The sequence below is a fragment of the Brugia malayi genome (genome assembly GCF_000002995.4).
Source record: "Brugia malayi strain FR3 genome assembly, contig: Bm_v4_Chr2_contig_001, whole genome shotgun sequence".
Taxonomy (NCBI): domain Eukaryota; kingdom Metazoa; phylum Nematoda; class Chromadorea; order Rhabditida; family Onchocercidae; genus Brugia; species Brugia malayi.
The window spans coordinates 11,024,833-11,096,921 of NW_025062476.1; the positions used below are offsets into that span (position 1 = coordinate 11,024,833).

The window sequence follows — 72,089 nt, forward strand, 5'->3', positions numbered from 1 at the left end:
TCAAATTTAAAAAACGAAAAAAAAAGAATGAATTGATATGAAAGTTAAGCAAATAAAAATCCACAAATAATACCAAAATATCATTACTTTATTTGGCAAACAAAAAAAAAAAAAGCTAAACGAAGTCATTTATTTAATTTATAACAAACTTTCGTTTTTGTTTTTATTTAATTCATTTTATTTTTATTTTTTTCTTATCTAATAAAAGACAAGAATGAAATATATTTCTTCCTCTTTTACTTCTCTTTTTCGTTTTTTTTTCTCCAAACTTTTAAAAATCCATCATTGAAAAAAATGGAAATATAAAAACTTTATTGTCAGAAAATTGTATTTGTGTGTTCTATGCGAAAGAAATGATTGAAAGACTTAATTTTATCACTTCCAATAATTAATTCAACAAAGAGTAAACACAATTTAAGGAAATAACTGGAGTTTTTTATTACCTTTTAATAAAAGGTAAATAAATAAGAAATAAAATAAAACAATTCGTCAAAAAAATTTTCCATTTTAAAAAATTTTTTTAACTTTTTAATAGAATAGAAAAAAAAATCTTTTTCTTTTTCAAAAGGAAGGAAGAAAAAGTTTATTTACGACATTTACGATATAATATTTGTTTATATTTATTGTAACAATTCGTTGCGAAATGATCAAATGGTATGTTTTTATCGAAAAGATTTTGTTTTTATTACTAAAATTATACGATCAGTTTTTTTTCTTTCCTTTCGTTTCTTTCCGTAAAAATAATATAAAAAATGCAAAAATTTTATAATCGTATCTTTTTTTTTCTTTGTTCTTTTAAAAAATTATGTTGAAGTAATTGCTGTATATTTTATTAAATATAATTTCCATTTTATCATTGCATTTTGATTATTAATAATAAAATTGGTGATTAACAAGCAAATATATTCGTTGTGTTTTTATTTGTTATTTACTCTTTTATTTGATGATTTTTTTTTTTAAAAAAAAAAAAAACAATTTTGTAAGATTTTTTTGATCAGAATTCGTAAAAAATTTTCAAAAACTTGCAGCAAGTATTTGGTCGAATATTATGCATAGATTTTTATCAATCTATTCATCAATTATGTTGCCTAAAAAAATAGCGATATCAATATTATAATACTTACATATGTCAAATAATCTTTTGATTTTTTGGTATATAAATTATTATAGAGAAAAGCAAAAAATTAAAAAAAATGTATTTTTCGCTTGGGAAATTTAAAAATTCCAGTGGTATTTTGAAAAATGATAACAATGGAATTATGAAAAATTAAATTTTGATAACAAAATGAATCGAAAAAACTGATAAAAACATGAAAAAGCATGCAAGATAAAACAATTATGAGCAATTACATGAGACCTTTGACTGATAAGAATGAACTATGAACTTATTTCAAAATTTTAAGTAGAAATGGATGCTGTATGAAAAGGCAAAGATTCATTTTTCAATGAGAATACGGATGCTGTATTAAAAAAGACAAAATTTTTAGGTAAAATATTGATACTGTATGAAATTCTGAATTTTTAGTGGAGAATGCGGATACTGTATAAAACAAGACAAAATTTTTAGGTAAAATATTGATACTGTATGAAAATTCTGAATTTTTAGTAGAGAATGCGGATACTGTATAAAACAAGACAAAATTTTTAGGTAAAATATTGATACTGTATGAAAATTCTGAATTTTTTGTAGAGAATGCGGATACTGTATAAAACAAGACAAAATTTTTAGGTAAAATATTGATACTGTATGAAAATTCTGAATTTTTTGTAGAGAATGCGGATACTGTATAAAACAAGACAAAATTTTTAGGTAAAATATTGATACTGTATGAAAATTCTGAATTTTTTGTAGAGAATGCGGATACTGTATAAAACAAGACAAAATTTTTAGGTAAAATATTGATACTGTATGAAAATTCTGAAAAATTTGTGGAGAATACGAGGATACTATATTAAAAAAAAATGAGTTTTTTCTTCGATGAGAATGCAGATACTGTACACAGCTCAAATGTCATAATGATGTGAGTGACAAACAATGATTTGAAGAATATCTGACATAATCTGACATGAAAATCAAAATTCTTTGACTGACATAAAAATATTAGCAGAGTTTTAGCATCAGTTAGCGGAAATCAAAATTGCCGTAGCGAGAACAAAAGAAAGAGAACTTGAAAATTAAAAAATAAAAAAGTCATTATAAAAAAAACGAAACTAATTTTTTTTAAAAAAAAACTTAATTAATTTAAAAATTTCTTTAATGGTTCAAAATTATTTTTCTTTTTATTTGCAAACGAATTTAAAAGATTTTTAACATTATGTCAGATAGCAATAATATAATAAGTAATACATTCAGTTTAATAATTTCGTGCATAAACAAAATTTCTTATTTTTTAAATAAATTATTTGTGAAATATACTGATATTTCTTTTCGGAAAAAATAGAGACAAAGACAGAGAAATGAAAAGCAAGTTTGACACATTGTTTTACTATAAAGCTTTATATATTAAAGTTTCAAAAAAGTTCGTAGCCCTTTCATCATTTTTTTTTTATCTAAACGTTCAGTTTCTTGTTAGATAATAAAACACATATTCGAGAGAAAGAGAGAGAGAATTTGATTCTTTTGCTAAAAAAACAAATATATTAATGTCTTGAAAAGTCTATAATTTATAATATTTTCTCCAAATACCACAAAAATTATTATTACTATTTTGTTTTTCATCTTTTTTTCATCGATAAAATATAACTAAAAAAAAAAAATGCAAAAACCCATACGCAATAATTTATTTGAATATGTTTTAGCAAAATTTGGTTTCTTCTAGAAACCATTTTAGTTTTTGTACGCCTAAAACTAAAAAGTAATAACGAATTAATTATGTTAAAGATAATTTATGAAAGTAAATAAAAAATCAGAATTACAGATCGTTCATTTTTTATTCCTTTGTTTTTCTTTAAAAAACATGAAATTTTTTTGTGGAATTAAAACTTTTGCTTCTATTTCTAGCAACAGCTTCAAGAACGAAATCAAAAAAATTTGTTCTAAAAATTACTAAAATTAATCAATTTAACTAAGATTTTGAATGCAATTTATTCAAATATTTCAATTATAATTTTAGAATAAATTTTTCTAACAGAAACTTTTTCCTAACTTCTTTTTAATTTTTAATAATCTTTTTAATTTCATCAATTTTTCCATCATTCGTTCATTATTCATTTCGTTTTGAAATTGATTTTCTAGATTTTTTTAAATTTTTGCTATTTAAAACTTACTGTCAAAATTATTGAATAAATTTAATGCAATATTAAAAACAAAATAATTAATAAGTGGATTTTTTGAAACAAATTAAACTAAGTAGGATTAGAAAAAAGAAATTAAAAGCATTACATCTTTATTTAAGAGCGGCGATATGATTTGGAAAAGTCGAGGAAGGACTGATAAAAAAATAAAAAATAATAAAAAAAAATTTATCGAATCAGTACAACGCATATCAAATTGTTGACGATATAATAAAATTTGAGGAGTTTCTAGGATCAAAGGATTATACCGATTTTAGAAAGCACCTGGCAAAGCCGAAATTTTGTTTTAAATGAATAAATTAAAACGGAACAGTAAAAAATTACAATCATTTGTAATTTTTGCAACTTCTTATCATTTTTGCTCTATCAGTTAAATTAAATTGTATTCCAATTAGTTATCAATAAAGTTTTTTATTTGTTAGTGCTTTCTTTCAATAAAGTTATTTTCATTCAATCTTTTAAGAAGTGCAAAATTTTCTTCTTTTTTTTTTGAGGGGGGGGGGTCAATAATTATTACAAAATGAAAAAATTTTATTTAAATAAATAAATTTCTAAATAAATTCGTGAGATCGGTATTCTTTTACTTAATTTTCTATTGTAAAAAATAATGAGGGAAAATATTATTTCATTTAAATTTAAATACCGGCGTGACTTTATAAAGTAATTGACAAATAACTTTTTATTTACCTTTTTTCTTTTTTAGTTGAAATTCAATTTTCAAAGAAATTTAACTAATGAAAAAGAAGAAAAAAGGAAATTGATCTGAGATTATTTTGAGATATAATTTGGACACAAACATTAAAAATGTATGCAATTAAATGTGTAATGCATTTACCGCTCTTCTACTATCCTATAATATATATTCATCGTTCTTATCTTTGAATTTATTTCTCTTTTCGATTGATTTCAATTTTTACTTTTTTCTAGTAAAACTAAAGAAACGAATAGTGATAAACTTATTCTAATCTATTATCAATTATCAGTATAGAATTTAACAATCAATATAATATCAGCAAAGTTAATACAATTTTATTACTTTTTAATTAAATTTGAAAGAACAATAAAATATATAAAGAAAAAAACGATAGAATTTCGACAAAAAAAATCCTTTCAAATTTCAGCTTATTTGCAAAAAAAAAAAAAGAATTTCAGCTTATTTATCGTTAAGAGAATTAATTTCTTGTCAAACGAAACTTATTTGTTGACACATTTCGATGACAGAAAAAAAAATTGAAAAATAAAAAAAGGTGCTGAGATTTGTTTGAAATATAAACCATTACAATATTAAAATATAAAATGAAATCTAATATCTATTTCTTGTTAAGGGATATCAGAGTATTATTCAAATTATTATTTTCTTTTATTTATGTATTAAAGAAGATTATATTGTTAATGAATATTACATTGATGGAAATTATAATAATATTATACTAATGAATATTTAAATGATATAATTAAAACGATGTAAATATTATTTGATAATCACAATAATTTAATTAAAAAAAAATCAGTAATTAAGGAAAAAATTTCTTCCTAATTACTAACAAAATTACAACTTATTAAAAGCAAAACTAATTTTCTAATTTATAAAATCATTTAAAACTAAAATCCTAATTCATTCAAATGTAGCACTTGAATAAATAACATTCAATAGCAAAAATTTTATCCAATTACTATTAAATTTTAAGCCATGCAAAAACTTTTAAAAAAATCTTAGAAAAATCAGAAAATATCAGAAAACTTTCTTTTCTTTCCCAATTGTTTTTTACAAAAAAAAAAAAAAAAATTACAAAAGTTTTATCTTAAATAATAATCAACTTTTTCTTTTTTCTTTAAATTTTTGAATTGTAAAACAAAAAACGAAAAGAAAATTAACAAAAAAAAAAAAAAAAAAAAAAATTTGTTTGATTTTATCATTAAAGCAATTGATTCTTAATATAATTTACTTTGTTTTTAAAAAAATTTATAAACAATAATTTATTTTTTTTCATTAAATCTATTCATTTCCATTCTGTTTGATATAAAAAAGATATTTAAACAAATATAAAAGTTTACCGAAAGTTAAAGTTAAGTGCTAAATCGGTCTTTTCTTATGTTTTTCTTTTTTTGGAAGGATAATTTATCTCATTTTACAGCATTTTAAAACAATATTCCATATTCATTTATGTGAAAGCAATATTGATATATCCTATTTATGAGAGAGAAAGAGAGACAGAGAGGGAGAGAGAGAGAAAGAAAAGTTCATCAAAATAGCTTTTTATTTTTAAAAAGAGTAAAGAAAAAAAAATTAGATTTTCACTTTATCTTTTTCTAAACTTTTTTCTTCAGTAATAGAAAGAATGTGAGAAAAAGAAGAAAATTTTGATTTCTGTTTGAAAAGTTAAATTTTACATTATTTTATTGTTTTATTGTTATTAAAATAAATTTATAATCATTTCACTAATTTTTAAAAAAACAAAAAAGAAAAGAAAAAAATCAAAAAAAAAAATTGGAATTTCTAAATATATTCAGCGATACTCAACAAAACTTTCTTTTCTCAGTGAATTAAACTATTTCCAATCATTTAGTTACCATTATGAGATAAACTAATTTCAAAAATTAAAAAAAAGAATTTGTTCAAATAATTAAATTTTGCTAATTTTTGCATCATTAAAAAAGAAAAAAACATTTACACTTTTTCGCCTTTTTTTTGATTTCCTATTTTCTTGATAATTCATAATTTCATTATGGAATATATTAATAGCTATAATATAATACAAAATTCATTTTTAACTTTTTTATTTTTTATAATACTTGGTAAACGATTATTTTAAAAATAGGAAAAAAATTAAACAATAATTTTAACAGAAATAATTAAAAATTTTGGCAAATTCTGAAGTTTTTTTCTCAGACAAATGAATGAAATGTTGCAGAAATATTGGCCAAAGATAGAACATTTTGTGATAAATTTCATTTTTAAAAATTTTTCAATTCATTTTTCTGTCTAACATTTTTTTATTTCAATGTTTAACGACGCAACGATAAAATATTAAAAAATCAAAAACTTCAGAATAACAATGCATTTATTATTGTTTTACAATACAAGAATTAAATAAACATTAAAAAAGGATTGAAAAAAATAATTAACTTAATTTATTGAACTGATATATACGCATAAACGTATATTTACTCTCATTTTATGATAAATTTTAAAATAATCGAAATTTTGATTTCGATATTTGCAAAGATTAAATTAATTTGAATTGTTTACTATTTTCCTGTGTATATGATAGAAAAAATTTTGCAAAAAAAGGCGCAAAATTATTAGCATTATTTTATTGCATTACTAATAGACTTAGGTTTTTTTCTTTTTCTTTTTTCAAAACTTTTATATTTGCATTTTTTTTTCCATAAAGAAAAATTGAATATTATTTAAATTATTATCAGTTCTTGCATAATTAAACTTTCTTTTTTCTGAATAATATTATCAAAAAAATTTGAACATTTAAATAATTAAAATAAAGATTATATGTGCTGTAAAACGAAAAATATTTGTAATTGTTGGAATTTGAACTGTTTGAAATATTTTGTTTAAGCGTATTTTATCAGTTCTTTACATCAAGCTTTTATCTATTATCATTTCATGGGAACTAAATGTTCCTTTCATTGCTCCTTTTCTTCTTGCATCATTTTGCAAAATTTTGTATAACAAAAAAAAAAAGTAAATATAAACGTTTATTAAACAAATATTTGAGCACAATAAAAATTGTCAAAAAATGGATTTTTTTTCAATATTAAAGTAAAAGATAATAAGAAAAAAGCTAATAAAAAATAATAATAAATACTGATAAAAAGTTAAAAATTAAAATAAATAAATAATTAAACAAAAAGAAAAAAGAGATAAATTATGAAAAAAAAAGAAGAAAATTTTAATTTACAATCATTTCAATAAAATGAATGATCAAATTTTCTGATTTTTTTCTTATAAATTTTTTCGTTTTAAAAATTTTTTTGCTACCAACTCAGAAGAGGAAAATTTGCATTTATTAATTTTATTGTTTAACATATTAACAATTATGCTAATACATTAAATTTTATAGACTAAGCTTAATTCAACTATGAAAGTTTAAAATGAATAAATGATAGCGACAACTGCGCATTTTTGAATAACAGATGATGAATGGAAATGGGAGAGAAGAAAGGAGGTGGAGCATTAAATATAAGATAAATCAATAAATAAACATAGAAAAAAAAGGAATAAAATAATGGCAAAATTTTGAAAACTTATAATTATTGCTATTTTTTTTTCTTCATTATTTCAAATATTACTACAAAATTTTTTTTTTATTCCATTTTTTTTGATTAAAATTTTTATTGACAAAAAATTTTGCTCCAAAATATTGTGGCAAAATGATTGATGGAAAGATTGTTAACATTGATAAAAATATCAAAATTAAACAAAATAATAATTGTATATGAAATTTTAAATTACACAATTTTATATTGTTTTTTAATGCAAATATTTTGATCAAATGTTTACTAAAATAAAAAAAGATTAAAAGAAAAATTTGCTTACGATAATAATTATTTTATAAGAAATAAAAAGAAAAGAAATGAAACGAAATTTCTTTTTTTTTGACAAATATAATCTCATATTTAAAATAAAATAAATCCATTTTTGAGCCTTTTCTTGCTATCATATCATCTTGTTTACAATCATTAATTTTTTTTCTTAAATTTTTGTTTATCATTGTGACATGAAAGGATTAAGAATTAAAATTGCGAAGAAATGCATGAATGAAACGAATTAATATTGAAATGAAGAAAAATAAAAGGAAAAAAGATTGGTATTAAAATATTTATCATTTATTCTTCTTTCATTCCATTTTAATAATTCAAAATGAGAAAAAGGAATGATAAATAACAAATAAGATTATGTCAAATTTAAACGATTCATTGTTAAAATACACAGAAAAAAAAAAGGTTTTTTTTCTAATTTAATAAATTATTATTTTTACTTTATTTGTTTCTTTTTTTGTTCAACAAATTAGAAAATTTGGAATTCTTTTTTGAAATGAAAGATTTTTTTCTTGAAAATTTCATATAAATATAGTATAAATTCTTGTCATAGTTACATATAATTTATTCCTTTTCCATTTTTTAAAATTCAAAATGAGAAAAATAATGGAAAAAAACATAGAATTATGACAAATTCAAACTAATCGTTGTAATTTATTTGAAATTATTAACTAATCAATAACTTTCATAATTTATCATAATATTATTTTTATGAAATTACTAATTATTCGAAATATTTTTGACACAATAAAAATAACAAAATAGTAAACAGTTGTGGAATGGATAGAACAAAATTGTTTATCATTAATGATAATAAATATAAAATGTGCGGAAAATTTTTCAAGTCAAAAATTTGAAACTGTTTTTTTTTTTGAAAATTTAATACAAATGCAGAAGAAATTCTTATTGTAGTTATATTAATTTCTTACGATGAGTTTATTAGGAGGAATTATTTTATTACTATTAAAAGTTATTTTTTCATTTACTAAAAAGATTAATAATATATATAACTTTAAAAATTTTAAACTTAGTTTAAAAAAAAAAAATATTTATTCAAAATAGATGACTAATAGACGTGTTATTCTTAATAATAAATACAATCTGTGGAGTAACTCGAAATAATTAGTATGACTAATAAATAATAGTAATAATAATAATAACAGTAACAATAACAACAATTGATAGTAATGACAGCAATAATAATAACAATAGTAATAATAATAGTAATAACAACTCTTTTATGACAATTAAGATTGAATAGATTTTATGATAATTAAAGTGAGCAATACCAGTGGGATTTTCCGTCTAAACATGGAAGTAGAAGGCAAAATTGCTAAAAAGAATTGAAAAGCAAATTTTTGGTTTTATCTTAGTATTATTACATTTGAATAGTTACTTGTTTAAATCAGATTAAAAACTTTGTTTATTATAACAGAATTTAGGTTTTAAAAATTTGATCATCAAATCTTATCAGTCAAATCTTTTTATTCTCAAAAAAAGAAATGCACGAAAATAAAAATTACTCTTGCAAATTTAAACAAAATAATAAAAAAATAAAAAATAAGTAAGCAAAAGTTTCCTTTGAACTGATTGAACTGAATACGAATTTATATTAAGCAATTATGGCAATTTATTGTAAACTGAAAAAAAAAAGAAACAAAATAATAGGCTTTAAAGATTATAAATTAAGAAGAAGCAGCAAAATTAATTCATCAATTAAAAAAGTATACTTGTATGCAAGGTAATTCTAGTATCATATATGAGTTAATCTGATAATTCAGTTCAATCTGATCTGATAAAAACCGAAAAGAAAAGATTAAGAGATAAAAGATCAAATGCTATAAATTAAAATATTTCAATGATAAATTATGATTGAAAGAAAGAATAGAAAAAAAGTGTTAGAATGATTTAAAAAAAAATAGTGGGAAAAAAAGAAAACTAAAATTAAATAAATGCTATTTAACTTAAAAAAAAGAAAGAAAATTGAAAATTACTAAAATGATATAAGTAAAAGAGCAATTGCTGAGAAAAAAAAATGAAAGTAAACAAAATTTTTATGAAATCAAATTTGGTATCCAAGTAACGAAATAATGGATGAGAATATTGTGATATTCAGTAGTAATGGAACGATTGAAAATTCAAAAAAAAAAAAAAATCTTTTCAATTATTGCATAATGGAATGCAAAATGAAAGAAAATAGAAGAATGCAGCATAGAAAGAATTAAATAATTAAATAATTATCGAATAAAACGATTGTATAATGCATAGATTTTTTCTTTTTTTTGTTTTCAAATGATAATAATTTATCAAACTAAATTGAAATATGATTTGGATTTAATTATATATATATAAATAATAATAATTGGATGATAATAATTTGCTGTAATGATAATGATAGTGATAATGGTACACTGATAATAGATGAAATTGATTAATTAATATGTTATAATAAAAATTATAATTTCAATTTTAGTCGTAATAATAAATTGTACTTAAAAAATGAATGAATCAAACTTTGATATTTTAAGTACAGTAAATTGAGAATGAAATAATAGAAATAATATGGAAATTAAAAATGAATGCCATATTGCAAATTGTTTCATTTAATATTTTTGACAAGCGTAAATCACTTGAAAAGTTTAATGAATGAAAAATTGGAAAATATAAAAAGAAATAATAATAATAGAAAAGAATGAATAAATGTACTTATAACGACTTATAAATTATTTATTAACATAAAAACGATAATAAATTTATCATAATCTAAATGAAATATCTTAATATATTTAATAATGGAAATTTAATAAGAAATGAAAATTTTTTTAAATTGAAAAAATCATTCTTTACTGCTATTAAAAGATTAAAATGAAATATACAATTTGAAGATATGAAATGAAGTGTTACTTTAATAATGAGATGAATAATTTTAGGTTTGAAATGGTTTATTTTTTACCTTTTTTAAATAAAAAAAAAAAATTGAAAAATTTTTACATAAGGAATAGAACAAATTAATTGAAATGCAATTATAATTGAAATTTTGTCTGGAAAATAGAACAAAGAATTGTAGTTAAATTGATAACATTGATATTTTCTTAGTAATTCTATACTTCAATTTTTTTTTTGAAATTTTTTGATCAATGCTTTCAATATTAATATTTGAAATGAATTTGAAATTAAAAAAGATAAGAATAGTATAAATTATATAAAAATTGAATCTATGAAATTGAAGAAATATGGGAAACATTCAACTGACTGCAAAGAAAATACGAATATTTCTTTTGTGGCATTTTTCATGCTAACATTAAATTTAAAAGCAAAAAAAGCAATTTTCAACTAATTACTTGAAAATATAGAAAAAACTGCCAAAAAAAAAAAAAAAAAAAAATTATTGCATTGGAATAATTTTTGGAAAAAAATTTTTTTGTTATACAAAAAAGTTTTATTATATATTATTAAAAGTAATTATTATACATAAACACAGTTTAGTTATGCTATTTCAATATTATAAAATGAATATATTAGTTGAATTTAACAGTAATTCAATTGTGTCACATAAATAAAGAAATTATGGGCAAATCAAATCAAATCAAATTCATAGACAAATTAAATATAAATCAAATAAGAATTAAATTAAATATAGTGAGAAAAAAATTATGCATAATAATTTAAGCATATTAATTAATTGCATTCACAAATAGCTATTTATATCCTCAAAAAAAAAAAAAATTTGCAAAAAAGTAAATTAAAAAATTAAGGAAAAATCATTAAAAATGTTCATTAAATATGCATTTAATTCTAACTTATAAATCACATTTATAATAGAATTGTTAATCAATTAATTAGAGTTAAACAAATAATTAAAATGTGTTATGCTTTGCTAATAAATCTAATTAGTAAATTGGAAAAAATTGGAAGATGCAAAAATAATTATTGAAAATTAGTTTTAATGATAAATCCAAAAAAGAGAGAATAATTTGATTGATAGGACTGATAGTGCACAAATGATTACTTCCGGCTTATTAATCAATACGAAAAATGACTGATAAAAATGAAAGATGTCGTTATCAGTGATAAAATCAATCAATCATAAATTTTATTATAATTAAATTACTATCATAATCATATTTCCAATGTTTCTTTGGTTGTGAAAAAATCAATTTGAATAAATGTCTTTTATTTTAATAATTAAATTACTAAACTGTGAAATATAATAATTATTTGTTGCAATTTATTCAATTAAAATATCCAATAACCAAATTTTTAGACATAAAAGTATTTTTCATCAATTATTGAATAAAATTGTTAATTTATGAAATTTATGTTGAAATTTTGAGCAAACTTATTATTGATAATTTATAATAATCAAATGTTCCCAAACTTTTTCTTCAAAAAATTTTAAAATAGTTTACTGTTTCTGAATAAAAACAAATAAATGACACAATCTTCTCATACAGAATTTGTATTAATTTAAACTTATTTATCAACTATAGCAGTAAACATCTTAGCATTATCTTTTTGCAACAAAAAATCTTAGCGTTATCTCATTGATAGCATTTACTGATTATCATTAAAATTAAATTCGTCCATTAATTATCTTAATTACTGTTTAAACCGGTTCATCTATTTGAAAATGGTTAAAAATCATTTTTCTTTTTTTCACATCAAATGAAAATTTGCTGAAAATAAATTTCACACCCTTTGATTTGTTGATTTTCTCTACTGATAATGCTAATTAATAGGTACTTCCGAAATTGTTAACAGTGCTAATACACTACGATTAAAATTTGCAACATATGCTGAAAATGCTTTATTTTTTTTTTTGTAAAATTATAAAATAAAACATAAAAGACAAAAAGAATTTTTCGAGAAAATTGAAAACTAATCGAAAAAGGTGAAGAAAAATGAAAAGAAAAATAAAAAATATTAAAATGATTCAAAATAATTGAAGGAAAGTACATTTGAAATTTAAATTTTTAACAAATTTAAAGAAAATAAATAAGCATAGCATAAATAAAAGAAAATATAAAGAATTTTTTAACTTTAAGAGCTAAGTTTTTTTCCTAAAATATTTATTTAACGTTATGGTATAATACAATAAATTATTTATGCAATGAAATTTTGGAAAGAATATTTTTTACAAATGGATTTGCATATTTGACAGAGAGCTTAAATTTTTTTCAGATTAGTTTGAAAAATTCGACAAAAACTTGAATTAACTTCTAAAATTCAAAATGATTTAATTAAGCTTTTGTTTGATGCTTTTATTTAAATTTTCAAATTTATTTTGCATCATTTATCATTCATAATTATCATAAGAATAATCATTATATTCACATCGAATAGACGAAAAGGATTAGTTAGCCATTATTAGAAGAGTAATTCATTATCGGTAATAGTAATAAGTTAGCTTTGTCAGGCAACACTCAATAGTAAGAGAAGATTTTAAGAAGGCTTCAACTTTAATAATAAAATAGTAACAATAATAATTATTATTAGAAATATTTCAAACAGAAATCAAAATTTGAGTTTAAAATTTGAGCTTAATAAATATCTAATAATAATTATTATTATCTGAAATTTTTTAAAACAATTAAAATGCAAATAAAAAATGAAAACAAAAACTAAAATTAAAAAAGTTTACTGTCCTAAATTAATACCACTACTGCTTGTTAATTTTCTGTTTTTCTTTTTCTTCCAAAGGATAAACAAAAGAAAGCAATGAAATTTAATGAAAAAAAAGTTAATGAAAATTAAAATTTAATTAAAAAATAATAAAATAAATTAAGCAAAAGTAAACAATTAAATAGACTTAGTGAAAAATTCTCATTTATTAGCTAACAATTTTAGTTTAAATTTAGTTTGAAACAAAATGTTTATAACATTGCCTTTTACTCAGCAACCATCGTCCCAATATAACTACAAATGTTGGTGAATTGATTTTCTCGGATCGATGAATAAATTCAAAAGGAAATTGCTCAATGGTAGATAAAGCATGAAGCAATTAATTAAGCATTTCAAAGTTCATTCTAGTGAAAATTATTGATTTCTTCTTCTATTTTATGAAATATATTAATTGATTAAATATTTTTATTTGCTATTGATTATGAAAAATTTAATAGATGAATGAATTGTATTAAATTACACAATATTTAATCAACTTTTAATGAAACCTAGATATGTATCTAAATTTAGCTTATGCCTTTTGAATTAGTTCAAAGATTAATTTTCAAAAAATTTGCATAAATAATCGTGGAGTAAAATTTGTATCAATGATGAAAGGAACGATGAAATATCAAAATTACACACACAGACACACACATGCACCACACAGACACACACATGCACCACACAGACACACACATACACAACACATACAATAAAGGAGTATGCAATTGAAAATTTCAACAGAAAAATCGTTATTAATTATGAATAAATTAAACAGTATAATTGAGCACTTCATTTATTTTTTTAAAAATTTTTTTTTCAAATTTTATAATTAAAAAAATTCTTCAATTTCAATGTTAAAAAATTTCATTTAATTATAGTATTTTTTGTAACACGATTAATTGAATTTAGCTTTGAAATTTTTTGATGTATTATAAAATTTTGTAAGTATTACTTATAGAATATATGTAAATTACAATGAAAATAACATTTGAATTATGCAACATATATTGTATACATTTACTTTTATTTATCTGACTTATGCAACATACACGTACGTACGCTTATCATACGTATGTTATCTGACGTATGATTATATTTGATAATAGATTTGAAAAAAAAAAGGCATTAATAAAGAAAATATTTCTTATATATCATTTTAAAATATAAACGAAAGCGGAAATTTCCATATTGAGAAAAAAACAAAAAAAACAAAAACATTATCAGAAATAGAAAAAAGAAAGAAAAAAAAACAATTTATACTAACAATAAAATTTAAAAAAGAAAAAAAAAAAGTTTTTTGTTTGTTGTTTAAAAATAAAATATTTGAAATACAAATTGAAATATTTATTAATGAGATGAATAATATTTGTAAATTTATTAATAAGATAGGAATTTAAAAGTGAACAATTGATAGTTGCGATGATTCAGCGATGGAAACAATCAGAGAATTTAGTAACACATCAAAATGAGTAAGCAATTCGCTCGCACACGGATGGCTAAGAATGATCATTTGATTTAGTGGTGGTATTAGTAGTTGCGATGGATTTTGTGGTTCGATTCTCAGTGAATCAAGAAGTGATGCTTCTTCCTTGCATAGCAATGAATTATTATGCAAATTAGTCGTTTAACAAATAATGTTAAAATGCAATAAACATATAACAAATTTTTCATATATTTTACAAATAAATGTTTAGATAATAATGTTTATGCAAATAAAAAAAAAAAAAATTAAATAAATATATGAAATATTTTCTTCTATTCATTTTATAATTAGCAATTTGAGTCATCCTATCATATAATTATTAATTTTTATAATGTTGCTTAAAGAATTTAAAAAAAAAAAAGCAAAGAATGCAAATGATTGACTGTTTGTAACAAACAATTATTTTGCTCTGAACAAACAAAAAATCTTTTTTTTTTTTATATTAAATTTCTTTCATATTTTTAATATTTTTTTAAGTCATCCAAATTTTCTTTGAATTTACTGTTTATCTTTGTTTTTCTTTTTTTATTCTTTTTCAAAAAAAAAAAAAAATGGTTCGACCAACAAATCATTCATTCATTTTAAGTGTTTTATGAAAAGTGCAATAGTGGAAAACATTTCTCTTTTTCATTTCTTTTTTTTTTTGAAAATGTTTGATATGGAAATTTTTTTGTTCCACTAAAATTGTTCAAACAAATTAAAATTACTATTAAAAAAAATATTTTCAAAAATTTAATTAAGAACATGTGATTTTTTTTTCGTATTTTTAATTATAGTGGCATGTAAAATAACAGTTAATTGTTGTTTACAATGCAAATTATTGATTGATTATTTATTAAAAAACAAATAAAAATTAAATATATTAATATTATTTAAGATTTGTTCCATCAAAAATATGTTTTTTTTTTCATTTGTAATAATAAGTAAAAAAATATAGCTTTTTTGATGCAACAAAAAATTATTACTTTTTAATTAGATGAAAACATTTATGAGATATAATTACTTTCCTTTCTTTCTATTCATACCTTTATTTTTTTAAGCTGATCACCAAAAATTTTAAAACTGCTTTTTTTTTATTTTTTCTTTATAAAACCACCAAGAAAAAAAAATTGAGACAAAATATTTTACATTTTCTTTTTTAAAATCATTTCATCCATATTTAAATATATTAGATATAATTATGGGTAAAATATTCTTGCTGCATGCGCATGCATAGCACAATTGAACCTGTTTTATAATTGCATGCAGTTTATTTATCATCTTGCATATGATCATAAATAAACTGCTTTTCATCATTGCATGCACATGCATAGCGCAATTTAAACTGCTTCAATAGTTGTTGCATGCGCATGCATATGTATGATGTAATGCCAGGCGGTATCAACTCATATGGGTAGCAATAAAGGAATTTAGGCAGTAATTGAAGAAGTGGGAAAAATGGTTATATAAACGAGATTGAATGAGTTGTCACCACTACTGTCACCCGTCACTTAAACACCATCCATTTCAGTCTTTTCATGTCTTTTTTCTTTTTTCTCAGAAAATTTCCACATGAAATCTCATTGCTACCAGTTTGCTCACTTCTAAAAATTGCCAATTTAACACACTTATTAATACAATTAATTAATTTATTATCATAAAAGTAATATTTTTATTAGTTTTCTATTATTTTCCTTTGTTTTATTTCAAATATTTGCTTAAATTCTTAATTATTTTATGCGCAATTTCTTCGTTTTTTCTTTTTAAATAAAATGAATCTTGTTTATTGATAAAAAATACCTCATATATTATCGTAATTTCACCAATTTTAGGTAATTAATATTTTATACTTTTTATTAATATATTTCTTGGAAATCTATTTATAAGGAAAATTACATTATGTAACTTATAACATAATTTTAATTAATAATTCGATGATTAAATTAATAGTTATAGTCATTTTGAGATTAATTTTTATCGACTCGATTTTAAATTAGACAAGTTTACTCAGTCTAATTTTATTATAATAATAACATTGTGCTTGTAAGAAATGAGTGATTATATGATAATAAATATATTTAAAAAAGAAAATAAACTCAATCAGTTTTTGCTATAACAAAAAATCATACTAAAATTAATATGAAATCAAAAAAAAGAAAAAAAAATGGCAACTATGATAACATTTACTATTAGTAAACCAAAAGATCATTTTTTCATACCAGTTATGCTAATTAGTTTGATCATAATATAATTAGGATATTTTCAAATTATAATGTAGTATGTAGTAAAATATTTTTTCAAATTATAATAATATATGTAGTAAAATATTTCAGCTATGAATTCATTTGTAATAAAAAAAAAAAAATTCAATTAATTTAAATACAATTTATTTATTATCAATGCATATTTGTTTGAAATTATGAATAGAAAATGTTTCGATTTACTAATGATACCATCTTTTTGATAAGAAAAAATATGAACTATTAGGAAAAAAAAACACAGTTTTATTCATTTATTTTTTGTTTAAAACTTATTTAAAACACAATGAAATGTTTGAAATTATTATTATTTATGATTACAAAAGAAAAAAAATAATAATAAAGAAATAAATAGAAAACTTTACATTAAAATTAGAAAACGAAACAAAAAAAAGTGTGTTTTTATAATTTGCATAACATAGGCTTTCAAAATTACATTGTTTATTTATTTATTTATCACTTGTTTGTTTTTTCAATTTGAAATGAAATAGTTTATGATTTAGAATTAAAAATGAACTAAATCTAACAGAACTGAATTGAATTATTAATAAATTTGAATGAACTGTTAAAGATTGAAATACAAACTTTTCAATAGAGTCTTTCACACCATCTTAGCTCATTAGTAAGTAGAAAATTTCATTTTATAAAAATTATGAGTATTTCTAAGTTTGAAACTAAAGGGAATTTTATTTTAAAATTAATGAATGTATTGCATATTGTATGTAAAAATATATTGAACAAATTATGATTATTTGAAATCATTATGATTAAATAATCAAAAAATTTTTATTAATTATTTTTCTAATTTTATTTTTGTTTTCTTTTAAATAACAAATTTTAGCCTTAATTTGCTCACTTTATTTTATATATTTATCATTGAGTTATAATTGAATGAAACTGAATAAATTGTAATAGCTAAATTTATTTTCAGGTTCATTTATAGATTAATAGATTTAAAAAAAAAAAATGAATTTATTATTATTGTCCTTGTTAATAGCAAATTTTGCTTATATTTTGGCCAATGAAAAAGAGCCTATTGTTGGCCTAATACCTGTTGATATTATCTGTCCATTTTGTATTGCATTAATTGAGAAATTTCAGCAAACTACGCAAGAAAATTCATCTTATAAACATGTTAGTCAATTTAATTCCTATTTCTATTTTCATTTTTTTTCTAACATTTAATAAACGTATCACGTACGTGTTTTATTCATATACGTGGTACATTTTATATGATGACTATTGCTCATTGAAATAAAGTTATTCTATAAGAAAAAATTGTCATTTATTTAAATAAAATACTCTTACATAAAAAAAAAAAAATTAGTTCACGTGTAACACATACGTGAACTGAATTTTAAATATGCAAGACTTAATAGCATAAACACAGACTGATGAAAAAAAAAAGTAGAAATATTACGAATACAAAACTTTTTTTTTTAAAAAAATATTTATAATTAAAAATTTGTTATTCATTTAATATATGACAAATTTTTTTAAAAAATGTTAAATTATCTCTTTACGACGTGCATGCAATGAATAAAAATAAAAAAAAAAAAACTATTTTAAATTAATTAATCCAATTTTAACAAAATAAGAAAAACTTTTTTTTTCTTTTTCCTATTAAATTCTTTCAATTATTTGTACTCCTTTAGGTCCTATGTGAATCAGTTTCGGCGAAAAATCATAAAAACTACGATTCATGCATTGAATCATTCAATGAAATAACAGTGGAAAAATTAAAAAATTCAAATGCTGAAGATTTATGCAAAGAACAAAAAATTTGTCCAATTAATTATAAAAAAGGTAAAATTTAAATTTTTGAAAATAATTGTAACACTTTTTCTTTTTTTTCTTTCCTTCTTTATCTTTTAAAAATTTCAATTATTTCTTGCATTGATTTTGTTCAACTCAAAATGTACGATGAAAATAAATGCACAATAGGTCAGAGAGAAATGAGAATTTTAATTAATTGTTTTAAATTGAAACAACAATACACTCATTCAAACCGTAATAACAGAAAAGAAAAAAGGAAATACTTTTTTACTTAAATTACTAATTTTAAATTTCAAATTATTATTTTTATTAATAGTATTTAAGTGGAGAATTTTAAGAAAAAAAATAAATTTTAAATTAATATATTTGTTTTTCTATTTTTATAAAAAAAGTTAATTTGTTTACAACTGGTTTGCCTTAAAAAAATATAAAAGTGAAAAAGGAAAAAAAAAAAAAAAAAACATTTAGTATTTTTTAAACTAGTATTGTACATTTTTTGAGGTTAAACAATTAGAATGATAGGTCAAGAAGGAGGAAAATTAAGGTCATTACTGATAAGGCAGCACAGCTGACAATATATTTAAGCTTTATTCTTATCTCTCTCTCCCTCTCTTTTTCCCTCTCTCTCCCTCTCTCTCTCTCTTTCTTCTTAACTATTTTACTCGTTGAATTGCAGCAATGTATTTGTAAACATAAAAAGTTGATGTCATTTGATTAGATAGGGAACAGTTGACAGGATTTGTGATAAATGATTATGGAATCTTTTCATCCTTTTTCATTCATTCCCTTTTATTTCTTTCTCTTTCTGTCATTCTTGAATTTTCTTTTTATTTAAAAAATTTTTTTAATACAAAATTTCTTTAAGCAAAAATTTTTATCAATATAAAATTTATTTGTATGTTTAAAATTAAGCACTGATTTTATATGAAACAAGAAAAGATATTATTATTATTTGCTACACAGAACTATATGTTTAATGAAATAAAATTTAGATAAAAAAATTTTATTTGATAATTTTAAATTTTAATAGATTTATGAGAAAATAATATACGAATAAGAAATAACGATATTCTATTTTATTCAACAAAGAACGAAATACAAATACAAATACATATATCAATAACTAAAACTAATAAAATTATGACATTTGTCTAAAATTTTAAATTTATTTCCATCAAATGACAGAATATTGATTTATTAATAGATAAATTGATATTAATAATTTATTACTTTCCTTTTCTCACACTTTTCCTTCTTTTTTCGCATATGTTTACAATAAACTTTGATCTTTAAACAAAAAAAAAAGTTATTTTTTTTTCTAATTTGTAACTATTTTGAATATTTATTAACATTAAAATTAAATATATTAGATAATTTTGATAAATAATTGATATGGGAGGATGAAAAAAAAAAGAAATGGATGAATTGTTTGTGCAAAATATTAGAAAGTAATCAATTTTCAAAAATATTAAAATTAAAATGTTTTTGAAAATGTTTATAAAATATTTTAATTGCCAATTATCACTTTGAATTTGATTTGAAAAACAAAATTAAATAATTAATACTAAATAAAAGTGTTTTAATTGTAATTTCAGCAAAATATTTCAAATAATTAAAAAATTATTTCTTAATAATATTTAATTAATTTCAATTATTTTTTCTTTCTCTCTCTTTCTCTCTCTCTCTCTCTCCTTTTTTTTCATTTTTTATTTCAGTAATATTAGTGGCAAATACCGGTAAAGCTGATTTTCCAACTATACCGGTGGTAACAAATGAGCAATTGAAAGAAGCACAACAATATGATACACTGAAAACTGTCACCGATATTTTGAGTGGAAATTTAAAGAATTCAAATGGAAAGAATTTAACACTTCATATTGATTTGCAATTTCAAAAATTGCAACCTGACGAAATGGCAACAACAGCAAATTATTCAACGATGCAATCAAATAGCACCTAATTGATGTATGTATATGTGAAATGAAAACGATTCTTGTTTCACTTTTTTCCTCTTTTTTTTTTTTTAATTTTAAATAAAATAAATTGAACCATTAATTTTTTTTAAACTTCATTAATGCTATATTGTTAATTTAATCAGTTATACTCTCTATTTTGTAAGCAAATTCAAATGTAAATTATACAAAATGCCTTAGAAGCAAGCAGTAAAATTTTAAAAAAAAATAAGAAAATAAAATAAAATGAAGTAGAAATTGCAGTTTAATATTGTTTTTAGCTACACAGAAGTGTTAATTTTTAATTTTTTTTTTATTTCTTTAAAGTTAATTTTTTAATTTTTAATTATTAAAGGAGAAAAAAAATGAAACTGCATCTAAATGCATAGATAATACTTAATAATTTAATACATTTAAATTAATAATTAAATTCGATTTTTCTTGTTATTGTTGTATTCTTAATTAACATTTAATAAAATTATCATTAATCAGTAACAAAAATAATATAATTTTACTCTATTTTTTTAACTCTTTTTTGATTTTAAAAATTTATTTTCGTTAATTTTTGAGCTCATCGTTTTTTTTTTTTTTTTGTAATATTTTTAGACATTTTCTGCATCCTTTTTCTTTTGTTTTTGTTTTGTTTCGTTTTTTTCCTTTTGTGTTAAATTTTTTGTTTGCATAAAAGAATAAAATAAATGTGTTTTTTTTTCTCATAATTATTGCAAATCAGTTCTAATATTATAAATTTTTAAGTTTAAAGCCACCAACAAATTCATGAACAAAAAAAAAAAAATGGAAAAATATAAAATGAAAAATTAGAAGTCGAGGAAAGAAACTTGAAAATTTTCCAGTCAGATTTATTAATCAAAATATAACAAATAGGACTGAATTACAGCTTTAAATTTTGATCATTTTTTACAATTAAAATAGTTGAAGATAAAACTTCATGGATTTTGAAACTCAAGAAAAAATGAGATTTTTCAGCTTACTAAAGTATTACTTAATTTATTTAACAATTAATATAAGTAAAATTATAAGAACAACTGAAAGAGACGAAACTATTTGAAAAGAACGTATTGCTTTTACACATGCATGTATGTAACGCGAGAAGAAACGTAAACTGAACGTAGGCGTAAACGTAAAAAGGAAAAAAGTGAACGTGAACGTAAAAAACTAAAACGTAAACACGTCACGGATGCAATGTTGTTCGATATGCAAAAATTGAATTGAAATTGCTGTAAATAAAATTACCAATAATATATTTAAAAGAATAATTATTGTATGAATAAACATTCATAACAACAACAAATAATTCCTACAATTCATATTTATCGATTTTTTCAATTTAAAATTTTATAAAAAGCAAATAAAAGATTGGAGAGAAATACATATTTGAATAATAAATGTTGCAGAATTGTTATTTGTGTTTCTATTTGGTATATTTGAAATGAAAGAAAGTAATTAGCAATAATTCGATGTAATTTAACACAGTTAAAGCGATATTAATTAATTATTCATTCAATCAAATTAATCAATCAATCAGTAAGTTATTAATTAACATTTTGAATTTTTTTATTTCAAAAAATAGCACAATTTGATTATTTATTTTAACATAAAATTTTTTCATTTTTATTACAAACAACTAAATTGACAGTATAATATTTTATATAATTCTTTTTTTTTCAGTTTAACTTTTGCAAAATGAAATAATCTGATCCGACTATTACTTACATTGTGTTTTAAATTCTAATATATTATTTTTTGATTAAACAATAAAATAAAAGAATTGCAAAAGTTGTAATAAATTTCATTATTATTTTATCATTTAATTTTAAAAATGCATATTGTAAAAAATTAGTGGAAAATTTGTAATTGTTTAAAAAATTTTCCCGCAGTTTATATAATTTTAAACTTTGACTTAGATCTATCGTATTTTTTGATTTACTTTTATCTCACTGATATGCTTCTTATCAATTTTTCAATTGATCTATTCCCAGTAATGCTTTGAGATGCATACAGCAATTTCTTCATTTATAATCATTCTCATATCATGATTACTTCTTATATATACTTTTCTATCTTTATGTTATTAATTATCGGCTATCAACTTTAAAGTAAATATTAAACTTTGAATATCTTAAAGAAAAACTTTTATATACTAATTTTACTGCTAAATTTTTATTGGTCATTTTTGCCTATGGCTTTTAATTCAATTAATTCTAATTGTTTTTTACATCAAAAAGGAAAAAACAAATCTTTCATTACATTATTTTTTTGCAAATAAATGTAAAACTTTTTCTAAAGAATAAAAATAAATATATGTCTAATTGATTATTTAATTACAGCAAGATTTTGATGGATGATACAAATAAATCATTAGATTATTGAATATTTAATAATTTGATTATTAATTATTATTATTGATTATCGAATATTATTATTATTATTGAATATTTATTATTAATTTTTTGATTTAATTTTTTTTTTCTGTTATGATTGAAAATTAATTTCATGAATTATATTAGATCTTCTAAATTTTGTGACAAATAAACATGAATTTGATGAATACTGATAAATGTCTCATGGCATTTGATTACTGATAAACTTTAACTAGTCATTTTTACTTGAATTTTAATTCATTTAATTGTAATTTTTTATTTGTTATAGTATTTGTTGACTATATAATTTTAATTCAAGTTACTCAATTTTTTACTTTCGATATTAGTTTTGATAGCTATGGAATTTTTCAAAATTTCATTTTAATTTTTTTATCAATTACAGCATTTGATTCACTTATCATTTATCACTTATCATAACAATAACACTATGGCATGTTGGATAGTGACACTGCAAGGTGGTCCAAAACGAACGACACAAGCAGCGGTTGCCTTAAATGATAAGATTTATGCATTTGGTAGTTGCTGGTGTACCGAACCTGCCGAAACCTTTGGTGTACACGTTTTAAATACTAGTTTGTTTCTGAGTTTCTAAATTTTTTTTTTCATCTTTATCTGATTTTAAAACAAATTAATTTTTATCCCAAAAAAAAATTTTTTTATTTAATAATTAAACCTACTTTTACATTAATTGAATTATAATCGATATTATAAATCAAATATTTATATATAAATTTGCTTAAGTTATTTTTTTTTGTTCATCTTTTTCATATAATTACTTCACAAAATTTTATTGCTAACTAATAATGTTTCTATTTTTTCAAAGTAAAAAAAAAATTTCATTGTATTTTTAGTTTTTGACAGATTAATTAAAGAATTTTGTAACTTTTTTATAAAAAAATAAGAAAAATAAATGAAGAGAAATGACGTAATACAAATAAATAGTATATGTGAGAAAAATTTATTTAAAATTTAATAGGTAAATTTTATTTACATATGTAAAAATGATTTTAATTCTTTGTAAAATAATACGAGCTGAAGTTGATAAAAAATTTCGACTTCAAATTATATTAATTAATAAATTAACAAATACTATAAGCTATCTCTAAATAATTCCATTCCTCCATTTTTCCCTCTTTTCCTCTCTCTCTCTCTCTCTTTATCATTAACATAAAAATTCCCTTAAATGAATAATAATTTTTTTTATTATTTCATATTAATTATTTCAATTAATGGAAGTAATTATACTTAATTTTATTTTCTTTTTTGTTTAATTTTTCATTTTTTCTTTTTGAATTAAATTAAAAATTTTCAATTTCTATTATTACTATAACTATTTTGTATTTTAGTTGATTATCGTTGGCAACGAGTACCAACACGATTATTTCAACCAAATCCATCACAGCAATTTATCGATGATTCAGGACAAATTTATGAGCCATATGGTGAAAGTCCAGTTCATCGAGTTGGTCACAGTGTTGTTGAATATAAGGGTAAAATTTATTTGTGGGGCGGTTTTTGTCATGAGATAGGAGTGCTATGCTCAAAGATGTATTGCTTTGATCCAGGTAATTTCTTTTCTCTCTCTCTCTCTCTCTAAAAAATTCTTTTATGCATATAATTTTAATAAATATTCTTTCAAAAATTTGAGAAAGAAAAAATTATTCTTTTTATTTAATTAATTAATAATAGTTTAATATAGGGTAAAAAAGAAAAAGTTATAATTTTCTTTTTATCTTGCTTACTATTGAGTTATTTAAAAAATAAAATATTTGAATGAAATTTTAATATTAACGACTAACAAAAAAAAAATTTGTACATACAATATGAGAAAAGGGGAAAAACGAATATTGGTAATAGAATATGATAAAAAAGGATTAAAATTTGAAATTCGTTTTTCAAGTATTTAAGTATTATTTTAAGAAGAGCGAACTTGGTCAGTAATTCCATGTGCTAGTGGCGAAGCAACCGGACGTGAAAAGCATACAGCTGTGGTATTTAATGATATGATGATTGTGTATGGCGGTTCTGAAGATCAGCAACCAAGATAATTAATTAATTAATTAATTAATTGAGAATTAATAATTGTTATAGTATGTAATATATGAGAATAAAGATGGTAAAAAGTTGAAAATTAAAAATGATAACAAATTTAAAATAATTAAATTATTGTTTGTTTGTTTTTTTGTTTCATTTTTCACCATGCAATATTAAACAATAAAAAAAAAAACTATTATTAATTTAAATAATTTTTCTATTTTTAGATTACACAATAATGTTTGGATATATAATTTTAAAAGAAGAATATGGTTTAATATGATTGTATACGTAAGTTATTATTACTAAATATATAAAAAAAATAATATACATAAAAAAATTATGAAAATAAAAGTAGTACAAAACTAATTACATAAATAATAATATAAATTTATTCTTTCCTTCTTATTTTGTTTTTTTACAAATTTTAACAATTTGAAAATTTAAATTATCTCGTATATAATAAATAAATGATATGCTATAAAATTTTTTCATCATTTCTAAAAGTTTTTACAAAAAAAAAAAAAAAAAAAATTGAAAATATAAATTGAATACAGGGTGATATACCACGAGCACGAATGAATCATACAGCATGTGTCATTGATGATAAGATGTATGTGTTTGGTGGCGTTGACTTCTTACATCAAGAATTATACCTGAATGTGTTGGATTTACGGCATTGTTACTGGGAGACACCGGATGTCACCGGTGAAAGACCGTATGGATTAGTAGATGCATGCTGCTGTAAATTGTTTTGAAAAATTTTAATAAATTATATTAAAATATTCATTTAAGATTTTTTTTTTGGTTAAAAAAAATCTTTTTTTCTTTAAATGATAAATTTATGTATTTTAATTCTTAAAATAATAAAACTAATTGCTTTTATTGACTATTTTGTGAATTTAAATTCGTTTTTTTTTTTTTTTTTTTTGGATTTGGAAATGTATAAGAAATTTTTTTTTTTACAAATTGATAAGTTAAATTTTAATAAAATTTTATCTTAATAAAAAATTATCTTAATGAAATATATAAACAAAGGAATATCTTAATAAAATTTATATCATTTATAGGGGTATATAATAAGCAAATGTATATATTTGCTGGTTGTCGACATGAAGATGATCAATATATACCGGGACTCTTTCGATATGATCCGGAAATATCGGTGTGGCGTAAAATGCATCCATTTGGTTTGAAAGGTCCAAGCGGACGACAGCGCCATTGTGGTGTGATCGTTGGTGATTGCGCTTATGTATTTTGTGGTCTCGCGTAAGGATTCTTTAAATTAAAAAACAAAAAAATTATAAACTTGTCGAACTTTTAATTTATTGTAATATCAATCATATAATACATAATTCATAAATGAAAATCAGTTGATTAGATAATTATTTATTAAATATTAATGCCAAAAATATTTGAAATATATTTTATTTTACAACAAAAAATAAAATAAATAACAATAGAGATATTTCTGAAATTAATTATATAATTTAAAGCTATGAAATGAATACAATACATTTATAATGTTTGACTTAAATATGCATTTCATATATTAATTGAAATTAAAAACTGTATATTTTTAAATTATTGCTGCAATTTTTCTTTTTTGTATACTTAATATTTGATTATTGTCAATTTTAGACAACTCATTTCCTATAATGAAATGCTTGGCTTTGGTTGTTTACTGGAAATGTGTGATCTCAATGTTCTCAATTTCAGTTAGTTTTGAAATAATTATTTTTAAAAAAATAAATAAATAAATAATTTTTCTCAATATTTTGTTAACAATTATTTTATTGCTTATAAAAAATGAAAAATTTTTTCTTAAATTTTAACATAACTTTTTTAATTCATCCATTTTTCATTTTATAGATTGGAAATTGAAAGATCTTGCAGCAATTGCCGTACTACGATATCAATTACCTAGAACAAGTTATAATCTTCCACTTGAATTAAGGTTAATCTTAATTTATTACTTATTAATTTTTTTGTTCTTTTATTAAATATTTTTCTCTTAAACTTTTGATGCATCGAATATTTTGTGGTATATTAAGAAGAAAAAGAAAAAACGAAAATAAAAAGAATGAAAGCTCACAAATGCTATAACTTTTTAAAAAAAAGTTATAGAATTTTGATTTATACATTTATTTTAATAATATAATAGAAAAAAAAAAGCATTCATATTCAATCAATGAAATTATTTAAATTATTTTAGAATTCATCTTGATATGATGACAACACCGAATCATGTTTTATGAGTGTAATATGCTTAACGAAGAAACATTTGAATGAATTAAATTCAATTTTTCATCCATCTTTTTTTACTTTTTTTATTGACAGTCATTCGTTCCTTTTTTTTTTCTTTTGAAAAAAGAAAATTGTTTTCATTTCAATTTTCATTTATTTTATTCGTTTTTGCTTTTATTAAATTTCATATTTTCAACTTTCAAAACCACAAAAAATTTTATCAAAAAATATTATTTATTCTAATTGAGAAAACAAAAAAAAAAATTACCAAACATTTACAATTATAATTTATCACAATTAAAAAAAACCTCTTTTTCTTCTCTTATCAACCTCTCTCTCTCTCTCTCTCTTTCTCTCTTTCATATGACAATTTGACAACCACTTTTTTACTTAAAAAAAAGAAAAGAAAACTCATCAAATTTATACCTCATACATAGTGATATGTTCATAATTTTTTCTGTTCAATTATGAAAATACCTGTAATTTTGATGACATTTTGAATTGTACTCAAATTAATTTTATTCTTTTCTTTGAATAAATTTACTAAATTAATCTATCATTTATACTTCTGCAAAATGCTTTCCTTTTTTTTTTTTCTTTCTGCTATGCTTCAAATTTGTGCCACAATGTTTTTCCTTTTTCTGTTTTGAAATTTATTTCTACAATGTTAAATTTTTATATTTACAAAGGAATAAAAATCATTGCAAGCAAATTCAACAAAATGTTTTGGCTTTTTTCTTCCGTGGTAATTTGTCTATTACACGTAAAATACGTGAGGAATAATTACGCGGAAAACAAAGTAAAAAATTTTAAAGCATGTTTATGAATTTTTTCATGCCAAAAAAGAAGAAATTCTATTTGAAATTGTAAATTAACAGAAAATTTATTAAAAATTCTATTCAAATAGCAATGCAATAATGCAATGTAATTAAAAAAAAAAAAGTTTAAAAAAAATTTTGAAAAAAGGTACAATGTTATCATATAATAAGGCTTAAAAAAAATTTAGAAAAAATTTAGAAAAATTTTAGAAATGTTATTTAAAAATTTCGAGAATTGTGTTTTTTTCTAATTCAGAAATACAGTGCCATTAAATTTATCATATCATATCCAATGATAAATCATTTAGAAATATTTAATGTTAACGCTATCATTCCGAATTGTTTATCACGGAATGATCCAGAGATTATCAACAACAGTAACAGTACAATAATTAATACAATAACTAGTATTTAATAAAAAAAGTTTGCAAATTTTCAATTTTGCCATATTTCAATAAATGATAAGAAATTTGACTTAATAAAATGCAATATATTTATGACAGCTGTAATTATATAAAATAAATTAATTCATTCATCGTGAATAAAATTTTTTAAAATAATTTTTTTTGATGTATTATGATAATAACAATATTAACATAAGAAAATTTCACTTTATTAGATGAAATTAAAAACACTTTATTTAATTCAGAAGTGGAATTTTACAATAAATTATTAAAAGATGAGAGAATTAATATAATAAAAATTTATTTATGCCACATAGCAATTTTATACTATTTTATGTCATTTAATGATAAATAAAAAATATTTTTTATTTCATTTTGCCAACATATTGAAATGTTATCACTTTGATGAAAAAAAAAAAATAAATAAAAAAGGAAATAGTATTGATAAATCATCCAACTTATCACATCTTTGTTTATTTGATTATAATCCAATTTAAACAAAAAAATTTTTTAAAGCACTGATAAAGTTTTAATTAAATATTTCTGTAAAAAACTGAATTTATTCACCGAAATTGATGTAAACAATTACTTTATTCTTGTTTTTTGTTTATTTTTTTCTTATATTCTTTGTACTTATTATTTATTTACTTGATACTTATTATTTATTTACCAGTTTTTATTGCATTTTTATTGCTCTGTTAAAATTTTTAATTACTGTTTTGAATTATATTAATCAAAAATAACATATTATTAAGAATGTTATTTTCTTTTTTAATCTTTTAAGATAACTATTTCAGTAATTTCAAAAAGTAAACATTTATTGTAATCATTAGAAAATGATTTATGAATCAAACATAACATTCATCAATGTTTCAATTCTTCTCATACACATGTCGGAAATTAGTGATTAAAAAGAAAAAAATGATTGATGAAAAAGACTAATATAAAATTATGCATAGATCACAAATTGATTAAAATTGAATTTAATTTAATTATTATGATCGATTTTTGAAAAGTTGAATTATTAAGTAATGTAATATATGCAATATGAATAAATGCATAAGTAATACTTAAAACTGAAACAACAAAAAATTATAGATGATATTCTTACAATGATTTATCAGTAATCATTTTATAATATGCATAAATTTCGAACTGATAATCTGATCGAAATATTGCTAATCATTCCATAATTTCAAATATCAGTAAGTGAGTCAAAAAGAAATTGTATAAAAAGGAAAAAACAAAAAAGGCAGAGATTTCAGGGAAAGAAATGCATATAAATAAAGTATGTAAATATTTACTAAATCATAATGCAAAGAAATAAATAATTTCGTATTTGTTCAAAAATTTTAAAACAATGCTATATGAATCAGTGAGTAAGAATAGCAACAATAATAATAGACGGCAACAATTATAATAGAAATAATAATAATGGCAACAATAATAATGACAACAATAATAATAATGATAACAGTAATACAAGAAATGAAAAATGACTATTTTAGAAATGATCAAATGATATAAAATATTATTTAAAAATAAAAAATTCACGAAAAAAATATAACAATTGCGCATTTCAAAAAATTTTCCAATAAAAAAGAAGCACATTTCACGTCACATAATTAGGTGTAACTCTCATGCTAATATTATATCTGAAATTTGAAATGAATACATAATTAAATTTATTAGTAAATTGTTGATGCTTAATTTTGATGATAAAATTAAAAATAACAGTGGAAAATAATAACAGCTTGTTGATTTTTTGTAACGATCAAATAATAATTGAAGTATGTTTTTAAATATACTTAAAATGATTTAAGCCATATTTTTCCATAAATTTTAAAATATTTCAGAAAGAATTTGGATTATTTGATTCATCTAAAATTGAATGCATTTCAAACTTTTTATAATTAATTATTTTATTATAGATTAGATTAATTAAGCTACAGCAAAAGCATGGAAAAATGTGAAAAATAAGAGAAGAATGTAAGATAAACTTACTTTATCCAAAATGGAAGTAAATTAAAAAGATCGCTACTTACTCCATTTCTCAATAATGAAATGATGCAAAGATCTTCCAATTTAAAATCTGTAATTTTTACTTTCAATAATCACTGAGATTTTTTAATGAATTTATTATTGAATTTTAACTTGGCAAATGTTAGGTAAAAATTGATAGCTTTAGTAATATTACAAAATCACAAATAAATATTATGGTGTGAATGCACTTTTTATAATTAATTATTTTATCATAGATTAGATTAATTAAGCTATAACAGAAGCATGGAAAAAATGTGAAAAATGAGAGAAGAATGACAAAGCTTATTTAAAAAAATAGTTAGTTAAATAATACATCGTTGTAAAAAAGAAAAATTAGTTGCTAAAGCTAATGAGTAATGGATAAATTAAAGCTAAATGAGAAGTTAATTGATAAAATTAATAAATAGACTAATTAATTAGTAGCATTATCAAATCTCAACAAATTTACCGCATTAAAAAATGAAATATAAAAGTAAAAATAAAATGCAAAATTAGTTTAAAGTTTGATTAATAACCATAACAAAATATAAATTCTCATTTCTTAAATTTATTTATTAATTAAACAAAGAATAATTAATTAATTTTATACCATCTAATCAAATTTTAACATTATTATTAAATTTTAATATGATTTATTATGAGATAATATAATACTAATTAAATTCATTTCTTGTTACAATAAAATAATAATTTTAATAATTGCTTTACTGTAAGTAAACATTTTTTCAATAATAATATAAAAAGAAATTTGTTACAAAATTTAACTAACCGTAATCAAGAACATGAAGATCAGCTATTTCTCTGACCAATTGCGCATCAGCAGCAATACTGGGAGGTAAATTAAATTCAGCCACTGCCCTTAAATGATATTATAAAGTAATGTCAGATGATATTGTTCTCATTTGGTACTATTTTTAAACTGAAAAATATTTTAAAAAAAAATAAAAAAGAAACTAACCACTTCATTTTACAATAAAAAAACATGATCATGTACTAATAATAATAATAAAGTATAGTATACATAGTATGGTTAAATAATTTTAATAATAATTTATAGTATTAAAAACTTACTGAATTATTAGTTTAAAAAAGTTATTGTTCATTTCTTGCTACAATAAAATAATAATTTTAATAATTGCTTTACTGTAAGTAAACATTTTTTCAATAATAATCTTGATAATAATAATCTACAATACACTTTAAAAATATTAATAATTCAAAATACAAAGTAATCTTGAAAATAATTCATAATATATTTCTTAAGAAATAATAATAATAATCTCTGATGATAAAATGGAAAAAAGAAGCAGAAGAAATATCAATAATTACCAAATATTTAATATTTAAACAATAATTTGTATAATACTTATTAAAAGCCAAAAAAAATGATAATTATATAATAAACTCAAATAAAAAACAATTTTATTAATTAATAAATTTTAATATTATGTAGCTAATACTATGCAATTAATTACAAAACAAAACAATTAGTAATTAAGTTGGAAAAGTAACAATTACTATTATAATAAAGTGATAATCTATGGTATATGCATGATTTTTTTTAAATAAAAGATAAATTTAACATTAGCTATTAATTATTGAGTTAAAAAAAAAATTAAATTATTCTAAAATAATTATTTATCACTTAAAAAGAAAAAAAAAATGATAAGCATACCCCAAACCACCAAATATAAAGACACGATCATTAACAATAACAGAACAGTGTCGTTGTCTTGATATCGGCCGATTTAAGCCATACTGTTGCAGAAGACGCCATCGGGAAGTTTCGGGATTAAATTCATGAAGTGTATTTAAATGCTGATAATGATCATGCTGATAACCACCAAAGATATACAACATCCCTTGATGAACCCCTCAAATATTACTAATTACTTCAATTTTTAATTTTTTTTCCATAATTAATTAATTAATTTGAATTACGACTAAATTTTAAATTAAGAATCAACAAATCATTACATCTTTTAAACTATATTAATTCCTAGGATTAAAAATAAAAAGGAAAATTACATATTTTTAAAAGTTTTTAATTCAAATAAACTAAATTTACAGCTTATCATAATTGTTTATTTTTATTTTTGGAAATTTTTTTTTTCATATGAATTTACAAAATAATTTATTGCTTATTAAAATAGATAATAAACAATAAATCAGTAAATAAAAAGTATAAAACATACAAGCGGAATGATTTCGACGTCCACATGGAATATCACCGGTTTCTTCCGGTTTTTCCCAGCGACCTGTTTCTAAATTTAATACATCCAAGCCTAAATCATTCACAAAATCATTCTTACCACCAAATACATACATTTTTCTGTTAATTACGCATGCTGTATGAAATTCTCGTCCGTTTGCTGGCATTTCACCCTGAAGTAATCAATAAATTTAATTGAGAAAGTAGAATTTATTTTTAGCGATTAGATTTTCAATGAATGAAATATATTAAAAATGAATTGTTATTGCTACTTTTTATCTAATTATATGTAATTAGTTGGATAATTAATTAAACTTAGTCAACAATTTACATATTTTCAATAATTAGTTCAATAATAAACTAAAATTTAATTAGCATTTTAAACTGCATAAAAAAACTTACCTCAATAATCATTTCGTACCATCTATTTTGTGTAAAATTATACGCAAAAACAGTTTCCGGAAAACTGAAAAAGTTTTTTTTTTTTCATTTTTTCATTCTTCCAATTCTTTTTTCATTATTCGTTTATAATTTATGGACTTTTTTCAGCTTGTTCCATCAATTATTTCATACAGAAAATAAAATTACATGGAAAAAATTCAACACAAATTTGTTTTAAATTAAAATTAATTTCCTCAATAATTATTTTATCAAAATAATTTGTTATAATTAATAAACATTTGGAAAGCAAAATTTTTGAGCAAAACAAAACCAAAACGATCAATTATTTCTCATATGGTATTTAGAAAATAGTATTATTAATAATTTACTGAATTTTTTTAAAAAAAAAATTTTATTTCTTTATTAATTTAATTAAAACGAAATTCAACAAAAACTACTCTTGCACTTATATCTTTTTCAGTTATAGAAAAAAATATTAAATTAAATATAATTAAAAACAAAATAAATAAATGAATAAAACGATATACTTTGTTAAATTATTTTCACGTCCGCCATAAACGATCATCATATCATTAAAGACAACTGCTGTATGTCTTGTACGACCAATTGGTACTTGACCAATGCATGGAATTACCGACCAAATTTCTTCTTCTAAAAAGTTTTTAAAACAAATTCTCTCAAATTGATAAAATATTCTGCCCAAAGAAAAAAAAAAAAAAAAAAAAAAAACGAAAGCATAAAGAAAACAAAAAAGTTATTTAAATTAATTTTAAAAACACAAAAAAGAAAAGAAAAAATTATTTATTCAACTTTACTTTTAATAAAACTAATCGTTAACACAAAAAAAAAAATCAAACAACATAAACAAAAAGAAAAAAAAAATGCCAAATTAATTCAATTATAAAAATAATAACATCCATTGTTGTCCCCTTTTTTGTTTTTTAATTTCAATTACCTTTTAAATAAACAAAATTCTAATTAATATTGGCAATTACTTTTTTTTTTTTGAAAAAATAATTTATAAAAAAAGAAAAAAGGAAATATACCTGGATCAAAACAAAACATTTTTGTACAACAAATTAAACCTTCGGTGCATCCACCCCACATATAAAATTTTCTATTGTACATTACAACAGTATGATTAATTCGATAATGTGGTGTTTCATTATAAGCCACCAAATTCTCATGCGTATCATCATTATCATTATCGTTATCAATGTCAATATCGTTATCATTATCACTGTCACTACCGTTATTATTATCATTGCCACTGTCACTATCATTACCATTATCTCTGTCACCACCATTATTATTATCATTAGCATTATCTCTGGCACCATCGTTACCACTATCATTATCATTGGCAATATCACCATCACTATCATTATCATTATCATTGTTATCAGCATTTCTTGCAGCTTGATTCCGATGTACTTCTGCATAACGTTCCAATGGCAAATATAAACAATTCCTTGATGTTGCTAATAATTGATGCCAACGATAGGATTCTGAAATTAAAAATGAAGAAATTTAATATAATTAAATTAAAATTTTTTTTGCTTCATATCATTTTATTTTTGGAATTTTAATAATATTGAGTGGTTTTTCTTATTATTGTCATTAATTTTTTATTATTTTATCATTTTTTTTAAAAAATTTTTACTATTTAAGTAATTTTTTTTAGTGCTAAAAATTGTGTAGTGTTTTAGAATCTACAAATGACAATTAAATTTATGAGAAAATTGAAATCATTGTTCAACTGCATATAAGAAGAATAAGAAAATTTTTGTGTTTTGTAATCTTAATGCTTACAGGCATTTATTTTTTTAAGTTTTATTTTTGTTTTGAATTTTTTTTAAAAAAAAAAGTTAGGCATATAACATAGAATGAAGTTTCTGATATATTAATATGTCTGAAATATGCTATTTCAATAAATTTAATGTGAAATTAATCGATTACTATCTATTCGTTACGTAAGAGTAATAAATATAAACAATCAAATTCATAATACAAACAAATGAAAACATAGTTATGAGTAGAAAAACTTGAAGTAATATAATTTGAAATTTTTAAAGTACAAAATTTAAACTTCTGCAAAATCTTGAAATAGAACTTCTATATAAACAAAATTACATAATTGAGTTACGTTTGAACGTATGTATTTTAAAATGTTACTTGTGTCAGAGCAAAAAAAAAAAATCATTTCATTTTAAAAATAAACTTTAATAATAGAATTAATGTATTAATGTTAGTTCAAAAGTTTAAATAAACATGAAAAAGATTGTTTAATTATATGTGTGCGATTAGAAATAATCAGGAAAACCGGACATACCGGTATTCAGAACATGTATACCAAATACCGGACTACGAGATGACTCATCGGCATAATCAAATTCTCCAAATGAGTAAATCCTACAGCCTAATGCAGCGGCAGCTTGATTAGCTCGTTTTGGACCACCGTTTAATGAAACTGTCCAATATGCCATTGATTTGACGTGCAGAAATTTTCTAAATTTTTTTTTTACTTAAAATAAATTCATAAAATATTTGATAACAAACAATTAAAATTTTGAGAAATTACACGCATAAACATTTATGCAACAGAAAAAAAAAACAAAAAAATTTAAAATAATTGAATTAAACTTTTTATAATTAAGACATTAAAAAACAAATTAAGTTTAGCAGAACTGTATTACATAATAATATGATAATAATTTTAAATAAAACTACATTACATAATTATTTAATAATTATATCATCAAAAAAGTTTCATTTTAATTATGCTATGTTTAACAAAAAATAGCAGTAATACTAATTAAATTAAAGTTATGCAAAGTAACAATTCAAAACTCAAAAGTTTCTGTTCTACGATTTTTTCTGAATTCAATCAAAATAAATTTGCTTATCAATATTATTTGCATTTAAAAAATGAACTTTGTAAAAATTCTAATATTACATTTGTCCATTTTAAAAATTAAGATTAAACAATAATATTTTGTCAAACAATTAAACATGCTTACAATAATAGCATAATTAGTACGAAAAAAGAATTTTTTAAACAAATAAATTTATTTATTTTTTTCTTTTTGAAATGATAATATGCATGCAATTTTTCATTCTGCTAAAATGTTTTTATGATATAAAATTGTTCGAATTTTGCATATTGTTTGGGATATTAAATTGCTAAAAACAATTATATTGAATTTTCTAGCAATCAAATTTGAATAATACTTTTTTCATTTAGAACAATTTTTCAAGAATCCATAAATTAATTTTAAAAAAAAGGCAAATTAAAATGAAAAATTTGAAGAAAAATAAAAATAATTTACTAATACCTTCTTCTTTTTTTTGAATATATAATCAAAAAATTAGTAAAAAATGATGCAAATAATTCAGCAAAATAACTGTCTCCTAAAAAATGACGAGAAATAATATGAAAATGGTAATAAATCAAAATGTATATGCAATGATATGTGACAAATTATTCAATATAAAAGTACCGGGAAGAGATCAGTTATAATTATTAGACTAAAATTAACATATCTACATAATTATACCAATATGCAAAGAAAAAAAGAAAAAAAATGCCAAAGTTTAATAAAATTTAGCATTTCATATAATGTAATTTCATTTTATCCATAAATTTTATAATAATTAGTTATATGTATGAAATTAATGATGCAAATTTAATTTTTCAAATTTGTAATAATGAAATATTTTAGAATGGCAAAAGGTATGGATGGATATGAAAGAAAAAAAAAAAAAACTATTTTTTTATCATAAATGATTAGAAAAAGAAAAAAGAAAAGAAATAAAAAAGTATGCAATATTTTATGAAATTTATTCCTTCTTCAATCATTTCACATATAAATTATTATTTAATTTTTACAGTAAGGAAAAAGGAAAATAATATTCCATTTCTGATTAATTTTTCATATCTTTATACTTACTAAGTTTATTATTATTTAGCTTCAGTTAATTAATCTTTAAACTAATTATTGTTTTATGATAAATTCCGTTTGAAAAATATGAGATCAATGTATAATATTAACCATAAAACTATAATAATTTTGATTTAATTTATCTGTAAAATAACTATTTTGGATTTTTTCAATTGATCCTCTAAATTTTAAATCTAAGTTAAATCAAAAAATTAAATCTACAATGTACTATAACTGCTACTATTTATTTTATCTATCTTTATGTAGTCGATTATTTATAAAAAAAAAAAAAAAAAAAAAAAAAACAATAATTTTTTATTTAAAATTATTTATATTAAAATTGTGCCAATACTACCAAACTTTTTTTAAAAAAATCCCGGAAAAAAATTGAAATATTGCAGAACGATTGTTGATTACAAGATTTCTAATACTGATCTATTACCGGGAAAATTTGAATAAACTGATATGCTATCATAGTTCATTTGATTATCAATGATTTTTCTTTTGTGCTTCCTCTTTCTTTTCTGTAAATTTTTATTTACAAATTGCATTACCAATTAAAGTAACAATAAATTTTCCACTAAATTTATTTCAATTTAAAAAATTTTTTTTCAATAATATAACAAAATTTTTTCTTTTTCCATTCTTTGATGAAAATTTGACATATAATTCTGATACATACATATTTTAATTGATAAATTTTAAAAACAATAATTTCATTTCAATTTTATTTTGCTTAAATAATTTTATTAATTAGCATAATTAGCCAACATAGCACAAAATATTATACGGTAACCAAAAAACTTGGAAAAAACATCAAAGTAAGAAAAAAAAAGATAAAAAGTGAAAAACGAAAATTTTACCTAAAAAAATTGTTGGTTTACTTTTATAATTTCTTAAAGTTTTAATTTGTAAATTTTTTCAATTATTCATTAATTCGTCATATTTTTACTTTTACATTTAATATTTTTTGACTTTACATTTAAAAATTACTATTTAGGAATTTATATTTAATTATACGAATAATTTAGAGAATAAATTTGACGTCTTTACTAACATTTAGATAGGATCTCATCATGGTATGTTGGACAATTTTTGTTGAAGGTGGCCCAACTGTCTCTAATCAATGTGCGGTAGCAATTGGCAAAAAGATTTATTCTGTTGGCGAATATTTGCCACCTGAAAATTGTGATCCAAATGCTAAATTATTTGGTATAAGTATTCTTAATACTGGTTTGTTTATTTTAATATTCGGTCTTTTTTTCTCTCAAAGTTTTCACTTTAAAAAAAAACAAAAATTTAAAAATTGATAAAATTTTATTGTTAACAATCTTTTAATTTCTTTTTTTTTACTGAAATTGCACCATTTATCGTAAATAATGAAATATTTTTAAATAGTAAATAAGAACCAAACACTTCAATTTATTTTTTTCTTTCTACAGTATATTAATTTTATTTAATGAAATGAATGAATATGTATCGTCAATGTCAAATAAAAATTTTATATGTTTCATCTAATTTAATACGTAAATTATTTTCAATTAAATCCAATGAATGCATCAACGTGAAGTCAAAAATTTATCACGTCTTATCTAATTGGAAAGTAAATTATTTCTCATCGAATTCGACAAATATTACAATAATTTACACGAATATGTTATATTACAAATAAAATCATTTTGATATTACATAATTAAATATTTAAAAAAGAAAGATAATAATTTTAAATATTATTTTTTCTTTTTACTTTTTGAAACGATTTATTATTTTTGAGATCATTATCGTTGGCATCAAATATCTGTACCATATCGTAATGGTATTTATCTTCCAAGAAAATATTACAATCGAACATATTATCCATTACCATTATCACTTGAGCCAAATGATCCATTGGTATCATTCGGCGAAATACCAAGTCGATCAATTGGCCATACTGTTGTAGCATATGAAAGGAAAATTTTTTTGTGGGGTGGATTTCAGGTTTCAAGTAGAACAACTCATCAAATATTTTGCTATGATACAGGTATTTCAGTAATATCTTATATGAAATTTTAATTTAATAAATATAAACCATAAATAAAAAATCTTAATAAATAATAAATAAAATAAATAAATTTAATAAACAAAATAAATAATAAATAAATAAAAAATAAATAAATATATTAATAAATAAAAATATAAAAATTTATTAGAATTATTTAACTAATAATTAGATAAGAATAAAAGAGAAGAAATTTTTCTAAATATTTCTAAATTATTTTTTATTTTAATTAAAAAAAATTTAATGATTGTGTCTTTTTTTCTTTATTTAAAATTTCTTTATTTTTTTTAGAAAGACATATTTGGACAATCGTTCCATGTACTAACGCTCCACCACCATCACGTTTTGGACATACCGCAGTTGTGTACAATGATATGATGATTATATTTGGTGGAATCGATCAAAATTTTTCGTAAAATTTGAAAAAAAAATTATTTCCAAGGATTTTTTATTTATTTATTTATTTTTTTGATTTTCTTATTTTTTAGTATTATCAAACGAAATTTTAACATCGATTAATCGTTTTTTTCTTTTCATCACAAATAAAATTAATACATTTTACTTATGAATAAAATATATGAATTAGTTGTTTTACAAATTATTTTTTGAATAATTTTACAAAAAAAACAAATTAATAGTGCGAGGAATAACTTTTTATTTTTTTGTTTTGATAAAATTTAAGTTCAACAATTTAGGGAACAAAAAATATTAAAACAAATATTTAAAGAATTTGAAAATTTTTTTTAGTACACCAGATCATATTGATGTATTTAATTTCAAAAGTCAAAAATGGACTAAATGGAGTGTAACGGTAAGTGTTATAATTTATTTGAATTATTTTGTTTTCTCAAATTATTCCATTTTTTAATTATAATTACTAATAAATAAAATTAACTTTTTCTCTCTTTTTTTCTGGGATTTATTTCTTTGTGTTATATTTACAAATATTCGTCTTATTTTTCATTCATCATCCATTCCATTTTCTTTTTTAAATGATTGTTGGAATTTTTAACAAAATTAATTATGCGCAAAATTGAAATTTTATTTATAATTTAGGGTAAATTGCCAGAGGTACGGGAATTTCATACAGCTTGTGTAATTGGCAATAAAATGTATATATTTGGTGGGGTTGGTGTGCCAATGTATGAATTACAAATAAGCTTTTTAAATTTGGAGACACGTCATTGGGAGCAACAAAATGTCACAGGTGTCATACCATGTGGGCGGAAAAATCATTCTGCTTGTAAGTGCTTTTTCCGCTTTTCTCTTTTGCTTTTTTTTGAAAAAGAAAAAGTGATGATTGCATAAAATGAATTTTATGTATTAAATAAAGGCGCACTTTTTTTTTTTCTTTTTCAAGAACTAATATTGATTTAAGAACTTTTTAAATTATATCTTGTTTTTTTTTTTTTTTTTTCAATAACTTAATTTATATAAGTACGTATGTCAAGTCTAAATTTTTGATAAATTTATTTTTTATATATGGTGTTTTGTTAATTTGAGAATATAAATGTTTTTTCTAAAATGAAAATGAAATGAATTACTCAATGATAAGTTAAAGGAAATAATGATTTGTTGATATGAATGATAAGTATTTAGGGGTCTATCGTGATAAGATGTATATATTTGGTGGTTGTTTGCAAGATGAAAGTTATCATTTTGGTACAATTCATGAATTTGATCCAAAAACATCGGTGTGGCGTCGATTAAAACCAGGTGGTTTGGTTGGTCCATGTAATCGACAGGAACAACAGGTTGCTGTTATTGGTAATCGTGTCTTCATATTTGGTGGCTTAGCGTATGTTTTAGTAAAATTTTAATATAAAAAAAAATTTAAACCTTTTTTTGTTTGTAAAATGAAAAATTACTATGCTAATGTTGAAAGATTTGAAAAAAATAAATGAAATTTGCATATTAGTTAAATATTTATAAATGCAAATAAGTTTAATGAAAGTATAAATTCTGTTTTTTGTTTTTTATTTTTCTTTAGATATGAAAATATAATTTTAGTTCATACAATAATTTACCCAATTCATTTGTTAGAATATCTGATCTTAATGTTCTTGATTATGGTAAGTTTTCTAATCTGTTATCAATTTATTATCATTTAAGAAAATATAACAACAAATTAAAAGAAAAAAAAAAACATATGCGTTTCTTTTTCGCAAGCTTTTAAAATTTATAAAATTATTGCAAGAATAATCAGTCAATAAAAGAAGGATAATAAAAATGTATATTGCAGAGAAAAAAATTAATTAAAATTAAAAAAAAAAGAAATTAATTAAAAAGTGATTTTATAGATTGGAAGTTAAAAGATCTTGCTATTATTACTTTGTTATATCAAAAAGTATTTGATATATCAGTTTGCGACTATATATTACCCAATGATTTAAAGTAAATCTATTTCATTTCAATAATTTCAATAAAATCTTTGTGTTTTTTGAAATGTAATTTTTTTTTCAATTTTCGCTGCTCTTTCATAAATTAAACTGCACTAATACATATACCTTTCACAATTTTCTTCTGTGAAAGCTAAAATAATTACCAATTATGAATTGGTACTAAATAAATTAACAAATAATTGACATATAATAGAGAAATAAAAATAATAAATCAAAAGTTTGCCTCAAAATTTCTTTACTCTAATTTTATTTGACATAATTTGATATTGATTTAAATTTTAAAAATATTCCATTACTTTCATAACTTTTATTTCCGCTAATCAAATATAGTTGTATTTAAATTTTAGATTCGAAGTTTCCATGCGATTATTACGGAATCCAATAATGTGAAATGCTAGTAATCGCTTGAAGTGAAATTTCTCAAATTTCTTTCATTCAAAGTGCTTTATTAAAAAAAAACCTTTTTTACTTTTTTTTTTTTAAAAAAAAAAGAATATTGCTGAATTTTTTGGATTTTTATTTAAAAAAAGAGAGATATTGTTGAACATTTTTTATTAAATTTAAAATTCTTTTAGCATTTCTTTTAATACAGCACATTCATACAATTGTTTATCTTTCATTCATTTATATTTTTCAATAAATTTTCAACATCATTTCATTTCTAATATCATTGATATGAATATCTTATATCATATGTTATTACCTATGTCAAATCTTCTCGTTGCAGTCAATTTTTAAATTTAACGTCAAAACTTTTTAAATTTCACATAATGAATGATAATTAAACAGTACTCTTTCTTCTGCTGAAATAATGCACAATTTTTCCATACCTAATCTTTGATATTTTAATAAAATCAAAAGTTGAATCCCATTATTTTAATAAAATCACAAGTTTAATCCCATCATGGCATACAGATGTAACCCAAAATTATCCTTTTTTATTGTTAATGCGTTTACAGTAAAGCTCAATCAAAGGACAATTACACTTATCAATAATAAACTACTAAATGACATCATCACCAATATTCACTGCTCAATTATAATTTCTGGATCTATTCATTTTTAGGAATCTTCCTTAAAACTTTTATATGTTCCGGAAAACAGTGATTTCAACTTTCTTTCAGTTGACTAATTTGTATTTCCTAATACATACTTAATGCCATTTTGAAAATGATTATAATGAATTACGATTTTAATTATTTAAAAAAGTAATATAGAAATCATTTATTCATCAGAATTTCATTTGCAAACATCACGGTATTTCGTCAAATTTATTTCGGATGTAAAATTTCACTGGAATAATCACAATGAAGAAATCATAATGCAAAATGCCCCACATAAATGAATTAAAGAGAGAGAAATTAATTCAACCATCTATTTTCTTGCTGCTTACTACAAATCAACATTAGTTTGGAGATAAATCACTGAAGAAAACTTCCACATTGATTCATGCTGAAAAGAACTGATTTTCACGCCAACTTCATATATTATAAAAAAAGTGAATACCCATTATATAATGTATACACATTATAAAAATGAAATAAAGCGATATAAGTAAAACAGAGAATATGAAAGACAATAATGAATGCATTGAGATCTACGAAAAAAATTTTCAGGTACTTTATTATACGTGGGCATAACAAGGTCATAACCTCGATTATTTTTGCTGTATTGAATTATTGACAATTAATATTAATTAAAATATAAACAAAAGAAGCATTAATCACAATCATTTTAAATTTCCGCAGCTTGATGATTTGCATCGACGATTACTATGAAATCATTCGTGCTACCTGCTTTTTCTGCTAACCATTCAGACAAGCTGGCTATAATGATTCAAATTGAAACAAACTGATGTTCAGTTAATATTGGATGATTCGAAAAATGAGAAGCTAGCCATTTCAGATGATTCAAAATACTGACAAATGTACTACATAAATCAGCATTTCAAGGAATGATCCAATGACAAAGTATTGGTTTTAGGTGATCAGAAATGGCTCTGAATTCTTGGCACTTTATTCCTTACTTATAATTTCGCGCATAAACAATAGTTTACATTTGCATAAATTCACTTACCATAGCGATGCAAATCTTTGAAATGACAAATGAAATTTTTCCTTTCACTTCGGCTGCCAATATTCTTTTCATCCATATTGTCGTATAAATAACGCACGAGATATATCAACCACATCACATTTGTGATAGAACAGAACGGAAACCAATTGTTCCTATTTAATAATTTTGAAATAACAAATAAGCTTGCCACGGCTTCTTTAAGCTCTTCAAGTATTTAATAAATATATAAAGTACCTTCGGAGTTAGAGTTTGGGAAGATTTGATAAGAAAAGTAGACCAATATTCAAAAAACTAACTAATATTTTAAGAAGGTATAAAGAATATTCAAAACCCAACGTTTCTTATAGTACCGCGGGTTAAAGAGATTCAAAAAGAAAATTTCCTACTTGTTTACCGCACGCATCGCTCGATAGATCTCATATTGTAAACAGTCCTCGCCTGTGAATAATTCATCATCTTTTGCCAAATCAAAAAAAATCGTTGACGTTCCTGGAATTCATCCACTTTCTAGATCAACAATTCGCCTTCAGAATTGAGATTTAAAAAGAGTCTGAGAAATTCAATAAGAAGTTCAGATCAGTGCATTTGTGATCCTTAGAAAATCCCCTTAAAATCTGAAACATAAAAATTCATGTTATAGATTTTATCGTCTTTTTTTTTTTTAAAAAAAAAAAAAAAAACCTTTAGACATTCTGGACAGAGTAAAGTCGATAATTTTCACTTCAACACCATGTGTAGGAATGCTAACTTCATAACCATTATAATTTGCTCTGAAAATATCACTTTTTTTCGTCTTTTTTTTTTGCAAAAAATTCAAATTAAAATGTAACATGAATTTAGACAAAATATTTCATGATTAATATGAAAACATACTTAACAGCATTATCAGACTGAACACTTCGGATGAGAATATTACCACAATGCAGATCACGATGTTCAAACGAAAGTCGATATTCTGCTACAGAAAGTGTCAAAAGGACTTGGTAAATAATGCTGTACGCTTGCAAAACATTAGAAATCTGCAAAATCAGTCTTATTGTAACTTTTTTTTTTTTCATTTATGATCTTTTAGATTAATAATTTCTACAACAAATGTTTTTTTGTTGAGAAATTAAAAATGTTTGGACATACTATCTATTAAAAAAAGACAATATTATATACTATTCTCCTCTAATTCTTACCACTGCTGCGCAGCGGTACGTTATTCAGAGTACATTTTTATTGAAAAAATCAAGTTAGAAATAAATACCATATATTTTTCCAAGTCAATTCCACCATCTTCAAAAGCTAGAAGTAAAAAATGTTGATTAGAGCTAAAAATGCACGGATGATCATTTTCGGACTTCATGCGTTCATCGTATTGCTGCCATGCATTAATTAAAGATCTTGGGTAGGACCCTGGAAAGTTGTATTCAAAGAATAAATAAAGGCGATTGCTTAATTATAAAATATACTATATACATCAGTATTTATTATAGTTTTAAGACACCTTTTACTACCATAGCTCCTCTAAGATGAATGAAGCCCTGAGTGGAATACCCTTCCTCGATGTATTTTAAGTCTGATAATTCTTTTGAAACTATTAGCTCTGCGCTAATGTCGCGAAATGACTTCTGCTTGTCTCCATTAATCATTTTGGTACCACCAACTGGGATCACCTAAACATAAACATCAGGACAATCAAAAGAATATGAAAGAAAAGAAATGAATAGCTTGACAAATAATCTCAAACCATACCTTTAACGCAACGAGTTCCCCTTTGTAACTGACTCGAAACACTTCGCCGAATGTTCCTTCTCCAAGCTTTACCGGACTCGATAAATCACTAAAATTAATTTTAGAGTAGTAATTGAACATAACAATATGATAGTCACCAATGACATCCTCAACAATTATACTAACAGAAATATTACACTTACAGTACTGTTTTTTTAAGTCGCCAAGACTGAATACTTTTTTGCATGCAAAGATGGAAAAGTTCTTGCTTGTAGTCACGTCTTCTAGCATACTGAGTTGTCCACGGAAAGCCATTTAAATAGAATGGTCTATTTTCCTTCAAAAAATGAGTTGTGCATTTATTCCCTTCGATGTGTAAAAAAAAAATTCCTTCATTTTGGATAAAAAAATTAAGATTCATTCCAGTTTCCGGGTTTCATAACTGCAATTTCTCAATAAATGAAGTAATACGAGAAATGAATAAATTGAGTAAAAGTAGAAAATATACCCCATTTCCATCACATAGCGACAAGCTCCTATCACCTAAAAATTTGCAAATTATTTTTTTCCAGAAAAACCATGAATTTGCAAAAAATTGCAAATCTTCGATATGAATGATACCATAATAATGCAACGAGTGGCTAATTTCTTCGCTATTGAGAATTATTAAAAGGACAATATTTTGTTTTAACCTGCTGAATGCATGAGTTCCAAATAAAAATTTTTTTTAGACCCTATTACGTCCAGGGTCCTTCTGATTCTTACATCTAAACAGATCACACTTTTCTCCAAATTTCTCTTCTAATCTATTTCAAAAAAAATACAGAAAATCACTGCTGATTTGATATTAAAGTTGTTACGGGGAAATTACCTCGAACAGATGACGTAACATCTTCACACACGTATTCCTGAAAGGATTTAAATGTAGTAATCTCAGACGCTCAACAGAAATGTTTGATAATTCATTTTAATCCCGTTAAAAGATTATTATCCGATTTTTAACCTAATCATGATATTTTATATTAATAAGGAGAGATGCTTATTTTATTGCCTGCTTAATTTGAAGCAAAAGCTAAGTATGAAAGTGATAATATTTACTTCATTTTGAAATCCCCAGCGACCAGGTGAGTTAAGAATCGTAAGCTGAGGGGACGACTTCTGAAGCGTTGTTGAAATCCCTGTTACACTGCCAAGCCGATTACGATCATTAGTTTCTGCACCTGATTTTCCTTCTACTTCATTTCCATCAGAACTAAATTTTGACAGATCTTTAACCATGATATGTTATGAGAAAAAGGAAACATTATGAAAATGAAAAAAAAAAAAAAAAAAAAAAAAAAAAAAAGCATAAGAAATCGATTTACTGTACGCAGGCTGCTGGTGCTTCCTTTTCAATAACATCACAGCCAGTATCTTCTCTGTCAAGAAGTATTGGACTCAATTGTATATCTCTGTCAAAATTAGGTATGTCTTGATGAGGATGCGGTGTATGTGTAGATTGGAAGACCTAAATAACTGAAAAATTGTATCATTCAAATTTTTAAAATGAAATAAGTTTCCATCTGAATGAACTAAAAAACATACGTGAAGAGGAGTTGACGTAGTTGGCTCAGATGGATGAACAATGAAGATCAAAGGTGATCCTGTAACTTCAACGTGATTTATGTCTTCATTTTTATTCAGAGATAAACCAACAGAATGCTTTCGCTTGTCAGAATTCTCCTTGGTCACATCATTTTCTTCTACCAGTTTGCTGCAAGTTTTCTCAAATTCTGCAAATAGCTCCATTTTTTCATAGAAAAATTATCAAATAAAACAATTGGCCAGGAATATTAACAATGAAACATAGTTAATTTTATTCAGTTTTTACTGTTTTCAGTTTCTCATCAATCTCATTACTTTTTCCTAATTCTCCTTTATTATTTATTTACTCATTTTATTTTGAATCACCTGTAAGCTAAATGTTCAAACGTGAAAATTAATGAAGCACAGATCTTAGCTTAGTGCGCACATAATAGAAGATAAATTTAATGAAGTAAATAGAAAGAGAAATGAAAATTTCTGGAACTCATATAAAAATTATAAAACACTGGCAACTTGATATGCTACCTGAAGGCTTGGAGTAATTACCAGAAAATTTGTTCGCTGCAAATTTGGTTATCTCTGACAAGTTGATACCTAAAATAAAACAATCTAAAAAGATTACGTTTATCATGAACAATTCATTTAAAATTATATGTTGGAAAAATACTTCACCATGAACTGAATTATGTTTTGCACGAAGGAAATAAAAAGATATTAAAGAGATGTTTATCAAAAACAAAATTTTTTAGGAAATAAGCCTTTAGGTTCTAGCGTATTTATTATGTAATTGAAAATGATGATATCAGGTAACCAAATTATTAAAACCGAACATTCCATATCACTTACGATCTCTGCTTAGTTTGCTATTATCACGCTCAACGATGAGTTCATATTCTTCAGCCTCTTTAATCTGCAAAATTTTTTCAATCATTTATTACCTGCGACCTACTCAATAAAATGATACATCCCTGGTCACATGAATAGAGCTGAAAATATGAAATGACCAAATCTCTTTAGGACTTCATACTTTTAGCCTTATTCATGTCCATGTCTTCCACTATCTCCGTCATATGTTTCAACAAAAAACTGCAAGAGTATTATACCAAATGTACTTAATTTCTGACCTAAAATCCTTTTATAACTTTTTTTCGGATGAAACAGTACTAACAAAAGATGACAATTCGATCGTCATTCTGACGCTTTCCAAATGATTAATACCACATTTATTTGGCTAGGTATCACAAAATTACGATACAAACTTCATTGAGCAGACGTTGATATTCGAGGTCTTCTGCACTAATATTTGTTCGATCAATGGGCTTAGCACGACGATGTCTTTCCTTTTTTTTCATTTTGCGTGAGCAAGGTTGCAAAAAATCCCGTTCTTGATCCAATACATCATTCAGTACACTACTGAGTATAGCTGTACGTCGAAATAAAGGATGTGCTTTAGCACACTGTAAAAAAATTACCGCACATTCGATGACAGCGTAATGAATAAGAAATCAAAACTAATCTTATGATATGACAATATATCCACGGAATATATTATTCAGTACTCGTTAACTGGTCAATGAAAATGTAAATAAAAGTCATCATAAAAATGTAAATAAAAATTCATTTCATTTCTATTCGATATTATAAACTAATTGGGAAATTAACCAAGTCTAAAAATTTTGAATTAATAAATATGGGCACTAAAATATCTCTAGATCTTTATTAGTTACAAATTAATCCCGGATGATACTGATAAAAGTATTTTTAATCCGTAAGTACTAGTTAAGCTATTTCTTAATACCATCTCAATCTTCAACTAAATTGTTAGTCAAAATCACACTATTAAACAACGCTTACTTGTTTCAAGATGGTTTTATCCAGCCCATCAACAAACGTTGCATTTCCTTTAGACATAAAACGTTTTCGAACCATTTTGTTACCTTTGAAAAAAAAATTCAAAATAACTAAATAAAAAATATAGAACTGATGATCGCCACAGTCAAATATAAAATTAGTTGATATCAATAAAAATCACCATAAACGAGATGAAACGAAACTAAACCAATCAAATCAATGGAAGATCGCAACAATGAACCGCAATAGCAATAAATCCCGCTGTAAAACAAAAAAACAAAATCTCCATAAACTTTTTTTTTTAAATCATCTATTCTTAGATTAGACCAGTATTCCAATATAACGTGAATATGTGGAAACGAATAGCATTGGGAACACTAATTTTCCCTGAACATATGGTAAAATTACGCTAAATAAATCATTCAGATCTAAATCAGATTAAGAGGTCATTTTTATCAATATCAGAACTACACAAATTACTCCTATCAATAACGGAACTAAAAGAAATTACTCTCAATATTTTTATCAGTATCGAGAATCATTACTTAGCACCATCCAAATAATTTTCTTTTTTTTTTAAATTAAATCCTCTCTTTCTTAGAAATAATTATTACAAACAGCTAGCAAAATACCAGTTCAATAATTAAATTTATAATAAAAACATTATTTCAATACTATATAATGATTATAATTACTTGAAATGTTGAAATTACAAGGAAAAATTTTCAAAATTTTAACTTCATATTTTGAAGTTTACGAGGTGTTTTAGTTTATATGCAACTACTGACAAAATTATTATAATTGCTCGGCTATTATCTTAATTCTTTCCCTTTTTTATTCTGTAATATATGATGGTATCACTGCCAGCATAATCAATTTTTTTCTTCCTCGATTCAATGCAATTTCACACTGATACTTTGGTTTAGCTTAGTACGATCACGTGTGACACGTCCGCAAGCTATAACTGAAGTACCGTCACGCAACACATCCACAACACAATATCAACAACTTCATAATTTAAATCTCAAACCTCGTCAACTTAAAATTTTCGAAGAATATATCTGGCGGCATCTTTTATAATATTACGGCCCATACGAGAAACGTTAAAAAATGGAAAAGTTCTGGAGCTCTTTTTTTCTTTAACTATTTCTTCAACTAAAATAGTACCGTAATTTTAGGTGTCTAATTTTCTGCTAAATTCCATTTCTGTATTAGGAAGAGATCTTTAGTTCAAACTGCAAAACTTTCTTACATTTTTTCTGCACAATTGATTAGATCATTATGCTTAGCACAATAATTATTACCAGTTCCATTCCTGCATTTAAACAATTTTTAATTATTCGCTTTTTTTTTGTTTGTTTAGTGTACAGTGTCTCTTATATACAGTATCGTTGGTAATATTTACAGTATCTGAATAGAAAGTTTATAGTAACTCCATTGTTCATTTTATACGGTACAGTTTAAAATATCAGTTGATATTGCATTGAGCAGTAATTCTTGCCTACTTTACACTGCTTTTTTTTTTCTTTTTTTTTGTAGTCATAATGTTGCTCTTATCTTATCGTCATTATATCATTTATTTTATTGCTCGCATTTTGCTTTCTTTTGCTATTTACATTATCTTTACACATCTTCACTGTGGTTAATTCTTAATTTTTTTTTTTTTTTTTGGTTTTCCTTATTTATCCTTCCTGTTTATCTTATAAAATATGAATTAGTAACTACTATACGATCAGTTTAAATTGTTAGATTTCCCATTTCTTGTGGACTAATTTACACACGATTACGATTATGAATTAAGGAATCGGATTAGAAGAATGGAATTACGCCAACGGAATATATCACGAGATGTAGACAGTGCTAAAGGTACGACTAGAAGGAATATGCTGAAAAATGTTAAATCCGATTGGTTTATTGATAAGGTTTCATTTTTTGTTGGTTTCATTTCTCTTGGGACTTTTTTTGATATTTTGGTAGAATAGATGAAGCTATCATATGAAAAATATCATCAGTTAAATCTTCGGCATCACTTCATGGTGGAAATGTTAGGCATACAAGCATAGGATGCGATTATTTAATATCCATGAATTTTAAATTAGAATTAATCTGCTACCGTAAAATTACACTTAAAATCGGTTATCATTTTCTTACTATAATATATTTATCTGATTCTAATTTAAATAGCGTCATTTATAGCCATTTCTCAGGAGATTAAAAATATATAACGGACTAGCAGTTACTTTTTTCGGATCTTTTCGGATCTCTCTTTTTTTCCGGTACAAATCTTTATGATGTGTACCTTGTAAACAAATAATTGTAGAAGTCGCAATATCTGGGTTTCCGACATTGGTTGCTGATTCTGATGATTGTTAGTGGGATCTACGGATTTGTCGTTTACCAGGACAATCGAATGCCCGAAGTTAAGCCAGCAGGACAGTTTGATGAATTCTCAGAAGAAAGAGCACGATTGTTGCTGAATTCACTTACGGACCTTGGGCCACGTACCAGTGGTTCGGAAAACTGTGAAGTGACTTTTTTCTTTCAGTTCAAAAAAAGAAGTTGAAAATAATAGAAAACTGGCATCAAAAAACCGATAGCATAAAAACCAAAATTTGTGATGGGAATGAAAATATGTGCTTATTGCAGGTGCATGCATTTAAACTTATAAATGATAGGTTGAAAAATGCAAAAGCAGAAGTTGAAGTTCGAGGAGTGAACCGTTTGGAAATTGATATTCAACGTCCATCTGGATGCTTTGATCTCGGATTCTTATCTTCGTTCACCTTATGTTACCACAAAATAACCAATGTCATTGGTGAGTCTTTGTATTTTGCTTAACATTTTCCTAATTTCAAGAGAATATTTGCAATCTCTTACATTTCATTTTTTATTTTAGCACGGATTGGACCAAGAGTTCCACCAAAACATTCCATTTTACTGAATTGTCATTTCGATACGTTTCCGGGTTCACCTGGTGCGACTGATGATGCTGTAATATTATTATCGCTGCTATCATTATTTTGAATTTTAAATCATATTTTATTAATTGTTTTCTCTGAGATTTTTTTTTCTTTTTTGGGGATTATCTTTACGTTCGACATTGTTAGCTAATTATTTCTTACTTTATCTTTTGTATTTTTTAATGTTAGCTGTAGATATAAATTATGTGAAAAATGAAGACATTTTATGTTTATTCAAAAATTGATTTTAGGTAAGCTGTGCAGTTATGATGGAGGTTATGGATATTTTATCTCATTCAAAAGAATCACTTGAAAACGATATAATTTTTCTTTTCAATGGAGGTGAAAAACATGATCGTTTCATCATTATCAGTAGTACCACAATATAAATATTTTAGAGACAAAATATAAGGATCGTTGGTAATTTTGTAGGAGAAGTCTGTAGCAATGTGACATTTCTAAATACTCAAGTATACATCGTATTAGTTTTTTATCAATTCAACTTCTTTTTACTTAAGTGCTAAAGTCCGTATTTAATATATTATAAATTATACATAATATTAGAAATTGGTAAACATTTTTTTTTCTATTTACTAGTTGTTTGATCAAAATGGAAGTATTTTTTGAATTTTGATTTTAGCTGAAGAAAATTTTTTGCAAGCATCACATGGTTTCATTACACAGCATCCATGGCGACATTCTGTTCGAGCATTTGTGAACTTGGAGGGCTCTGGAGCTGGTGGCCGTGAAATACTGTTTCAGGTATCATTTCCGTTTACTGCATCATTTCAGTTCTATAAAATAGTTCTTTGCATGATTATATACACTTTGCACATAAATGTATTTTTCTAGGCTGGACCCGGAAATTCCTGGCTTTTGCATACCTATCTAGAAAATGCACCTCATCCTCACTGCAGCGTTTTAGCGCAGGAGATTTTCCAAGCTGGTATTATACCATCTGATACAGATTTTCGGGTTTTCCGAGATTATGGTCGTATTTCAGGTAAGATTAATTCTTATTTTCAGTAGAGTCAAATCAAGTAATCGCTAATGAATTCATAAGTTTTCAGGCCTTGATATTGCTTATTTTCGAAATGGATGGGTTTATCACACAGAATTTGATACTCCAAAATTCATAACTCCAGGATGTATTCAAAGAGCAGGAGAGAATCTACTTGCCGTTACTAAGGTATTTTCCCGGTGTTTCCTGTACACAGGCAAAAAATGATAATTGCAGTTGTTTTGTTGATTATCGTTATCCGATTTCTACTTTGATTAAATATTAAGTAATTTGTCATTCGTTGTTTAAGGCTTTGATCAAATCTCCCTATCTGGATCGACCAGGTGATTTTGAGCAGGGTAACCGTTGGGTATTTTATGATGTTGTTGGCATTTTTACGGTTTTTTATCCGATAGATCTTGGAGAAGTTCTCAATTATACGACTGCAATAGCGGCGTTGATCATTATTGCTTATCATATTCAAAAAGGTTTTTATAATTTAGTGGATTTAATTAAAGCAGTTATTGGTCATATTGTCGCGGCAGCTGTCATGTTTGGTATGCGCATTTTTTCTTTTTAATTAATTACTTTTTTTAAGTTTTGCTTTATATATGCATTCTACAAATATATATTTGAACTTTTGTATATTGCATTCATTTCTCATGTTTTGAATTTCTTAAATCATTTCACTCAATGTATTGTAGTTTGTTAAACTGATTTTTAACATTTTTTATTTTAATATTTGTTTTGGTGTATCAGGAAGAAAATACACTTTGAGATGTTTTATAAGTTAACAAATATTATTTTTAGCAACAGGCACATCAGTTGCCTTAATTGTCACCAAACTCGATATGATAATGTGCTGGTATTCACTTCCAGAACTCGCTTTCCCTCTCTATATATTTCCTCTTCTTATCGCTGGTTGTGCTACTCATACGATCTTAGCTCAACTGCATAAAGTATTTTCTTATCACATTTTGTCCATCAAATGTGATCCAGTTTGAAGCAATAGAAATAATGGGGGTATATAGGATATATGATCATTGTATTACCAAAGAAAAGAAGCTAATACTATATATATTTTTTTTTCCAACTAGATATTAATGTTAGATTAGAGTAGTTTTGAAAGGAACAACATTATAAATGAGGAGAAGGAAGTTGTTTTTAGTAATCGCGAAATTAGCTTGAAGAAGGAGTTTCTCACAATTGATTATTGAAATCTTGGTGAATTATCCAACAGATATATTTGTAATAAGAAAGAGTTATTTATTGAGTATCTCAATTTAATGATATATGTTTTTCCCAAAATCTAATTTGATCATCACAATACCAAAGAAAGACAGCTAATGCTATAGAATATGCTTCTATATAACATCTATTATATTGAAATCTATTATATTATCTATTATATTAAAAGTATCGGATAACTTGCTAAAATACTATCCCATAACATCTATTATATTAAAAGTATCGGATAACTTGCTAAAATACTATCCCATGTTAGTAGCGCCAAAATCAACCGCTTTTGGATTTAAAATTGATTAAATAGAAAATTTTGAAAGGCAGAGAATTTTTTGATAGTAAATAAAAAAGTAAATAAACTTTCAGAGACCTAATCAGGAAATGATACATTTTGATGGTGTGTTATTGTTATTTTCAACATGGCTGGCACTTGCAACATTTGCTGGTATTGCTGGTGCATCCTTTTTACTTTATAATTCTTTCTTCTTATTACTTCGTGAGCCGTTGCTTTGGCTTTTCGGGAAGATGCGAATTATAACAAGTAATTTTTGATCCATCTTAATGATTATTTGTTCAAAATGATATTGTCCAAATGTAGTTGTTATAAAATTGATGGGTGAAACAAACTTATAAGGGTTCTAAGTCTTTTTTTTTTTTTTTTTTTTTCGATATCGTTTTTTTAGTTTGATTACCTTTTCCTTTCACAGACAGAAAAAGCTATGAATATAACAGACCATATTGAATTATAATCGAAAACCTATAATGGTAATTTAAGTGATCTGGTTAAGTTTGTTAGGAACTTTATCTTTCAGAAATCTCTCCACAATGGTTGTTAATTACACAATTGTTGTGTACTGTTCCTGTGATGGTATTCGATGCTTATTCAGCAATGCTACTTTTTGAGTTCTTCGTCCCAGTTACAGGACGAATGGGTGTAGCAATTAATCCTGAATTTATTATTGTTCTAATGAGTCTCTTTGTTGGACTATGTTTTATTCTTTTTACGGTGTGTACATTCTGGCCAAACATATTTTTTTACTGGTTACATTTTAGTTTTTATGAATTTGGGAAATCATTCTCTAACTCTCTCAAATAGATATTTCCTTACCTTTTTTTATTCATATAAATTAAAAAATTGTAGAATTCTATACTTCTCATGTCTTTAATCAGTCTTTATTTCAGAGTAATCTGTTGTATGTTAGTCGTCGCATGGATTATCTCCTAAAGTGTGGCTTAATGTTATATTGCGTTTTTTTTACAGCATTATTTAGTACAAGGCTTGGCTGGCCTTATAAATACTCTGAAGAAAGCCCTCGTCTAAGACGTCTTATTACATTGGTATAAGTTAATTTTTAATCAAAATTTTACACAAAAGAGTTCAAGTGATATTATTCTCGAGTGCTTTTTTTAAATTCCAATCCCATAATTAGTATTTATGAAGCTTATTTCAGGATAGCGAACGATCAATTTATCCTTTCCAAAGCAATACATCAATTCAGGAACATGCATTGTTCGTACAAACCTTAGATTATCGTGGTATTACCGATTTGCCGGAACACACTTTTTTGACCGGTAATTTTTATTAATCCTCTGTTCAGTTTTTATATTTCAAAAAAAAAAAAAAAAAATCTGATGTCATTAATTTAGCATAATTTTTAGGAAACAGTGAGCCGAACTGCAGTGGTATAAAAGATGAGTATTGTCGTCTTCCATATTATACAGCTGTTCATCAGTTGTTCCCTCCGCGGTATTCGATTATTATTTCTTTCATAACATAAATAAATTGAATTTAAAGAAAAGAATTAGTTTTGGGGTTAATTTAATACTTTTATTTATTTTATTGCGAACAAAGATAAGTAAATAACTGTTTGTATCGCTGTCTTATTCTCTATTTGATGTAACAGAAATTTTTTGGAATAGGGGAAGTACTGATAGAAATTAATGGCAATAGAACTATCAAATAAGCAAAAATCAATCATTTAAATCACTCTGTTCAGTGGTATGTTGAGCTATCCGTTGTTATCACTTTTTGAGTTTACAATCAACAAAATTTTTTCACATTTCTCATTTGTAGGGAATCTCGTTGGATACCATTACCTGGTCACCCACGGATAGCCAGTCCCATCAAAGTCATTAATGTTGAGAAACATTTGTTGTCGGGATCTGAACTGCGATTAAGTTTTACGGTTTCGGGTGGCACCGATAAAATGTCACTACATCTGACACCTATGGACGATTTTGAAATTGACAGTTGGTCATTTACAAAGTTCCGGTCTGGTGGGTTTAGTAAGCGCAATACTTATTTCGTTTTTCTTACTTATGGTGCCGAAGCTCCAAAGGAACGAAATTTCTGGATTATTCTTAAATCGGTTAGTTCATTAAAATTTTTGCACTTGATCTGCTAGTTCTTCATTATGCATTCTGCTTGTTCATATTAATCAATCATCTAACTTCATGCATGATTGATTTTCAGGATTACTTGGTTGTAAATGAGAAAAAATTTATTAAATATAAGAGTCATATATCTGCAAGAGATTTCCCTAAACAAAAATTAAATAGTAAAGCAGCACAATGAAATTTCATTTACAGAGACGTGTCGATTTGAATGATTTGAACATCAACAAGACACCAGTCTTAGAAATATCAGTGGCCACACATTATGCTCATGGTTAATCGTTTGATTTTTCTTGTTTCAATAAATTTATTGATATTAAAGATTCAAATAAACTAGACATTAGTTATTCCCAAAATTTTTATCTCTCGCAAGGTCGTACATTTTCTAATTTACCTAATATTGCTTTACATTGGAGTACATTGGATTACAACATTGCGGACATATGACAGTATGTGGTGAATATCCTTAAAGATTAAGGTCATTGCTAAATGCGCTACACAAAACATTAATGAAATTTAAATACTTGTAATAATTCTAATCAAAACATACAGGCTCTTATCAGTATTCCGACACTCTTAATCAACTCCGATCATTAATTGAATCACGACGAAAGACACCACATTTGGCTATAGGTTGGTGGAGATGGGCAATTACAACAACTGCAGCGGTTTCTGAAATTGTGGTGCACACACTTTAAATGAATTGGTAGAATGATATTACATTTGCAGTTTATCGATGGCATTGGAAAATTCTTGACCAAAATCTCGTGAAAATACAGAAAATACAAGTGAGTTGTCAGTCGATTCCGTTCAAACCATCAACATTTTAAATTTCATATTACATTAATCTATGCCTAAATTTTATTAGAAATGATGAAAAATGTTTGCATCTTGTGATACTGTATAATTTTCATATTTCAGTTATTCTTGAAACTTTCAACTTTTCGTTTTAAATTATAAATTAAGCTGCAAGAGCATCAGTATTCTGGCTATCAGCTAACATATAATAAAGATTTAGAGTTGAACTTTCTATAGAAATATTGGAAATGTTGCGGGAGTTGAGAGCAATTGTTCTTGGTCTCTGAATTCCTTCATTTAGTATATTATTCAAATAACTGTGGTATTGTGATAAAGCTACTAAACTGGAAGCTATGATCTATATATATGTTCATTGCAGCTAAAACTTTGACTTCGTTTTTATGCCTAGTGAAATCGGAGCAATTTTTCTTCGTCCTTGCAGAAAAAGTCAATTTGAATTTTTGAAAACTATATAAATTTTTTCATTCGAATATGAATGTTTCTTCATGTTTGATCTGTAAGTACATGCTATGTAGGATAGTTTTTCCAAACGGTTTTGTTTTTAAATCTGCCGTTTCTTTTTGAGTAAAAAAAATTTTTTCTTCACACCTACCTCTTTCTTTTATAATTGCAGCTATTTTCTTCATTTTTAATCCATAGCTCTGTTTGTATTTTTCATGTTAAATTTTCCCAGTTACTTTTTATTCTTTATGCTTTTGAAAAATCTCTGTCTTTGCATTCCACTTCCAATAAAAATTTTAGCTTTCTTTATGGTTTTTTAAGCCATTACTTTTATATGTCTATTTAATGGGTCTTTTGAATTTAAGTTATGCTTATTAGGTAGTTTTTAAATGAAAAACAATAAAACCGGAGTTATTTACACAGTTATTTGCCAACAAAAATTTGCAAATTATTTTCATTTGAGAATAATTTGAAAGGAAAAATGTAGAAAGGATAATTTCGGTGTCGAGATTTATTCATATCTTTTCTATAAACTCTACTAATTTTTATCTGTTTATTTCTGAAAATTTTATAATAATCATGGAACAATAAATTATGAAAAATCCTTCAGTAGTTCTATATGTGATGAAGCAATGAATGTGATAAGGATAAGATAATTTTGTTGTCAAAATGGATTAAAATACTTATTCATTTAATGCTTATTTTTCTAAATGATAAAACATCTGTGTTTATCACATCAATGACATTAGTTTTTTGTCATTTGAATGATTATGTTGCATATTTTTGTGATTGCAATAGTAAATTCGCAGTGATTATTTGTTTGCATTTTGATTGTTACTTATTAGTTCTAGTGGTGCTTTTATATTTCATAGGGTAATTTTATATGTTGTCATACTTATCACTTTGCTTATTTCATTTTATTTTGGGGAATAAATATTTATAGATAATATTGGTTCATTTGTTACCGGAAGAATTTGAATTAATATCCGGTAAATATGGTTGCTACCTGGAAATTATAGAATGCTATCATTTCATACCATTGATAATTGCTTTTGTTTTGTGGAATTTTTTGATGTTTCAAAGGCAAGCATTATTTTCAAAGTTCTGTATGAAGTGTTCATATTAGTGTAAAATAAACCACTAGAAAATTATTATGAATAAAATTAAGTTTCCTTTAGGAAAATATTGTTAAATCAACCTAAAGTTATTATTATTTTATTTCTGTTCTCTTATTTGTGATAAATTTCATCACGATAAATTATATAAATGTATAATCCTTCAACTTTTTTATGTCATCACATAAAATGCAAAGTATCATTTCAAATAGCATCCACATATACGTAAGGTTTTCCATAGAATTCAAGAACTAACCTTATCACTTGATATAATGATAAAGAATAAAGTGGAGATAAAAAATAGTGATTTATTGAAGGATGAAAAAACGAACACAATTCGTATTAATCCATATAAAAGTAGTTTTATCTCCTTCGTATATTTTTTCTGGTTGAATTCGTAGATTAATAAATGAATGAACTAATGCCTGCAATTGGTGGAAAATGAATCTTAGCAACTGTTATATTATTTTATTTAACAAAAATTAAATACTGAAATAATTTTTTCCTCATTAAATTTTCAGTTTTTTCGAATTGATATATTTGAAGTATTGGAAAATAGTTGATAAAAATTTGGAAGTACAACAGCTAATGCTACAGTTTGGTTCATCATCACAAGCAATCCGAAACCGGTTATTATATTTATTTTTTGAAAGGATTAGAAAAACACAGCTGTGCAAATGGCATATTTGGATTGGATGGAGAAATTATGAAAAACAGTGGCGGCAATGGTAGTTTTTTTTTTCTTTTTTTGCATTATTCTATACAATTTTTTGACTATCTGATGTGGGTGTTGCCAGTTAAAAAAAAAAGAAAAAAAAAAGGAAGCTGATTTGTTGATATGAAATATCATACATTTAAGGAATGAAAAGAAGCGAAGCAGTTTTTATTTCATATCCCAAATGGGACGGTTCGCTTTTTGAATATGTTACTGTTACTAAATTCTAGAATTGATACTTTTTCCAAAGAAATAATATTTAAAGACATTTTTTTATAATATTTATAATTTATAGAAAATTTTATATATTTTTTTCTTTCTTTCGTGTCTTAATATGTAACATATTTTAGCCATAGTAAAGGACGTATTACATTTATTGCTTTGTAGGTTTCATTGGCGGCCACAATTTCTGATAGCTATTACAGCAGCTGGTTTTTCATTTCAACAAAATGGAATCTCAGATGAAATGATAATGGCAGAAGCAAAAACGAGTACAAATAATGATTGTGAAGATTGGGAAGTTGGTTACTCAGTGTATTTTATTTTCATGTCATTCTTAAAAATACAGATTTGACTTTTCATATTCCTTTTTTTTTTCTTGATCTTATATTTACCTTTGAATATTTTCATTTTAAAGATTTTCCTCATTGTTTTTATTCTATTTAAAAGTCTGATCACTTTGCACACGCTGTCTTTGCTTTGATATCTCGAAAGTTTCACTTTATATTATTCATCTTATTGGGTAATAAAGTGAACTGGAAAAAAGTTTAGCAGAAACAAATATTTTTTTTAAGGTTGTGCGTAATGAAGGAAATTCGAAAGTATTACGAAGGTTGCATGCTGGTACCGGTTTATATGAATTTCGCTGCTCAGGTTCATACGAGTAGGTTTTCATAACTATTAAATCATTTTGAATAACTATAATTCTTGAACATTATTTTGACGTATACGTCAGCGTTTTAATTTAAATATCGGATACATTTCTTTTTTCTTTTGTCAATAAATATCACTATTGGGATACATATTTCAAACAGATTACTTCAGATAAGACTAAGTGTTTTCAGTGATATTACGGCCAGTGATTTTGTGGATGCTCAAATGGATTTAGCTTTCCGGAAGAAATGGGATCCAAATGTTGAAAAATTGGAGTTAGTTCGAAAAGATGATGATACCGATTCGGAATTGATCCATTGGGTTGCTAAGTTTCCTTATCCAATGTATCCACGTGAATACGTATTTGTAAGACGAAGGTATGAGTGTGAATTGGATTTAAAATTTGTGAAATAGCGATTTCTGAGAGAGCAAAGAATGTCATATCAATTTTACATTTCAGTTTTTTTTTTTTTTTTTTCTATTACAGAATGATTGAAACTTCATTAAAATTCATTAAAATCCTACATGCTTACAAACTACGAAGTATTTATAAATAATTAGTGATTCGCTAATTTTTATAAAGGATATTTCAATGCTACGATTGCAAAACCATATGAGAATTGCTAAATCATATTAAAAAAAAAGTTAGAAGTATGCATTCATGGACGCATAACACATTCATGTATACATGTAACATTGCAAAATACTTTAACAGAAATATTAAGTAGCAATGAATACATTGTCGAATGGTTTTTGGAATGTATTCTGCTTCCACGTTTTTGCTTTTTTTATATGGTTTCCATTTACTATAACATTTAGGTCAAATCAATTATGTTTGATATTATTGAATAATGATTTGCATTAGCTCAAAATTTACGATCATGTGACCAAAATGATAGTAATTAAAATAACATTTTGTCGTGGTTATTCTAACAAATATATTTTTGTTAAAGGTTTAATAACATATTGAAGTATTCAGATACATTGATGAAAAGGATCATTGTATTGTGATAGCAAATTGTGCGGTAGCAGATAGTGCTAATATTATTCCACGGTGTGAAAAGAAATATGTACGTGTGGAGACTTATCGGTCGATAATGGTAGTTCGAGCTCATAAAACTTTTGATTGTAAAGGATTCGATTATGTTCTTTCATATCATGATAATCCTGAAAGTAATATACCGAAATATGCCTATAATTGGTTGGTTAATTATGGTGGACCGTATTATCTTCGTCAGGTAGCAATAGTTAAATTTTATTAACACCTGCATTTTTTTCCTGGTTTTGAAAGAAATTAAAATTTATAAAGCTTTAAAAAAAACTTAACGTGAAGAAAGGATTGAAAAAAATTCTTTTTAAGGAATATAAATTTAGTTAGTTATGGAAATTTTTTCTTTTTAATAATGATGAAAGAAAAAGGATTTATAAAGTATCAGTATCTCTTAGTGTATCCCATTGCATTAAACAACATTACTAATTACTAATTTAGACTAAATTTTATTATAAATTTTGTACTGTTTTAGATTAAATTTGTGATAAGAAAAAAAATGTATGAAAATCAAACAAAACTGATTAGCATGTGTGATTAGGGCATTGTTTTTGCAGCTTTTTTCATATGATATGCGTGACTTTATTTAAGGTTCATGATGCTGCAAAGAAATTAGAACAACAACGAGTTGAAAAGTCGATTAACAACACTGAGACAATAAAAGCAGACAAGCCAAAAGCAGAAGTTTCGAGTAAGTTATCAAATAACGAGGACAATAGCGAGCAAAAAGTTGATTCACCAGATTTATCGAAAATGACTGAAAAGATACCAGAGTCAACGGAGGAAGATGCAGAAGCATTTGATACTGCTGATCTCGAATTCGAGGTATTATCTTCTCCCGATATGCTCTTGTATGACAGAAAACCGATATCTTCACTTTTAGATGAGTACTTTGTTTTTGTTGATTAGTTTCTAAGATTATTGAGATCCTTAATTACACTTACTGCTATAGTCCTTCTGAAGGAAGTTAGTGAACTGTTGAAGGTAATGGCCAATTGCGCAATTACCATTCACATTCCAATTAGTATTGTTGATACGGTTTGGTAAAACTAAACAATTTATTGTAAAACTTTAAATTCTGCTTTTTTCTTTAGCTTCTGCATTCTTCCGTCCATGTGATTTTTTTTTTTTTTTTCTAGGATTGAATCTTGCTTGGTAACTTTTTTTGTAGTCTCTTTTTGTTTATTTTTCCAAGCTATTCGATTGCTCTATAATTTGTTATTAAATACCATTACAAAATTTTTTCTTCAGTTGTTTATGTGTTCATTATTCTGCCAAAAGCTTGGAAAGATAAATTCTATAAATTGTAATCTGAATAGAAGGTCGTGTTTTTTTTCTTTTTTTTTGCCGCTTAAGAAATGAATGAATGTATTTAACAGTTTAATTCATTATTTTTCGGCAAATCTCGTGACTGACTTATAATTAAATATCGTTGAGATTTTCAGTGTATGTATTATTCCAGTGTTTGTATTTGTCATTTGGTGAATAAAATTACGAGGAATTAATTATTAGAATTGTATATTTGTGATTTTAATTCCTTTTAGAATTTTTGCTTCCTTTGTATACTGACTTTGCAAAGTTAAGAAACAGGGTTCACCTTTGTTTGCAGGATTTCTATACTCTTCTGGAACCGGTTAGCGATTCAGCCGCACGAATGTGTTACGTAATACTTGGTATATGCTTTCGTTTTAATCTTAATTATTATTATCTTGTTATTTTTTGTTTTTGTTAATCTATTTATAAGAGTTATTTGGCATAAACAATATTTAATTTAACGAATTATAACTATTACATGTAAATTATTTTTGTGCCTTGTAAATCTGAAATGGTGTAACGGTAAATATGAGTGCTTTTAATAAAATTGCTTTAAATTTTTACTCTTATATTCCTACCTGAACAGATTATACATAATATCGCATCCAATTTATACGTTGTCCAAACTCTAAAAATTAAACTTTGAAAATTTTTCAAGGAAATCATCTGATTCATTCCTTATTGTTACCTGCTGCATTAAATTATTATTGTCGGTATGGCATTATAATTGTGACCGTCACACAGATTGCTCTAATTATAACTACAAATGTAATTGTTGTTATTATTATAAATACTGTTCATAAATCGTAGTCACTCTTAAATTAATTTGAATTACGGTGATTTTGGTCACAAACCTGACTGATCACAAACCTTAACTGTAAATTGTGGTTTATAATAATTATTATGGATGCCATATGTTCCTTTTTTAACATTTTTCTTTTTTTTTAGCCATTATAATTGTAATTAGGAATTCATTCAGGTGACTTTTAGAAAATGTAAAACCTGTTTTTTAATTGCTCTTACAATTCAATTGCAACAGTTCAATTTGGTCAATATTTTGTTATGTAGTTCTATCATTTTCCTCCAAAAATTTTTTGGTAATAATTTTTTAGACATTATTGTTATTTTCATGGTTATATTTACTATCCTTCCTAAATTATTTTTTTTTTTTCGCTTTTTTTAACAAATTAATTTTAAAATGAGTTCAATTCTATTTCGCAAAATGGAAGTGAATTCACAGTAATAATAGTAATGATATGTAACAAATAATAGTTTATCTATATTATTATTAATAATTATTAATTACCACTACTACAGTGATCAGCATTGACTACAATGATTTTTTTCTTTTGCGAATAAGAAAAAATACGCTTCGATATTTTAAATGTTCGATTCCATATTTATTTATTCAAACAGCAATTATTTAATAAAATTGAAGTTATAAATGATAATTTATTTAAATGACTTTTAGACCTGAAAATAAAAAACCGGTTTCTTAATTACTCTTACAATTTACTGGCAACAATTTAATTTGGCCAATGCTTCTCTATGCATTTGCATCATTTTGTCCCAAAAATTTCCAGGAATTATCATCCATCATTGTTATATTTTGACAGTACAAACATAATATTTCTGCACTTTTATCCTGTTAATCCGATATTTTTACGTTTCAATTGGATCCATTTGATACAATCTGAACAGCGAACATTTTCATCGTCATTTTCTCCTTGGTACCTACCTATGTATGTATATATTTCTGGTTTTTAATTAATTTAAATAAAAATTGAAAATTTCAAATTCAAAAATTAATAATAGCGAAAAGAAAAAATAAGATACTTGAATAATAAAGTAAGGAATACTACAAATTTGTGATCGATGTTGTTGAAATTTATTAAATTTTACAAATCTGCAAATATTTAAATTTTTGATAAAAAAAAAACATTATTACAACCATAAACGAATGTAAAATTTGATACAATAGAATTTTCAATACTCGAAAATTATTCCCTCTTTTGATATCTTTATTTAAAAAAAATAAAAAATAAAATAATTGGCAACAATGAATTAAACGAAATGATGCGACAAATAATTTTTTACCATAAATTTTTGTTACTTAAGTCTAAATTTATTTGGATTTAAATCTAAAATATTCTATACAATTCTTAAAATTTATTATAAAATGTAATGTATAAAATGCATTTTAGTAATGATACTACCATATTCTGAATTTGTCATTGAAAAATAACTAACCTAAAGCATATCTGTGCTGATTATTTAATAATTTATTTCAGTTTGCAATGATAATAATCATTCAGTAGTTTGATAATGATTATTGCAATATATACATATACTTTTTTCCCACTCTTATCACTAACAATTCTAAGTCTCTATGACCTTCTTGAAGTTTACTACACTAATCACTGATAACAATATTATTATCAGTTATAGCAGAGAATATATGCAGCATCGTGCAACATCAACTCAAAATTTTTACCGTCGAAAATTACCATCGTCCTGCATCAATTTTGCATCATCTGAAGGGAAAAAGCTTTTTATCGAAAGTCTTGTTAAAGGTTTCAATTTTATCAATTATTCATCTATTTGTAAAAATTTCAATTCTTTTCTTTTTCACAATAGAAAGCTTGTTTTAAACTTAAAAAAATATGTTTAACTTTTTCATATTTGGAGTTGGAATGGTTTTTTTCTTTACTTTTTTGTTTCTTTTTTTTATTTAAGTAAAGTTATTCTATTATAAAACTATTCCATTAAAAAATAGACCACAAATTCTGTCCAAAAATTTAATTAATTGATTTTAAAATATTTTTCTTTTGATCTTTTCTTCATTTTGCAAAATTTCGAGCAGAATATTTCCACGCTTAAATTTTCTTATCAATATAATAAATCTTCGTATTTGCATTATATCGTTCTTCAATAGTTTTTTTCAATTTCTATTTCCTTTTACTATAGTGAATGATCACTGCATAATTCTTGGTTGTTAATTTGATTTATATATTTAATTAATTAATATAATAAATTTTATCACAATCATTACAATATAAGTAATATCATTTAAAATAAATCTGTGTTTCTTTAATCTAATTTTATCTTTTTTTGCTTCAAATTTCTGCCATAATTTAAAGTTTTTTTATTATTCTATTTTAGGACATGCAAATATTTATTTCCGATTAGCATCACATTTTTTAACACAGGATGAACCATCATATTGTGGCCTTTCTACTTTGGGTAAATGTTTCAGTTTTTTTTTTTTTAAAGAATACAAAATTTCATTGCCGAATTTTTAATTCTTAATATCACTTTAATGTAAACAAAAAATTTTTAATTAATTAAGGCTAGCTAAGAATTAATCACAATTCATTTATTAATAAGTATTGTTGTTCAAAGAAAAAAGAAATAGACTAGAATTTTTTGCAAAAATTTTTTTCTTTGGCTAATTTCTCAAAATAAAAATATTTCATGATTATCCTATGTCACAAAGGTCAAAGTTTAACCTATGGTGATTATTTAGTAATGGTACTAAATGCACTAGAAGTGGATCCAGGTCGAGTATGGAAATCACCATGGCGTTTTTATCATGAAAGTATGCTTGACTGCTGTGTACCACTTGATGATATCAAGAAAACCGGAATAACATTATCTCAATTTGCTTGCTTAGCAGAATGCAACAAACTTTACACGGAAGTAAAATATGCAAATTCGAAATCAGGTATGTATTTCTCTTTTTTTCATTTTTGTAATCCAAAAAAATGCTAAACAAATGACGTACAATTTCAGTGTTATTATTAACAACTATTAAATGAGATTAAAATATTAGAACTTAATTTCAACATTGGTATTTCAAGTAAAAGCATTACTCTTAGCCATTATTTCACATAATTTTCTATAATGTTTAAAAGCAGTTCACTCAAATTTGATATCCAGAATTCCTGAATATCTTACGAGAAAATGTTAAACAATGTATGGCAGTTGATGATACAATTCTTGTGGTTAGCTATAATCGTCAAGTATTAGGTCAAACTGGTGCAGGTAATTTTATATAATATTTATTTTCTCATTTTTTTATGAGATTAAATTACATTTATCACTGATTATAATTTTATTTTTCAATTTTTTTCTTTTTTGTTTATTTGAGGTCATTTCTCACCGTTAGGTGCTTATCATGAAGAAAGTGATCAAATTCTTATTATGGATGTTGCTCGATTCAAATATCCACCACACTGGGTACCATTAACTATTTTAAGGGATGCAATGCTTAGCATTGATACCACCACCGGCAAACCACGAGGTTATTAATTTCTTAATACTTTGTTGTTGGTTACTTTGTCTAATTTCATATATTTTGAAAATTTTAAAACTTTCTCTTTATTCCTTCAATATTTAAGTGATTTTTTTTTAATTAAAAAATTGTTAAAACCAGTCGAATAAAATAAACGTAATTAAATGATGGATGGATTGTACACATTTGTTGCAGGTTATTTACTACTAAAATTGCGCTCTCACGTACAACAATTAGCTTTACTTCGCTTACAAGGTGATATTAGTGCTTACAAAACACTGGTAGGCATTTAAGTATCTCTTGCTTTCCCACCTGCTAATTCCTAATGAATCGAAAATAGTATAAGTTAGTCTGCTATTGTTGAATTAGTGCACTGTCGAATTACATTAATTATAATATAAAATTTACTTTTTTTCTAGCATAGGTGAAATTTAACTTAAAATTATAAGTGATCTTTACTACACTAGAAAAAAGTAGCATTAATTAGTAGAAAAATAACAATTTTTAAACCCAGTTACAATATATACATATACTTAGTTACTTTAATCCTTTATTAAGAATGACCACTTGAGAATAATAAAGTTAGAAAAAAGATGAGAAATTTGCAGTAGTAATCCTTGTGCTAAAACAAGTAATGAGAAAAGTAAACCAAACCAGGTATCAATTAAAAAAAAAATTGTTATTTCGACTGATTTTTCCAATGTTATTTTATTTTGTTATTATTATTATCATTATTAAAAGTGATAATTACTCTTGAGGTATTAGAATTAATAATAATTAATAACATTTGTTCTTAAAATTGTAACTGATTGTAATTATAATAATTATTATTAGCACATTTTACCATCATTGTCTCACTATATTACCAGCTGCTAAAATTTTTATTTTCCGTTCATTGAATTCTACTTATCCATTAAAATTCGTAAATGCTGTTTTGAAATTCTGCCTCAAATTTATGATAACATCATTTCTTTTTTCATTCTATTAATACTATGAAAATAAATTCACCTTTTTCACACCTTAAATTACTTAAATTACTAATCTCAGTTGCAGCTTGCACCACGATTAAAGGAATGGGAGCAATTTCTTGCTGAAGAAGCACTGAGCAATCAAGAATTGGAATTTGAAACTGTTTGTGCAGTATTTACGGCTATTTTCATGGGTTATATTGTATTTCACGATTTTTCTGAGGTATATTTGCTAAAAATTTTGCAGTTTCCTTTTTTTTTTTTTCAAAGATATTTCATCAGCATTTCAAATTTCTTTTATATATAACTCTTAGATTCAATTATCTTTTTCATACTATGAAATACTTTTTTTTTGTCCTTTGTGATCTGAAATAACTCTTAATATCAGGCATATCAGATTATGCAAGCAGAAGGTAAATGTCATAATAATTGCTCTGACATGCAATTAATGAAGCAAACCAATTCATGTGATCATATTTGCCGTAAAATCTTATCTTTGGATACCGCTTCCTATATTACATCTACCGGTGTTTGTGTATTATTATTAGCTTGGCCGTTGCAGGTTGATAATCGTTTTATCATTTATTTATTAGCTAATTAATTTATTCCTGTTATTTAGATAACATTTCATTATTAATTATTGTCGTTATTCATTCATTTATGCAATTTCATTCTCATTTTAATTTGTTGAGAAAATATTCCCTATTTATTGCTCATTGAAGTTTCAATAATAATAATTTCCATTTTTGTATTTAAAAAATTTTTTAATTTTATTATCATAAAATTTTTTCCTCTTTCTACAAAAACGTATCAGTATTTATTTGCAGGAGACATTATCGGAACGTGTGAGGATACTAAAAAGACGTTTAGAAAATGACCTTAGTAAACTGGATGAAAAATCACTGGAAAAAATAATGACAATTCGTCATCAGATTGAACAGATATCAAACACCTGTAAAAATGATATTGTGGAATCTTCGAGCAGCTAATGTTGTCATTATATCTATTTATCTTTGATCCATTGTTGTAGGTTTTTTTTTTTTTTTTTTTTTTCTATTTTTCAAGCTAAATTGATTAAAAAAAATATCTGAGATAATAAATTAAAAAAAAAAAAAATAGTAATAATTCTTTCTTGTGATTCAGCTGGTTCAACCAAATTAATTATTTTAAAGAAGATTACTTACATTTAAACTGATAAATTCATTGTGATTACCACTTGAAAGAACAGTAATTTTTATTGAAAGATGTAGTGTTATTATTAAGTGATAAAGTATGAACTATGATCATGTATGTTTGAAAGAGTAATATTGTTAACTGATAAAGTATGAGTCATGATCAATAGTATACTGAAAACTAATACATGTATATCTTTGGTGCATTGATAAAAATTGCGAAGTTTTTATCTTTGATACTTTTAAAAGTAACTCTTTTAAATATTCACCATAAGCGAATTTTTTCATATAAAAAAATTTTTTTTCTTTTTTTCTTATAACAAAAAATCGAACATAAAATCAAATAAATGATAAATCAGTTTATTTATAAAAAAATGAAAACTTTCCTTATGAAAGAAATTTTGGACTACGATGGTTTATTTTTTATTTTTTTTTATTTTTTTGTGTAAGCAATTATGAATAAAAGGGAAAAGAACTGAATGAGGTGTTGTGATCAAATTTTAAAATAAATTAAAAATGGAAGGTATTAGGATAAAACAATAGTATAACTTGAACAAGTTTTTGAAGTCAGTATATATGATTAGCAATGAAATGAATTCCTTATAGATGAAATTTGAAAAGCGAAAAGTTTAACTTATAATAGGATAGAAAAGTACTAAAAAAGTGCTTTCTAATTATAAAAGAAATGCAAACTGTCGCTAATTATTTACAATTGTGAATAAAACAAATCATTTTTCATATTTTTTTAGACCGATTTTTTATTTTTCACTGCTAGTGAAACACATCATAAAATTGATTAAAATATTAGCATGAATCAAATTACTGAAATGTTAGAATTAACTGTTAAAAGTAATTGGCATTCTTCAAATGAAATAAAATATGTACATCTCAGGAAAAATTTTTAATAATGTTTTAATAATATGTTCTTGTTGTTATGGTAACACCACAATGTCAACAATAACTTTATTGTTCTTTTACAACATCATGCTTATAGAATAATAATATAGGAAAGAAATAAATGAAGTAATACTAAACTATAGCAACAGTTCATTAATTTGCGCCCTAAGCGTAATTGTCGTAGTTGCAAGCATAACTGTCATTTTTTTTTCGCCCCATTACTGCTATTGTTGCTTGTAGCATCGATTGCTGAAATTTAATTTAATCAATTAAAGATAAACCGAACCGATGGTTTGACATATTCAAAAATTGAGCACAAACAATGATTTTATCTCCCTAGGATGTAGGGTATTTGCCTAAAATAAAGCGCATAAATAAAGTTCAGATCGATAACTAAAGATTAACCGAATTGTTCTTGGATGATCTTTAATGTATTATGAAAATGAGTTTGTATAACATTACTTATAATACTGCAGTATTAGATCAAAATATCTCGAATTTGCAAATTAAAATAAATAAAAAAAAGATAAAAAAATAAAAGAAAAATTGAAACAAAGCTAACAATTATTTTAACAGTCAAATCTAAATTAGGCTATCATATTGAAAGATCTGACAGCAAAATGAAGCTGATAACTTTCAACATATTCTTTTGTTAACAAATAACATTTTAAACTTATCCACAATTGAAAGGTGAGTGTTAAATAGATGATTTCTTTATATGAAATATAAAATTGAAATAGTTCTATGTTTTTTTTTTTCCTAAGAACTATAATTTTTTCTCAAGATACAAATTTGTTTTGGCGTTTCTGACAGAATCTATGCAACCCCTAAATTGTGTACACTAGAAAAAGAAACAATACAAATCGAAACTTCCAAATAAAATCATACTATTAAAGCCACTGTATGCACTACTCCACATATACAAGCTTAACTTTAAATCTGCTTGTAATTTTAAACGGATTACTTCTCCCAGACGTTCATCCTACATCTATCAACCAACACACTCCGTGTCATATGACTAAGTGATTATGTTAATGTCACCACTGCAACAGGATATGAGTTTTCATAGAGAGGATGAAAGAGACGCGTTTTACATAATACATTTGCAGTTTGTTAATCTTGATGAGCTGTTGCGGGGGCGATTTGTGGCTATGTTGATTGGATTCCGGTTTTTATGGTGGTGCGTTTGACCGGACTGATTAATGATTCCATTTCTAGTTTTGTTGTACAGGAATTGTACATCTGAAATTTAAGATTGGGAGGATTGATATGCAATTATATGCAATAGGTGGTGTAAAATGGAAGAATACTTATGTTGTGACCATATCGAGAAAAGTAGATGGGATTGATTAGATTAGTAATATCACTGATGGTCCATTTTGCCCGGAAAACAAAGATTGCAGTATTTTAAAGGATGAAATGAGACTTAGAATTATTTAGCAATGGATAATGAAAAATGTATATTCAAGGTTAAATTTCAGTAAAACTGGAAGCAAAATGACGGCTGAAATGCGTGACATGATCAACCAGTTGATGGGGACAAATCGAGCAGTAGAGGAAGGTCGACGTCTGGTACCTTACAATCATCATACTGTATGTCGCGCTTTCCTTCTTGGTTGCTGCCCACATGAAATTCTGGCAGATACTCGTCTTGAATCGCTTGTCGCTTGCAATAAGGTTTATTCATAAATTGTTGTT

The 72,089-nt window shown here is 24.0% G+C and overlaps 9 protein-coding genes and 1 non-coding gene across 13 annotated transcripts in view; 7 read left to right on the top strand and 3 right to left on the bottom strand.

The window, feature by feature from the left end:
• Nucleotides 1-11,849: 11,849 nt before the first annotated feature.
• On the bottom strand, nt 11,850-11,895 carry Bm15583. Its single transcript, XR_006227968.1, has one exon. It is a non-coding gene; the product is annotated as a small nucleolar RNA Bm15583 (small nucleolar RNA).
• Nucleotides 11,896-18,204: 6,309 nt separating this feature from the next.
• Bm17541 (Uncharacterized protein) lies at nt 18,205-20,974 on the top strand (the record flags this gene model as incomplete). The annotated part of the gene is made up of 3 exons (XM_043079224.1): nt 18,205-18,372; nt 18,894-19,044; nt 20,730-20,974. The coding sequence occupies 3 exons, from the start codon at nt 18,205-18,207 to the stop codon at nt 20,972-20,974; spliced, it is 564 nt and encodes a 187-aa protein (XP_042935158.1).
• Nucleotides 20,975-23,795: 2,821 nt separating this feature from the next.
• Nucleotides 23,796-27,660, top strand: Bm8431 (Kelch motif family protein; the record flags this gene model as incomplete). Of its 2 annotated transcripts, XM_043079225.1 has the most annotated exons (8): nt 23,796-23,940; nt 24,715-24,933; nt 25,289-25,359; nt 25,960-26,146; nt 26,473-26,671; nt 27,044-27,120; nt 27,275-27,359; nt 27,618-27,660. In XM_043079225.1, 8 exons carry the CDS (start codon nt 23,796-23,798, stop codon nt 27,658-27,660), a joined length of 1,026 nt encoding a protein of 341 aa, XP_042935159.1. The 2 variants fall into 2 exon arrangements, with proteins under 2 accessions (XP_042935159.1, XP_001894535.1); XM_001894500.1 differs by lacking the exons at nt 25,960-26,146; nt 26,473-26,671; nt 27,044-27,120; nt 27,275-27,359; nt 27,618-27,660 and having other exon boundaries at nt 25,289-25,416.
• Nucleotides 27,661-30,483: 2,823 nt separating this feature from the next.
• On the bottom strand, nt 30,484-36,014 carry Bm11549 (Uncharacterized protein; the record flags this gene model as incomplete). Its single annotated transcript, XM_043079226.1, has 9 exons — nt 30,484-30,526; nt 30,876-30,963; nt 31,684-31,772; nt 32,590-32,788; nt 33,110-33,299; nt 33,529-33,592; nt 34,056-34,179; nt 34,575-35,036; nt 35,861-36,014. The coding sequence occupies 9 exons, from the start codon at nt 36,012-36,014 to the stop codon at nt 30,484-30,486; spliced, it is 1,413 nt and encodes a 470-aa protein (XP_042935160.1).
• Nucleotides 36,015-38,545: 2,531 nt separating this feature from the next.
• On the top strand, nt 38,546-42,302 carry Bm9487 (Kelch motif family protein; the record flags this gene model as incomplete). The annotated part of the gene is made up of 9 exons (XM_001902058.2): nt 38,546-38,702; nt 39,244-39,492; nt 39,802-39,922; nt 40,258-40,321; nt 40,567-40,753; nt 41,110-41,308; nt 41,521-41,582; nt 41,811-41,904; nt 42,260-42,302. 9 exons carry the CDS (start codon nt 38,546-38,548, stop codon nt 42,300-42,302), a joined length of 1,176 nt encoding a protein of 391 aa, XP_001902093.2.
• A 1,344-nt stretch (nt 42,303-43,646) lies between these two features.
• On the bottom strand, nt 43,647-49,217 carry Bm1899 (GSG2, putative; the record flags this gene model as incomplete). The annotated part of the gene is made up of 18 exons (XM_043079227.1): nt 43,647-43,738; nt 43,989-44,140; nt 44,375-44,477; nt 44,670-44,758; nt 44,862-45,007; nt 45,238-45,386; nt 45,478-45,646; nt 45,726-45,813; nt 45,908-46,041; nt 46,213-46,247; nt 46,576-46,612; nt 46,803-46,956; nt 47,069-47,211; nt 47,289-47,476; nt 47,814-47,882; nt 48,135-48,198; nt 48,548-48,745; nt 49,143-49,217. The coding sequence occupies 18 exons, from the start codon at nt 49,215-49,217 to the stop codon at nt 43,647-43,649; spliced, it is 2,085 nt and encodes a 694-aa protein (XP_042935161.1).
• A 1,739-nt stretch (nt 49,218-50,956) lies between these two features.
• On the top strand, nt 50,957-57,433 carry Bm1828 (FXNA, putative; the record flags this gene model as incomplete). The annotated part of the gene is made up of 18 exons (XM_001902063.2): nt 50,957-51,061; nt 51,460-51,666; nt 51,786-51,954; nt 52,036-52,130; nt 52,351-52,441; nt 52,740-52,861; nt 52,952-53,102; nt 53,170-53,288; nt 53,410-53,656; nt 53,910-54,058; nt 54,708-54,882; nt 55,154-55,347; nt 55,524-55,679; nt 55,793-55,913; nt 56,001-56,088; nt 56,416-56,710; nt 56,931-57,009; nt 57,288-57,433. The coding sequence occupies 18 exons, from the start codon at nt 50,957-50,959 to the stop codon at nt 57,431-57,433; spliced, it is 2,709 nt and encodes a 902-aa protein (XP_001902098.2).
• Nucleotides 57,434-59,698: 2,265 nt separating this feature from the next.
• Bm2031 lies at nt 59,699-62,655 on the top strand (the record flags this gene model as incomplete). Of its 2 annotated transcripts, XM_043079228.1 has the most annotated exons (6): nt 59,699-59,838; nt 60,213-60,345; nt 60,620-60,708; nt 60,890-61,075; nt 61,678-61,936; nt 62,338-62,655. In XM_043079228.1, the coding sequence occupies 6 exons, from the start codon at nt 59,699-59,701 to the stop codon at nt 62,653-62,655; spliced, it is 1,125 nt and encodes a 374-aa protein (XP_042935162.1). The 2 variants fall into 2 exon arrangements, with proteins under 2 accessions (XP_042935162.1, XP_001902099.2); XM_001902064.2 differs by lacking the exon at nt 59,699-59,838 and having other exon boundaries at nt 60,292-60,345.
• Nucleotides 62,656-65,518: 2,863 nt separating this feature from the next.
• Nucleotides 65,519-69,311, top strand: Bma-pcs-1 (Phytochelatin synthase family protein; the record flags this gene model as incomplete). Its single annotated transcript, XM_043079229.1, has 9 exons — nt 65,519-65,633; nt 66,223-66,303; nt 66,587-66,784; nt 67,000-67,104; nt 67,211-67,363; nt 67,550-67,635; nt 68,408-68,545; nt 68,711-68,884; nt 69,150-69,311. The coding sequence occupies 9 exons, from the start codon at nt 65,519-65,521 to the stop codon at nt 69,309-69,311; spliced, it is 1,212 nt and encodes a 403-aa protein (XP_042935163.1).
• A 2,529-nt stretch (nt 69,312-71,840) lies between these two features.
• The window catches only part of Bm1829 (putative 37.0 kDa protein B0495.8 in chromosome II, putative), a gene marked incomplete at both ends in the record, with an annotated part of 3,661 nt that continues 3,412 nt past the window's right edge, over nt 71,841-72,089 (top strand). The window contains one exon of one of the 2 annotated variants that reach the window (XM_043079230.1): nt 71,841-72,068. In XM_043079230.1, the coding sequence (XP_042935164.1) occupies nt 71,841-72,068 (228 nt within the window). The remainder of the gene's footprint in view (nt 72,069-72,089) is intronic. The other variant, XM_001902066.1, reaches the window with a different exon arrangement.